General features: G+C 45.8%; 2 protein-coding genes and 1 long non-coding RNA gene across 3 annotated transcripts; 2 read left to right on the top strand and 1 right to left on the bottom strand.

The window, feature by feature from the left end:
* Positions 1–38,371: 38,371 nt before the first annotated feature.
* Positions 38,372–40,529, top strand: LOC119087692. Its single transcript, XR_005091203.1, has 2 exons — positions 38,372–38,859; positions 40,240–40,529. It is a non-coding gene; the product is annotated as an uncharacterized LOC119087692 (long non-coding RNA).
* Positions 40,530–43,316: 2,787 nt separating this feature from the next.
* On the bottom strand, positions 43,317–52,572 carry Mrpl46 (mitochondrial ribosomal protein L46). Its single transcript, XM_028879206.2, has 4 exons — positions 52,289–52,572; positions 50,836–51,025; positions 49,931–50,104; positions 43,317–43,773 (listed from the first exon to the last, which is right to left on the bottom strand). Exons 1-4 carry the CDS (start codon positions 52,514–52,516, stop codon positions 43,523–43,525), a joined length of 843 nt encoding a protein of 280 aa, XP_028735039.1. The 5' UTR covers positions 52,517–52,572; the 3' UTR covers positions 43,317–43,522.
* Positions 52,573–52,629: 57 nt separating this feature from the next.
* Positions 52,630–62,660, top strand: Mrps11 (mitochondrial ribosomal protein S11). Its single transcript, XM_028879207.2, has 6 exons — positions 52,630–52,924; positions 53,057–53,164; positions 58,537–58,635; positions 60,492–60,621; positions 61,672–61,737; positions 62,311–62,660. The coding sequence occupies exons 1-6, from the start codon at positions 52,860–52,862 to the stop codon at positions 62,416–62,418; spliced, it is 576 nt and encodes a 191-aa protein (XP_028735040.1). The 5' UTR covers positions 52,630–52,859; the 3' UTR covers positions 62,419–62,660.
* Positions 62,661–71,734: the final 9,074 nt, after the last annotated feature.

Below are 71,734 nucleotides of genomic sequence, written 5' to 3'. Positions count from 1 at the left end.
CATCAAAATGAGCCACTTGCTTTAAGAAACAATGCCTGGAACACAGAACGGCCAAGTTCTAGGTGTCCTCAGCTGCCAGAGGAAAGGTAGCTCTGGTTCTCAGAACAGGCAGCAGGGCCAGCACTGAACAGAATGCTCTGCCTATAGGGAATCTCGTAAATAATGAAGCCTCTGCAACGGCAGAATGTGTTGCCCCCTAAGGTTCTACTCGACGTGCCTGTCAAAAAAAAATGCTAGACTTGATAAGCAGGAGATTGATTCGAGCCACCATTAAAGAGACTCCCTACCTCTCACCCAATTCCCAGACCGAAATCAGTTCACAGAGCCAGAGCTTTCTGATTGAAAAGGAGACTGGGTACCCTTGAAGAACAATTGTATAACACCGCAGAGTGTACTATAAATCTTTCACCTAATGGTTACCAAAAGGACATACAAATGTTTTTCAGGGTAGTTGCTCCCTGGCAGGGGCACAGAAGAAGAATACATAGTTAACCCTGGCTTTCGGCTACCACTTGTAATGGGTAAATCACTACAGTCCATTGCTAAGGTAGAGGCTGTGGAAACTAGGGGTAAGTGGAGCTGGCCGTGAGTTCCAACATCGTTATTTGGCCACTTTATGATTGTATAGTTGAAAAAAAGTAATGCTCGGCCACAGTCAGAATTCCTGCGTTAATCCTGTGTGCTCTTAAGCAAAGGCTATTTTGCAATAAGGGTCAAGCAAGAGCCCTTAGCAATTTTTCCTACACAATGACAAAACATTCATTATGGCATTCCTGGGGGCAATTCTGGGATTAATGCCACTATCAAAGATTTCAGAGGTAGAGGTCCCTTTTAATTTTCCCTTTTGGCCTTTGTAAATTTTAGAAAAAGACAAATCTTGAACAATAATATTATGTGATTATATTTAATCATTCCAATCACAGCTACCATTCTAGGTGTGTTATATTTTCTGAGGAGTAACTAAGCCTGATCCCTGGAAAATAGTGCTTCAGCTATGATCTCCAATGTATGTTTTTCCTATCCCCAGGAACAGAGGGTTCCAAAGTCCTGTTGGCTTTCACTTTCAATCAATGGGGACAGGGGGCAAGCAATGCACATTTGCATTCACATGTCGGAAATGTATCAACTTCAGGGTCTGTGCACTACTTTATCTGAAAGGACTTTCATTATTACATATGACCACAGACCATCACACTGATAGGTCATGCTGATAGTAGCTGGGAAACAAAAAGTACCAAATATTCTGGTTGCTTCAGAGTAAGTACATGCCAAGCAGTGGAAAACAAATTTCATGAAAATTCAGGAAGGTATCACCCCATGAAGTTCCTGGGGTCCAAAGTTTAGAGTCCAAACTGATGTACACATGTGAACACTTCCAATGAAGGCAATGTTTGTTTATGATTCTCTTCAACTTTAAAAACAACAGAACATATTTCACCATACTTTGATCATAATACCATGCCCATTCATCAAAAGCCCATCAGACTGCCAACTTTCTGTGGGCTACAGAGCAAGGGAAGTTTGGGGGAGGGCCAAGATGCAATGCAAAACTCTAATACTGAGCCTCCAGTATTAGTAGATCTGTGGCTAACAGAAAGCAATATAGTCTGAGGCTAGCCCCAGTGGGATAACTACAGTTAATATATCTGGGGTCTTGAAGCAAAATCCTATCCTTTCTTGAAGGCAAATGTTCTTTTGAGAAACAATTTCTGTCTTGTTGCCAGGCAGCAGAGACACAATATTCAAACCTGACAGGAAAACTGGTGGCCTTGAAGTTGAGCTGCCCATCAAGATTGTAGAAACTATTCAGACCTGGGTAACATGCATGCTCTAAACAGTGAGAACACAGTGAAGTCTGAGTAAAGAATGGACTCTTCCCATTTTTCATTATTCATAAGCCTTATAAAATGGGGGAGGCAGACACTAAAGTTATGTGCCAGTGCAGATGCTTCATGAGTTGAGAGAGGAATCACTCTAAAAAAATGTGAAATAGTCTCTTAGTGATCACTCCACTCAAGAACCCTTCTCAAACCAGGCAGCCATGGTGGCATATGCCTGTAATCTCAGCACTTTGGAGATGGAGGTAAGGAGTTCAGGAGTTCAAGGTCATCCTTGGCTACACAATGAGTTAACTAATAGACTGACCTACATGAGAATATGTCTCATTTTTTAAAAAATGTAGGTAAAGGATAATTCTCAAAGCCGAATAAGGATTCTGCCAAAGGAAAAAACTATAATGGATGGAGGGCAGGTAGAAACGGCATCAGCAATGACACAGGAAGTTCTAGCTCTTCCAGAAGCATTAAGCTTTACGTGGGATTGTAGTCACCATGCCTTACAGTTGAATCCCCAGCTCCTCTAGGTTTATGATCCCATTAGCACTTTCTATTTGCTGAGCTGAACTCCAGGTCTTGTTTCCTATGTCTGTGAACTTGAGACCCTCCCAACACTTTCCCACACCTCCAGTCTCTTCCTTTCACAATAAAGAACTAATAAAGCCTGCTGTGTGTGAGAGATTGACAAAGTAAAAACCACGGAAATCTGTAAAGCACTCCATAAATGTGGTAGATCATCTTCATTATGTCAAGGAAACCAGAGATGACCTGAGCCTAGTTCGTCCTACTGACAAACAGTAAATAACCCTATGTTGGTGGGAAATGATGGTGATCTTGAAGATGAATGACCACAAGATAAGTGGAGTTCAGACGTAGTCGTATACCCTTTACCACACAGTTGTGACCAATATACCTCTTTTCTGGCTACTGATTCACATGATCTGGGTTATTCCTCTTCCCTGGACAAGCGTCAAAACTGCAGACTAGCTGTGATCACAGGCTGAAATTGCAAATGTACTGGACACAGAATTTCTCCCTGAGAAGATCTGTCCTAAGAAAGTAATTGCATGGGAAAGCAGATTCCTGTAGAAGGAAATATATTGAGGCAATTAACAAAGGTTTGAAAACAACTGCCCTGCAACACAGGATTGATTACGCAATTACATAGATTATGATATTATTTCTCTAGTGGCATGCCTGAGTAAAATAATACAGATATTATATTTATTATCCAGGATATAATGAATGAGAAGATTATGTACAATGGGATCCTGTTCCTGTCAATCATAGAGATTTATTCATATACACAGGGAAAAGTTGGAAAAGATGCAGTTACATAATGCATACATTTAACTTCACCTAATTCAACTCTAGAAGGTAGGGGGTAGGGAGATGCAGAGACAGAGAGACAGAAAGAGGCTGTTAGTGAAGAAGATCTGACCTGACCCTCTACTCACTGAGCACATGAAGCTGCTGGAATTTCAGTTCCACTCATTTCCAAATTGCCTTCCAAAATGTGAGATTCCTCTTCTGCTCGGTTTGATACTCATATTTCAGGAAGTGTATACGACCTGTCCTCCCTAATGCAAGTCAACTACTTCTTCCTAGAACTCAACCAGCAAGACAGTGATCTTGTCCAGCCCAGAAGAAAATGGCTGATTTGTCTAGTTTGGGAAATGGTGAGTCTACCCTCAGTGTAGCACATCCCTGAAGAATTACCCAGCTAATGATTCTCCCTATGGCCTGACTTCAGGTCCTAACCCACTCCTGGCCTGAGAAGTTTCTGTGTACAATGATGATTCTGGCTAAGATTGTTTCTTTTTCCTTTCTGACAATCTGTATTTTCTAGTTTCCTAAAATAAACATGAGTAAGATTATATGTTTTTTAAAAAATACATTTTTAAAGGACAGGTAAGACCCTCTGTTCTATGGGCATTTGACAAGAAAGGGGTAGGGACCCCAAATTTAGCAGCCCACAAGAGCAGCATCCTGCTGCGTTCCGCCGAACCCAATGCCTTTCCACAGAAGCTGGCAAAGACGTTCTGTCCCTTTCTCTGGGTCCTTATCAATGAGCATCTCGGTGGGTGATAGCATTAGGCCAGGCTGGGCAGCACTTGATGACTGCAGGACTCGGGGTGCCAGGCAGCTCGGGGCCATCTCAGCCCATCGCTCCCAGGCTCCATCAACTCTTGTTAGTCCTCATTACCAGCCTGAGCCCAGACAGGCTGCCTCCATGCTGGGCCCTTGATTTTTCTATTTTGAGAGGGTTACTCGGGCCAAATCGCCAAATCAAGTTATGCCCCTGACGTCGTAGGTTTGCAGCAATCTGACAGTATGCCCCCCCAACCTGCCCACCCCCAATCCTCACAAGCTAAGGATGGTTGCACCTTGGTCTCCCAGCAGCATAGAAACACATACTCCTATACATCCAAATGCTGGCATGCCCACATACACACTCCCCCATCTCACAGGCTCTCATGTCAATAATCATCCTCAATGACTGACATGAATTCCACACCCAGGGGGTCCTCACTAGTGACGAGAACCCCCACACCATGTAGAGTCTGGGAGTTTGCAAAATGTTCACGGATGAGAAATTTCTACCACCAAGCTCCCAAATCTGTGCCTGTTTGAGATATTTACATTTAACAAATTATCATTATATGTTTTAAATGTCATATAATTGTGCTATCCATAAAATATTAAAGGACTTATGAACTATTAATTCTTAGGGCACTGCAGGCGGCATACTTCGGTAATGCAATGTGCTTAGAGCGGATGATGAATGCCTTTTCCTCCACGTCTTGTCAGCTTATCTCTCGGACTGCACATGTAACCTCATTTGGGGATAATATCAAGAGTCTACATCTGAAGCCCTCGGTGAGTGTGAGGCCTGGCCAAATGGCTCCTGTCAACCCTCGAATGTACACACACTGGCAAGCTCTGGGCCACACACTAACACCCACCCTCCACAGAAGCTGTACGGAAAAATCCAGAGTGCTATGATTTGCTGATAATTCAGTCACCTCGTGCTGGATAAGAACGGGCCCTCTATGCCATCTGGATCCGCCCCTCTTAGGACAGAGGCTGTTCCTGTAAACCTGGGATGACTGACCACCATGCCTCGCCTTGCACCCCTTCCTAAGACAGCACCCTGAACCAGTTCTTAGAGAAGGAATGTGGAATCTACCACCTCTTCGTGTTAGCGTCCTCTGTGACAGATCAGCCAGGGACAGAAAAGGAAACACTGTCACCCTATTACTTTGCTCTCCTCTGAGACAAAAGGCTTTTGTTTCTGCCCACCAGTGCCTGGAAAAACACAGTGCATACTCACACACAAGGACTTGCTCACACATGTACACTCATCCACATGTGCCCACACAGACACACGTGCGAGCACATGTGCACTGTAAAAGTCTCTTACCTCTAAAGGGAAGCCACAGTCTGAAGTCTCTTCTATCTCTTATTAGTGGTCACTTGGAAAGGACATTTGTCCTCTCAGAGCCTTAGTGTTACCTGAGTTAAAAGCAGAGTCCCCCAAAACAGCCTCATAAGGAGTTGGTAGACTCTGCCTGAGGTACTCAGAAAAGTACCTAACAAAGTACCCGGCATAGTCCCCTTTCTCTGATGCTCTGTAGTACTGACATGGGGAAATGAGAGTCTACCTGGCTTGGTGGCACAGGCCTGTAATCCCAGTCACTAGGAGGCTGAAGGCAAGAGAACTGTTAAATTAAGATCTGCCTGGACTCCTGAGCGAGCTCACAGCCAGCCTGGGTAACTCTGTGAGACTTTGTCCCAAAATAAAAAATACAAAAAGGGCTGAGGATGTACATCAGGGAAACAGTATGTGTAAGGCCCTGGGTTCAGTCCCCAGTCCTACAAAAATTAACAGGAAGAAAAAAAAAAAGGAAGGAAGGAAGGAAGGAAGGAAGGAAGGGAGGAAGGAAGGAAGGCAGAGGGAGGGAGAGAGAGAGAGGGAGGGAGGGAGAAAAGCTTTACTTTTTAAATAAAAATGACTTAAAGTTCATCTGCTATCTTGTAAACTAAAAAATAATATTTTTAAATGCCCTAAATTTGGTCTCTGGGAGGATTGTTGTTGGTAAATTTCTTGCCATACAAGCCTGAGGTCCTAGATTTAATCCCCCAGAACCCAGGAATCCTAATGTTGGGAAAGCAGAGACAGGGGGAATCCCAGCATCTTGCTGAATCAGTGAGATGCAGGTTCACTGAAACCCTGTCTCAAAATATTAACACCCAATGTTGACCTCTAATCTCCACATATAAAAGCACACATGCTCACACACACTCAAAGACACACACACATACTCTCATATATATACATACATATATGCACACACTCACATACAAACACATATAAATAAATAATAATAAAATTTAAATGAGCTAAATGCCAGAAGGCCAAATGTCTTAATTTGAAGGCAGACGGGAATGGAACTAGAAAAAAAAATCATCCTGAGTGAGGAAACCCAGACCTAGAAAGACAAACCTGGTATGTACTCACTCATAAGTGGATATTAGCTGTAAAGTAAAGGATAAGCAGGCTACAGTCCACAGACCCAGAGAGGCTAGGTGACAAAGAGGACCCAAGGAGGGACTCATGGATTTCCCTGGGAAGAGGAAATGGAAGAGATCTCCTGGGTAAACTGGGGGTAGGTGGGGATGTTAACCTGAGGGATAGGGTTAGGGGATGGATGGAGGGGGAAGAGTACTGAAAGAGATGACTGGAAAGGGGAGACATTTCAGGGTCAGGTAGAAACCTAATGCAAGGGAAACTCCCACAAATCTACAAGGATGACCTCAGCTAAGACTCCTAACAAAAGTGGATACATAGCCTGAACTGACACTCTCCTGTGATATTAGTGACTACCCCAATTGTCCTCAGAGAGCCTTCATCCAGTAACCGATGGAAACAGATGCAGAGACCCACAGCCAAACATTAGGCCGAGCTCGAGGAGTCCTGCTGAAGAGGGAGGGAGGATTGTAGGAGCCAGAGGGGTCAAGGATGTCACAAGAAAACCCACAGAAACAATTCACCTGGCTCAGAGGAACTCACAGAGTCTGAACCACCAACCAGGAAGCCTGCATATGACCAACCTAGGCCCTCTACATATATGTGACAGTTCTGTAGCTTTGTCTACATGCAGGAACCCTAACAATGGGAGCAGGGGCTGTTCCTAATGCTTTGGCTGACTCTTGGGAATCTATTCCTCATACTGGATTGCCTTGGATACAAAGGGAGGTGCTTAGTCTTATCGCAACTTGATATGCCATGTTTTGTTGACACCTATGGGAGGTCTGCTCCTTTCTGAACAGAAGCAGAAGAGGAGTGGATTGGGGGAGGGGGCTGGGGGGAGGTGCATGGAGGGAGTGGGAGGAGAGGAGAGAGGGGAAATGCAGTAGGGATGTAAAATAAATAAATACTAGCGTTTAAAAAAAAAAATGACCTGAATGCCAAGGAAACTCTACTCCTCTGTTGAGTAGTGGACAAAGGATAGAAATGGGAGTTCAAGGTCTGAAATCTTGCCCTGGCTCTGTCAAATGAGTTGCATGCCATTGGCAAGGCTGGAAAATGCTTAATGTGATGCATGGAGCGGAAGCAGCAGGGCTGGGCTTGGACAAAGTCTCGGGTCAGAATGATACAAGACCACTAACGCTTGTGTGGTGATAATATTCCAATTAACGCTTCGGCTAGTGCAGTATCACATGTTTTATAGACATTTATAGACTTTGGAAAAGTATTTCTTATTTTACTGATGATTTTAAACTTTTTACATTTTATTTCCTTGCTTACTTGTATGTGCATCTGTGTGCCCAGAATTGGAAACTTGGAAGCAAGGCTGTGGTGAAGTCTCGAGACACAACATAGGCACACAGGCAAGCAACTGACAGAAGTATCTTGACAACCAGAGGTCAGAGAACAACTTGTGCGAGTCAGCGCTCCCCTTTTATCATGTGGGGTCCTGGGAACTCAGCTGAGGTCATCAGTCTTGGCAACCTGCACCCAAACACACTGAGCCACTCACCAGCTCCTGCTGATCTAAAAATGGATTTTAAGCACTTAATTTTCAAACACAGGTCCTTAGACTAGTATAGACAGTCCTCTGCCTAATGATGGCTCATCTTCCTGGGTTTGGTGTAAATGCAATAGGACACTCTCTCACCAGGCTAGCTAGCCAGTGTCGACCACAGCTCCCAGCTAGCTCTGCAATTCTGAAGAAAAACAGCAATGCTCTGTTATGTGCTGTGGAGCTAAACTGGGATGTTCTTGCAACTGCATCCAAGTGGGTTCATTGTATTTGGGCTTCAGAGTCTCAATTCACAATGAACTTATGGGACTCTAACCACATCGTCCAGTGGAGGAGCATCTGAATTTGAGCATCGTGTGAAATAAATACTCAAACAGGCTACTAACACAGTGTCCTGATAAGTGAAATCATCAATATTTTGATCGTAATAGGAAACCCAGTCCAAAATGGCTTCAGCAAAAGGAATCTGATAACTGAAGTGTCTACAGGTTCCAGGGGGTGGACAAGCTTCAGGACACGCATACAACAAAGGGATGAAAGTGCCACTAAGAACAGGGAGGCTCAACCTCCAGCTGCTCTCCTTCATGGACTGTCAAGTGTCCTGCACACTCTCCAGGGGTGGCCAGAAGACAGTGGCATCTCTGAGACTCACACTCTCTCACTTCACAGCCAGGAGGGAGGAGGCTTTTTCCCAAACTAGCAGTGAAGTCTGGCTGCCTCTCTCCCTGGCTCTGAGTTAAGTCATGGCCCAGACTAAAGCAGCTTATGTCCTGGGTTATGGCCCTCAGTCTCAGTTGGCCTCTGTGGTGAGCTCAGCTTTTTCCACAATTTGAATATTGAGAGTGGGCAATTGGTGGTCTCCACAAAGCTTAAAAACCTGCTGAAGATGTCAGGGGCCATGCAAGGGGACCAACAGGCAGCATTGGAAGTCCTGGGAACACAGCTGGCAAAGCCACGCCTGAGTGAGCCTTGCAGAGGTAAAGCCCCGAAGACTACCTGTCCTGAGGACCTCATGCTGTTACTGAGCACAGCTCTAATTGTTACCTGCACGGTCATCACATTCCTCATAATCTATGAGTTGTATGAAAACTCTCAGCGGGTTTCTAGTCCCTCACTGGGCAGTGTTACTGGTACTTAACAATAATAGTGGCTGACTTTTCCCAAGCATTGATGCTGGAGATTAATGATTCAACCACCACCCTTACCTTAGAAAAAAATTTAGACATGTAGAATTGTTAGTAAGATTAAGATGTTTTTGTTAATGGCTTTGAGGTAGAAAATCTTGGGGGAAAAAATAAAGTTTATAAAGACACAGTTTTAATAGTTGAACAAGGGACTTGTTGAGGTCAGGGGACAGGAACAGTGGCAACCTGGCTATTGCTGGCTGACATACCTTTCTTGCTAGGATGGGTTGATGATCAAGGGTGATGACTAATTCCTTGTACCCATTACTTCTCTCAGATTCCTGATATAAAAATTGATGAGTGGGTATGCACCCTGAAAATTTAAAGTAGAGTCGACTGATTGTTTCATCTATGAAAGTTTAGATTTGTGATTCTTTTAAGATCTCTTGACGATTCAGGCCAGGCGGCAGAGACAAGCACACGCAGGTAGGCCTGTGGCGGCGGCCTGGGTAGGCCTGTGGCGGCGGCCTGTGGAGGTAGTCGGGCCCAGCAGCGGCTCGCTGAGGTAAACGGGCCCGGCGGCAAAGGCCGACAGGGACATTCAGTCCTGGCTGCAGCCTGCAGAGACATTCAGGCCAAGCGGCAGAGACAAGCACACACAGGTAGGCCTACGGCGGGGGCCCGTGGAGGTAGACGGGCCCAGCGGCGGCAGCCGACAGGGATATTCAGACCCGGCGGCAGCCGGCAGAGACATTCAGGCCCAGGGGCGGCCCACAGAGGTAGACGGGCCCAGCAGCGGCCTGCTGAGGTAAACGGGCCCGGCGGCAGCGGCCGACAGAGACATTCAGGCCCGGCAACAGCCGGCAGAGACATTCAGGCCCAGCGGCAGCCCACAGAGGTAGACAGGCCCGGCGGCAGAGACAAGCAGACGCAGGTAGGCCTGCGGCGGGGGCCCGTGGAGGTAGACGGGCCCAGCAGCGGCCCGCTGAGGTAGACATGCCCAGCGGCGGCAGCCGACAGGGACATTCAAGCCCGGCGGCAGCCGGCAGAGACATTCAGGCCCAGCGGCGGTCCACAGAGGTAGACAGGCCCGGTAGCGGAGACAAGCAGACGCAGGTAGGCCTGTGGCGGCGGCCTGTGGAGGTAGGTAGTCGGGCCCAGCAGCGGCCCGCTGAGGTAAACGGGCCCGGTGGCAAAGGCCGACAGGGACACTCAGTCCCGGCTGCAGCCTGCAGAGACATTCAGGCCAGGTGGCGGCCCCCAGAGGCAGACAGACCCAGCGGCAGCTGACAGGGACATACAGGCCCGGTGGCAGACTGCAGAGGTAAACAGGCCCAGGGACGGAGACAAGCAGACGCAGCTTGGAACAGGGATGCCCCTAACTCCAACATCTGGGGAAGAAGCTATCTCGGTGGGTCAGAACCAGAACGAATCTGAACACTCCGTCTGAGGACAACCCAGGGCCCAGCTGCTGATCCTGTGAAACCCAACAACTTGGAGGTGTTGGTGAGACTACCCTGCTCAGCTGAAACCCTTCTGGGAGAGGATTCAGATGCCTACAGTTTAAAGTCTGAAGAAACAAGATCAGCTGAGGAGTTGACAAATGAACAAAACGTGACCTGGGAACACAGAAGAAGGCGCTACCCAGACACCAAACCAGATCACCAGAATCATAAGTATATAATTCACCGATCGAAATCAACTGCCCCTGAAGAAATAGCCCAATAGCACCAATTTAACCAAGAACCACTACTAAACCAAGACTAAAAATTAGAGCAAGAGAGGCACTCTCAGACACAGACACCACCTGCACCTCACAGAGGAAGAGATGAGTAGACGCCAGTGCAAAAATACAGGCAACAACATAAAGACCTATATGGCAACATCAGAACCTAGTGATTCTACACCTGCAAGACCTAAACATACCATGACAGAAGAAACAGAAGAAATCAACCCTAAAAATGACATTAAGAAGATGATAGAGACCCTTAAAGAAGAAATAAAACATTCCCTCAATGAGGAAATAAAAACTTTCCTTAAAGAAGAATTGAAAAACTACCTTAAAGAGGAAATAAAAACTTTCCTTAAAGAGGAAATAAAAAACTCCTTAAAGAGGAAATAAAAACTTCCCTTAAAGAGGAAATGAAAAACTCCATTAAAGAGGAAATAAAAAACTCCCTTAAAGAAATGGAAGAAAAAACGAACAAAAAATGGGAAGAAATCAAATCAAGCCAAGAAAAAGCAATTAAACAGATGAAAGAAACATTCCAAGATCTGAAAAATGAATTTGAGACAATAAAGAAAACACATGCTGAGGGATTGCTGGAAATAGAAATCCTGACAAAACGAACAGGAACTACAGAAACAAGCATAACCAACTGATTGCAAGAGATGGAACAGAGAATCTCTGACGCTGAAGACACGATAGAGAAAATAGATTCGTCAGTCAAAGAAAACAATAAAGACAAAAAAGTCCTAACACAAAACGTCCAGGAAATTTGGACACCATGAAAAAAACAAACCTAAGAATAATAGGGATAGAAGAAGGAGAAGAATACCAACTCAAAGGCACAGAAAATATATTCAACAAAATCATAGAAGAAAACTTTCCTAACCTAAAGAAAGAAATACCTATGAAGATACAAGAAGCTTACAGAACACCAAATAGGCTGGATCCAAAAAAAAAGTCCTCTCGCCACATAATAATCAAAACACTAAACACACAGAATAAAGAAAAAATATTAAGAGCTGCAAAGGAAAAGGACCAAGTAACATATAAAGGCAAACCGATCAGAATAACACCAGACTACTCAATAGAGACTATGAAAGCTAGAAGATCATGGACAAACCTCATGCAGACACTAAGAGACCACGGATGCCAACCCAGACTATTATACCCAGCAAAACTCTCAATCACCATAGGCGGAGTAAACAAAATATTCCAGGATAAAACCAGATTTAATCAATACCTGTCCACAAACCCAGCCCTACAGAAAGCACTAGAAGGGAAAATTCAACCCAAAGAAGCTAAACACATCCATGAAAAATCAAGCAATAGATAATCCTACACCAACATACACCACAGAAAGACAACACAACACAACCAAAAAAATAACAGGAATTAACAATCACTGGTCATTAATATCCATCAATATCAATGGTCTCAACTCACCTATAAAAAGACACAGGCTAACAGAATGGATAAGAAAACAGGACCCATCCATATGCTGCATACAAGAAACACACCTTAACTCCAAAGACAGACACTACCTCCGAGTAAAGGGCTGGGAAAAGATTTTCCAAGCAAATGGACCTAAGAAACAAGCTGGTGTAGCTATCCTAATATCTAATAAAATAGACTTCAAACTAAAATCAATCAAAAGAGACCAGGATGGACATTACATATTCATCACGGGAAAAATCCACCAAGATGAAGTCTCGATTCTAAACATTTATGCTCCAAATACAAAAGCACCCACATTCATAAAAGAAACACTACTAAAGTTTAAAACGCACATCAAACCCCACACATTAGTAGTGGGAGATTTTAACACACCACTCTCACCAAAAGATAGATCTACCAGACTGAAACTTAACAAAGAAATAAAGGACCTAACAGATGTTATGACTCAAATGGACCTAATAGATATCTACAGAATATTCCATCCTAACACAAAAGAATATACCTTCTTCTCAGCACCCCATGGAACCTTCTCAAAAATTGACCACATGCTTGGACACAAAACAAATCTCAACAGATACAAAAAAATTGGAATAACCTCCTGTATCTTATCAGACCACCATGCCTTAAAGTTAGAACTCAATAACAGCAAAAATTATAGAAAACCCACAAACTCATGGAAACTGAATAATGCCCACCTGAAACATCAATGGATCAAGGAAGAAATAAAAACAGAAATTAAAGAGTTCCTAGAATTCAATGAAAATGAAAGTACAACATACCCAAACTTATGGGACACTATGAAAGCAGTGCTAAGAGGAAAATTCATAGCTCTAAATGCACACATAAAGAAGATGGAGCAATCCCATACCAATGAATTAACAGCACAACTGAAAGCTCTAGAACAAAAAGAAACAAACTCACCCAGGAGAAATAGATGCCAGGAAATCATCAAATTGAGGGCTGAAATCAACGAAATAGAAAACAAGAGAACAATACAAAAAAATCAATGAAACAAAGAGTTGGTTCTTTGAAAAAATCAACAAGATAGACAAACCACTAGCCAAATTAACCAAAAGGCAAAGAGAGAGCACCCAAATTCACAAAATCAGAAATGAAAAGGGAGACATAACAACAGACAATGAGGAAATCCAGAGAATCATCAGATCATACTTCAAAAACCTGTACTCCACAAAAATGGAAAACCAAGAAGAAATGGACAATTTTCTGGATAAATACCAAATACCAAAATTAAATCAAGACCAGATAAACCATTTAAATAGACCAATAACCCCTAAAGAAATAGAAACAGTCATCAAAAGTCTCCCAACTAAAAAAAGCCCAGGACCAGATGGTTTCAGTGCAGAATTCTACCAGACTTTCAAAGAAGAACTAATACCAATCCTCTTCAAAGTGTTCCACACAATAGAAACAGAAGGAACACTACCAAACTCTTTTTATGAGGCTACAATTACCCTGATACCCAAACCACACAAAGATGCAACAAAGAAAGAGAACTACAGACCAATCTCCCTCATGAACATTGATGCAAAAATACTCAACAAAATATTGGCAAACCGAATCCAAGAATACATCAAAACAATCATCCATCACGACCAAGTAGGATTCATCCCAGGGATGCAAGGATGGTTCAACATACGGAAATCAGTCAATGTAATACACCATATAAACAAACTGAAAGAAAAAAACCACATGATCATCTCCCTAGATGCTGAAAAAGCCTTTGACAAAATCCAACACCCCTTCATGATAAAGGTCTTAGAAAGAATAGGAATACAAGGAACATTTCTAAACATAATAAAAGCAATTTATAGCAAGCCAACAGCAAACATCAAATTAAATGGAGAGAAACTCAAAGCGATACCACTAAATTCAGGAACAAGACAAGGCTGTCCACTCTCCCCATATTTATTCAATATAGTACTAGAAGTTCTAGCTAGAGCAATAAGACAACAAAAGGAGATCAAAGGGATACAAATTGGCAAGGAAGAAGTCAAACTTTCACTATTTGCAGATGATATGATAGTATACATAAGTGACCCCAAAAACTCTACCAGGGAACTTCTACAGCTGATAAACTCCTTCAGTAAAGTGGCAGGATACAAGATCAACTCAAAAAAATCAGTAGCCCTCCTATACACAAATGATAAAAGGGCTGAGAAAGAAGTCAGAGAAACATCACCCTTTACAATAGCCACAAATAATATAAAATACCTTGGGATAACACTAACTAAACAAGTGAAAGACCTTTTTGATAAGAACTTTAAATCCCTAAAGAAAGAAATTGAAGAAGATATCAGAAAATGGAAGGATCTCCCATGCTCATGGGTAGGTAGGATTAACATAGTAAAAATGGCAATCTTACCAAAAGCAATCTACAGATTCAATGCAATCCCCATCAAAATCCCAACACAATTCTTCACAGACTTGGAAAGAAAAATACTCAACTTTATATGGAAAAACAAAAGACCAGGATAGCTAAAAGAATCCTATACGATAAAGCAACCCTTGGAGGCATCACCATCCCGGACCTCAAACTCTACTATAGAGCTATAGTAATAAAAACAGCTTGGTACTGGTATAAAAACCGACATATGGACCAATGGAATCGAATTGAAGACCCTGACATTAATCCATGCACATATGAACACCTGGTTTTTGACAAAGGAGCCAAAACTATACAATGGAACAAAGAAAGTATCTTCAACAAATGGTGCTGGCATAACTGGAGGTCAATATGTAAAAGATTACAAATAGATCCATATCTGTCACCATGCACAAAACTCAAGTCCAAGTGGATCAAAGACCTAAACATAAATCCAGTTACACTAAACTTAATAGAAAAGAAAATAGGAAGCACTCTTGAACGCATTGGCACTGGAGACCATTTCCTAAATAAAACACCGACAGCACAGACTCTGAGCACAACCATTAATAAATGGGACCTCTCAAAACTGAGAAGCTTTTGCAGGGCAAAAGACACAGTCAATAAGACAAAAAGACAGCCAACAGATTGGGAAAAGATCTTCACCAACCCCACATCTGACAGAGGATTGATCTCCACAATATATAAAGAACTCAAGAAACTAGACATCAAAGCACTGAACAGTCCAATTAAAAAATGGGCTAAAGAGCTAAACAGAGAATTCACAAAACAAGAACTACAAATGGCTGAAAGACATTTAAAGAAATGCTCAACATCCTTAATCATCAGAGAAATGCAAATCAAAACGACTCTGAGATACCACCTTACACCTGTTAGAATGGCTAAGATCAAAAACACCAATGACAACCAATGTTGGAGAGGATGTGGAGCAAAGGGAACACTCCTCCACTGTTGGTGGGAATGTAAACTTGTACAACCACTGTGGAAATCAGTATGGCGGTTTCTCAGAAAATTAGGAATCGAACTACCTCAAGACCCAGCCATACCACTCTTGGGCATATACCCAAAGAATGCTGATACATACCATAAAGATACATGCTCAGCTATGTTCATAGCAGCACTATTTGTAATAGCCAGAACCTGGAAACAACCTAGATGCCCATCAACGGAAGAATGGATGAAAAAAATGTGGTACATATACACAATGGAGTACTACTCAGCAGAGAAAAACAATGAAAGCATGAAATTTGCAGGCAAATGGATGGAACTAGAAAAAATCATCCTGAGTGAGGTAACCCAAACCCAGAAAGACAGTTATGGTATGTACTCACTCATTGGTGGATTCTAGATATAAAATGAACAATCAGACCACAACCCATAGATCCATAAAGGCTATATATATATTGAAAAAAAATAGCCAAATGAATGGAAACACATGAACTATGAACCAAAGGCTGAGGGGCTCCCAGCTGGATCAGGCCCTCTGAATAGGTGAGACAGTTGATTGGCTTGATCAGTTTGGGAGGCATCTAGGCAGTGGGACCAAGTCCTGTGCTCATTGCATGAATTGGCTGTTTGAAACCAGGAACTTATGCAGGGACGCTTGGCTTAGTCTGGGAGGAAGGGACTGGACCTCCCTGGACTGAGTCTACCAAGTTGATCACAGTCCTCGGGGGAGGACTTGTCCTGGAGGAGGTAGGAATGGAGGGTGGGCTGGGGGTATGGGGAGGGTGTGGGAGGGGGGAGAATAGGGGAACCCATGGCTGATATGTAGAACTGAATGGTATTGTAAAATAAAAAATATATATCACAAAAAAAAAAGATCTCTTATAAGATTACCTTTTGAGATAAATAATAAAGTGATTGATCCTTTCTTTGTAACCACAAAATGCAGCCTGCCAGCAAAAGAACTGGCTGAAAAAAATACCTTGCTTGCTTACACTCTGCTAGTCTACAAGTTGCTTGGGTATGAATGTATGCTGGTTCTTGGGATGACCTGGTTTTCACCTGTAATATGTAAAATGTTTAATCATGTAAAGGATATAGAAAATATGTTTTTTACTTGTATTCATTGTAATCATTCACTTAAAAATCAAAATGTAACCACAATGCAATTTTTATGCTGCTTGAAAAAATTTGCTGGGGTGTGTAAGTTGTAAGGGGAAAAATAAAGTTAGTTAGAAAGAAGACATCAGGATAGACAGAAGGAAAACATTAGGGGAGAAAAACAGAACAGAAAAGGAACAGAGTAGAACAAGCAACAGAAAGAATAATACAATGAAGAACTAAGCCTAGGCCCTCAGAAAAGTCCTCGTGTGTCTGTCTGTCTGTCCAGAATTTTGCCTACTCTGCATCTCTTCTTCAGTTTCTCTGACCTGCTGAAGTCTTGCCTTTCATCAGCACCCTGGGTGAGATCCTGACCTGTTTGAGGTGTGTGTGTGTGTGTGTGTGTGTGTGTGTGTGTGTGTGTGTGTGTGTGTGTCCCTTTTTCACTGGTCCCACAGAATAAAGTTTTACTCCCTCAGATAGAAAAGTCAAGTTGAGTGATTAGTTCGCCAACTCCAGGATCCCCCTCAATCCCTGAGCTGCTGAAGGCTGGACCTCATGGCAGTCATATGAAGATGAAAGGATTGATGATGGGTGACAAAACCTTCGATACACCTCTGGGCTCCTATAGAATCCTGCATAATATTCTTACATTGATTCATTCATGCATTTTTTTTTAATTTTATACTAAACTCAGGAAGACAGAGACCGCCATGCATTCCCAATCTTTCTGGAATATCCAGTGTCCTGTGGTTGCATCTTAACCATATATTCAGTGAATACATGCTTAGGGACCCTGAATGAGGACAGCTTGTCTAGGAATCCTCCACATGATTGGCTAGTGGGAGAGAGATTCTCAGTTGCCTTCTAAGCTCTGCATGGTACCTGGGAATTTCCTGGGGAGCTTTTACAATAGACTTCCTAGCCCTGCCCTAGCTCTTCCCACAACTCTGAGATTCTGACTCAGAAGGTCTATGGGTGCTGCAGGTACCCGGCCACACTTTGAGAGCACTCACAGGAAAGCCTGGAGCATCTGAGAAACCCTGTACAGTTCAGAACCAGGCCACCACTCATGATAAAAACAGCTTCATACCAAACAGTGCTCCGGCAGCTGCTGTATTAACAGCATTTCCACCCAGCTTTGCTCAATGGGGTTCCTAATGAAAGAACTAGAATTTTCAGAACTATCTGGTAAGAGATTTATTCAATTACGGTAATTCAATTTTTAAAGGTATTTGTTCCTTCGTGGGAGCAAAGCCATGCTTTTTCTAATTAAAAGCTAATTACTGGCTAATACACAGGTCTCACTGCTCTCGGCATGAGGAGGCCATGGGAGAGAAGGAGCCTGATGGCTGTGCTGGAACCTCAGGTAGAGAAGATAGGCCCCTCAAGGGACTGCAGAAGGAAGCCAAGGCTGCTGTCGTCATCTGTTCAACAAGCACTTTAAAAGGGAGATCTTTAAATACTTAGTATGACTTAAGCCTCTCCCCGCCTGAGATCCATCATAAGTTCTGATGCGGGTCAGGTCCAGGATGAAACACAAATCTTTAACTCAGTCGAGTCCTGAGCAAACCCCCCTGCCCCACTCCCGCTCATCTTGGGCTGTTAGGCTTCTGACTTGGGAGCCTGTCACACAGAGTGTCTGTCTGTGGGCTCCTCCAATGCGAGCTTCTTAAACCATGCATGGCAACCCCACACGGGGTCATATAACTGAATATGGGAGGACCAGAATCGCTTGGCAATACACACTGACCAAAAACCGATTCAGAATCAAATGTATGTTGAATCGGAGGTGCTCTGGTGGCACCCTCATGTTGCAACTCATGAGTTCGCGGCAGCCTGGGCCTTGAACACACAGCATGTGGTTTTTGCACTGCATATGCCGTCATACTGCCCAGTGCCAATGAACACTGACTGCCCCAAGCATCTCAGCTCTTATTCCAGACTATCGCTACGAATTGCAGCGAACTTTTTAAAAATATTTTAGTGTGTGTGTGTGTGTGGTGTGTGTGTGTGTGTGTGTGTGTGTGTGCGCGTGTGTGTATGTGTGTGTGTGTGTGTGTGTGTGTGTGTGTGTGTGTGTGTGTGCGCATGCGAAACAGTGACCACAGTGTATGAATGGAGTTCAGAGAACAATGTATAGAAATGGGTTCTGCTTCTACTATGTAGGTCCCGGGGACTGAACTCAGGTTTGTCACGGCACCTCCGGCAGACTAGTCAAAAGGCCTTTCCTACCTCAGAGCCCCCCACCATGTGCGGCTGTTCCACGCTCCTGTAAGGCCAGTTCACCCTCCCACACTGGGCCAGTTAGCTCCTCAGCTTGCCGGCCTCACAGGAGACGTCGCCTCCCCCCACCCCCAGACCTTCCCTAACAATTCCTCCCTCTGCTCTTTTCCTTTAAAGACGCCACCAATGAAGCAGATTTCACATTCCAGAAATGGGCCCATGCACAGGTAGATGAAATACATGATCAAACCAGAGATGTGGGGTTCAATAGATGGGATAACTTGGGCTCTAACTTGAAAGAAAAAAAATGGGTCTCCGAAACAAAACTAAAAAATATCTTAACCCGGATGTGATGGTATATACCTATAATGCCAGTACTTAGGAGCCTTAGGTGGGAGGATTCTGAGTGAGGCTAGCCTGGGCTCCCAAGTCAGCTCCAGACCATCCTGAGAAACATAACAAAACCCTGATCTTTAAAAGAAAAAAAATGGGGCTGGAGAGATGGCTCAGAGGTTAAGAGGTCTGCTCTTCCAGAGGTCCTGAGTTCAATTCCCAGCAACCACATGGTGGCTCACAACCATCTGTAATGAGAGCTGATGCCCCCTTCTGGCATATGGCAAACTTAAGAAAGAACACTGTTTACATAATAAATAAAATAAATCTTTTTTTTTTAAAAAAATGCTCTTAGCTTTATTATTTACACCATCAAAAATTCCCAATAGAAGAAACATTTGAAAATATAAAATAAAGCCACAAAAGTACCAGATGAAACTATACAGTCACAGAGCACAAAGGGTCTTTAATTCTTCTTAAAATGGGTGTGCAAGTCATTAGACATTACTATGGTATTTAAGATTTATTTATGTTATGCCTGAGTGCTCTATCTGCATGTACACCTTTACACCAGAAGAGAGCATCAGATCCCACTATAGATGGCTGTGAGCCACCACATGGGTGCTGGGAATTGAACTCAGGACTTCTGAAAGAACAGCCGGTGCTCTTAACCACTGAGCCATCTCTCCAGCCCCTATTACGTTATCTTTTAACAAAGTGTGTGCTTTAGTAGATTCTCCTGACCCCCAGTTCTACATTGTGACCTCCCCCCCACCCCCTCAGTGGATTCATTCGAAGTTGGACAGAAAGATGGGGACCTAGCTCAGTGGGAGAGCACAGTAGAGCATTTGCCTAGCACACACAAGGCCTAGGGTTGGATCCCAACACAACACACTCACAGGACTATGATACAAACTCAAGCCTATGATGGAAGAGACTGACTACATTAACCTTAAAAAATAAATCTAGGGGACCAGAGAGATGGTGAAGTCTATAGAGTGTCTGCCACACAAATGGGAGGGCCTGAGTTCAGTTCCCAGCACCCATCCCACCCAGATGGGATGGCCTACTCTAATCTCAGCCCTAAGCAAGCACAGACAAGAGAATCCCAGCAGACTGAGTAGCCAACCCAGCCAAAGTAAAGAGCTGTGGGTAACAATGAGAAAACTTGTCTCAAAAAACAAGGTGGAGAGTTTCCAAGGAACAACACCTAAAGTTAACTTCTGGCCTCCATATACATGCACACACACACACACACACACACACACACACACACACACACACACACATGAACACACACAAGAAAATATCCGTCTTAAAATGATTAATAAACTGAAGCAAATGTGTGAGACACGTCACAGACAAAAGTTAATTTGCATAATATACAAAGAGCTTCTAGAAATCAATGAGATCAATAGTCCAATGGGAGAATGTGGGAAAGATAAAACAGTTAACAGTAACTGAAATGAAATGGATTTTTAAACACATGAAAAAGGATTTACAAATTCAAATGGGATGCCATTTTTACCTATTATGTTGGCCAAGTTGACGAAGCTTAATAACAGATTGTTGGCAAGATTCTGAAGAAGCTGACACTCTCATTCATATTCACTCTCCGTGCATGTGACCTTTATGGAGGCAATAAACCATAATATTTAAAATGTGCAGACTCTTTAATCCAGTAATTGCAATTCCAGAAAATTATCCTATGGCATGGCTCTGCCTGCACATGCAAGAAATGACATATGCCTAAGAATATTCATAGTGCCATCGTTAAAAAAATTGAAAAGGGTAGAAACAACCTAAATATCCTTTGCTATCAGGCTGGTTAAATAAACTGCAATATAATCCATATGACTGAGTATTGTACAGCCTTTAAAATGTAGAAGACACTTCCACAAACTGGCATGGCATATTTTCTAGGATATATTGTTATGTGGAAAAGCAAGTTATTGAAAGGGGTATATACCATGCTAGAATGTGTGTAAAAATAAAAGAATATGCATGCATATACTTATGTGTGCATTGATTAACTTTGGAATGAGACGCCAGGCCTGGTAACCAAGGCTGTCTTCCAGGAAGGGGTGGGAGCAGGGGGGTGAGGCTTCTTCCCTGCATAATCCTCTGTAAGGTTGGAATTTTGTATGTACTGTGTATCAAAATGAATTTCTGATTAGGAATAAATGAATTAAAAGCCATTTTAAGGGGGGAAATACCAAATTGGGAGGTGGGGACAGAAGCAGAATGTCACCCGTGACTATGTGGTGTCCTGAATGCCTTGACTCCTTTACCTCCTGTATTTTTCTATATTTAACACAACTTCTTTAATGAGCATGTACTGATTTAAAATGCAGCAATAGAATGGTTTGGTTGGTTGTTTTTTTTCCTTAAGCATTGGCAGAGCCAGTTGTCAGCATCTCTCATTGGAACCCCACGTGTTCCCAGCTGGATGCAGCATGAAATCCCCAGGCCACAGCTGCCAAGCCTGTACCATCCATGCAAAGACCCTCAGAGCCTCTGTGTGTGGCTCCAGGGAGCCAAGCCATCCCTGCAGTTACACAGGTACCTCTCCAAGCAGGCTGGAGGGCAGGGTCCCTTGGAGACAGCAGAATCCCACTCCAAGAGGGAGAGAAGAAGCACCCTGGGCCCAGAAGCTTGGAAAAACTACAAAACGCTTAACATTTGAACAGCACTGGAGTTTGCCAAATGCGTCTTATACAACATCTTATTTGATTCTCACAACCTGTGAGATGTGGCTCTGATAACCAGCCTTCCCCTCCCCCCCCCCCGCACTGCCGTGTTAAAGGGAAAGAAACCGATGTTCTGAGAAAAGGTATCGGGTTCACATTGCCAGTTACCTGTCCTAAGGCCAGGTGTTCAGTTCTCTTAACTGCAGGCCTCAAACCCTTCCCACCCAGCAAAGATCCTTCCCTAAATTAGCTCATGGCCACAGTGAGACGCCTCTGTTTCCTGAGCACACAGCTAGGGCACATACTCCTGCCCTTCCTACTGTTAAGTGTCGCCTCTGAACAAAGCACAGCCTTTCAAACTGTCAGTTTGGCACCTAGGACCTTACCGCCCTGGAGAAAATTGCCCCTCCAAAGTTAGCAGACCCTGGAGCTAGTGAACAACCCCTGCCCCCAGAAGATGTCTTTCATGGCAAACTAACCAACCCAAAGCTAACACCTCAAGCACTTGCTTTATGGGGCTCCAATGACACAGGACACCATTTTCCTACCCCAGTTACCCAAGACTAGGTATTACACAACAATGGGTCCTATATCCCCAAAGGCACGCCACTGAAATTGTTCGCATTAGCCAATCAGAAGCCTGCCTTCCCTGCCTCCTTCCTTCCTTCCTTCCTGGGTCAACCATAACCATTTCCCTGCTTCCATCTCCTCCTGCCTGACCCCCAGTTTCCACCAATGGTCCCAAGCTTCCCAGCATGTCCCCACCTCTTAACTGTCAGCAGTCATGAATGCAGTCATCTAATGACCTCTCTATGCATGGCCTACATTGTTAGAAGTCACAAGGTCGAATTTCCAGGCAATAGAGAATTGAAAGACATCACGTCTAGGCCTGGCCCATGCAAGTCTTCCATGCAGATAGCATGCATGCTCTCACTCTCCCCTGCTTCCCCTCTCTCCATCCTTCTCTCCCTTCTTCTCCCTTCCTTCCTTGCCCTCCTCCCTCCTTCTGGTCCTTGCCCTTCCTCCATCCTTCCCTCTCCTTCTCTCTCCCTAATGCAGAGTTTCCAGCAGAGTATTTTGAGGTCCTCGAGAAGAGAAGAGCTACAAAGTGGAGGGAGCCTGGGTGTTTGAATCACCACATGGCAGGCCACCTGTCAAACCCTCATATCACACATATATCTGAGCAAAAAATAAACTTATATCGTGTGAAGACACTCCAGTCTTGGTGTCTCTGCTCTGGCAGTTGAACTATCCCAAGTAATGTAGTTGCCAAAACATGTCTTCGGTTACCTCCCTCCAAACACATCCCTAACTGCTGCTAAGACTCACCTCTTCCCTCTTCTCTATTCTTCCAGAGCCTCGGGGCTCTACAGATCCCTTCAGTCTACCAAAGGCCCCTAGAAGAACATACTATTAGGTCAAGTATATTCCCCTAAATTCACTTCCACAAATGTCTCCTAAGCACCTACCATGTGTTTGATACAGAACAGGACATGAAACAAAGTCCCAGACTGAGGGTCGGCTAGGTTCCAACTGTGGAGGTAAGAAGCTTGGGAAGGCCCAGAAACCCCAAAGACAAATCAGATCTTATCGGTCACCTGCATTGCAAGCTCTTTCATTACTAGTATACAGGTGTTAACATCAAAAGAAAAGGAAGAGGAGGATAAGATTGGGAATTGCTGAATCAATGCAGGGCTGAAGGAGGGCACCATGGGGAATCAGGGAGCATCTTGAGAACCTTGGGCCAAGCCAATGGAGCACCAAAGCCGTAAAGGAAGGGAGACAGACGACACTCATGTCCCACGTGGTTTCACAGAAGACACTCAGCCTGACTGGTTTGCTGTGGGATGTTCTGTATGTCCTGTGGGAGCCCTTCTTGGGTTCCTTGTTACGTTACCCAGCAGGTCCGTATAGAGGATGATTAGGACCATGGGCCTGAGTGCAGGTGTTTGAGATGGTCTGCACTTGGCTGTGCTGGGGGATGGTCTGTATGTCAAGTTGTTCTGATTGATCAATAAATAAAACCTGATCGGCTGTGGCTAGGCAGGAAAGATAGGCGGGACTAATAGAGAGGAGAAATAAAAGGACAGGAAAGCAGAAGGTTGATGCGGAGAGACATTGCAACCGCCGCCATGACCAGCAGCATGTGAAGTCGCCGGTAGGCCACCAGCCACGTGGCAAGGAATAGATTTATGGAAATGGTTAATTTAAGATAAAAGGAAATGGTTAATTTAAGATAAAAGGAAATGGTTAATTTAAGATAAAAGAACAGTTAGCGGGAAGCCTGCCACGGCCATACAGTTTGCAAGCAAAATAAGTCTCTGTGTTTACTTGGTTGGGTCTGAGCGGCTGTGGGACTGGCGGGTGACAGAGATTTGTCCTGATTGTGGGCAAGGCAGGAAAACTCTAGCTACACTGGTTGTCCTCCATCCCTGAAGCTAACACTCCCTTACAGACATCCCAGCTGTATCCAGAAGCTAGCCCCTTCCCGGCATTCTCAGCAGGGTATAAGCATTTGTTTCTACACCTCTTTTCTCAGGCTGTGGTCCACTGAGCTGTGACTCCTTTCTCCCGTGTACTTCCACAGCCCTTGGGCACTCACCCATGTGCTCAGCACCCATCCATGGAGTGGGAGATACAGCATGTGAGACACCATCTTGATCAGGAATCACTGGATTGCAAAGAAAGGAAACTCCCTCCCAAACTAGCATAATTGGTAGAGTATTTAAGTGAAAACTATGGGGTCCTTGAGGAAGCGCTGAAGAGGAAAGGAAGGCAACCATGGGAGCTAGAAAGACAGTCCGGGTTCTCCCTCCCTCTCTCCTGCTTCCGAGTGATCCCTTGTTCCCAGGCTTCTCTGTAAATGAATTCATCTAGATAATGTGGTTCTAGCTCATCCATCACTTAGCTCTTCCGTGGTCATCCTGGGGCCAGGCTGACCGGCTCAGACTCTTTGGGGCACCCCTCATCAACCTCACAACTCAGCAGCTCATCTTCTCAGTGTCTGTATTTCAGATTCATGAGTGAATTGATGTGATGGAGGAGCTGAGCAAATCAGGTCAGACAGCCGCTCCCAGCCTAATCGATGGAAACAGGGTCTGTTCCAGGGACTGCCATTCCTATCTGATGAACACGTTGTGGGCAGGCACAGATACAACCTCATTTACACAGCCACCGCAGCCAGGTCCTAGCTCTCTAAACTTTCACTTACCCTCCTATAACCTGGAAATGACAGTCAGTCCTATTTCCCAACTAGGGAAATAATGAGTCCACAGGAAAGTAGCCTGAGGCATGCCAGGAACTCACCTGGGTCACTATGGAACTGATCTGCCACATTTCACTCTATCCTGGGTGGACAAATGCTATTGCCAGAAACTGGAGAGTATATGCTTGGAAAGCAAAGATGATGTATTCACTGTGCCAAGTTACATGAGGCTGGAATATTGGTCAAAGTGCATTTCCAATGTAGACCTCAAGCAGGGGGAAAGACCTCCATGGGTTAACATCATATCCTTCTACCAAGGGTAATTCTTATTCACCGTTCTGCCCATCCACCCCCAAATGCCTACCACGTACATGGTAAGTATTTAGTGCCGGCTTTTTTTTTTTTTTTTTTTGAATGAGTTGATTATCTTCGGTGGAGTAGATCCAAATTAACACTGTATGCAGCACTTTGCGTGATTTACCGAGAACTCATGTCCATTATAGATTTCAAAGAAAAACACCATGAGCCTCATTCTGTATGAATGAAGGTTGAAGGTTGGTGCAGCTAATTGATCCAGCCTATTGGTGAGTGTTGACACTGAGTCTGAACCTCAGGACTTCTCCACCCAAATATGGGCTCCTTCCTCTGTAGGAAAGAAGCCATCAACACCAGGATATGGGTCCCTACTGCCCCAGCCCTGACTGACTCAGTCACAGTAAGCCATTTTCCACTCCATAAACTAGCCATCCAAGATTCAATTCCTACGGATATAGGTCTGGCCCTGCTTCCATGTCATGTCACAGAACCCTGGAAGGAGGAATGAATACTAAACTAGGCACTGTGGTGCTATACATGATGGATCTCTTAGAACTCCCACCTCTTGGCCCCTTCCATGCCTCTACTGAGTTTGAGGCCAGGTCTGAGCTGAGTTCTGAACCTCATTTATTGACGATATAAAATCCAAGGTTTTGTTTCCCCCACGATCCCTCCTGAGCCTGCATTTTTAAAGCAGCGTTAGCCACTGAAAAACAGTCCTGTCCATTTGGTTACTGCCTCTGAAAGAATTGATATGCTTTGGAACATTTGTTTATTTAATAATTCCAAATTAGATTTAGAATTTTACAGCATTGCTATTAAATATGTGTCATCTATTTTGAACCATATATAAAACTGTTTATAAGAATTGTGTGTGCACTTCCGAGTATTTATTTAATCTTCTGAATTAACCTTTGGATTTCTGCAAAGTGCCTCATTAAGCATGTCACTTCTTCACTTAACACACTGCATAAAGATATCCGTGAGAATTATATTGTTTTTAGCATTTATCTACTTAACCAAAATCGTGTGTGTTTGAGTGCATTTAATTAATTGAGGATTTTAAATTTTCAAGAAAGGTAAAAATGTAAGAACTCTGAGAAACCACAGAGGACCAGCTTCTCCAGCTTCAGAGGGGGAATCACGTGAACTCTAATGCTGAACTGAAACTACCATACTGAAGAGAAGCAGAGGGTTGGGAAGAAAAGACTGGGGATGAGGAAAAAGAAAATGCCACTAAGTTGAGATGAAAGGCTATTCCAGATATCAGTCATCAGCAATCTCTAATCAGTGTGGCAGGCTGAAGGAAGGAGACACATAACAACCCAGCATCCCCACGTGCTCACTCTTACCTCCCTACCCACCATGTTGCCTCTGACTCTCAAAAGAACAGGTTCCTGGTTTTCTTTTTCGCTGATCAGTTACAAGCCTCTGGGAAAAGCTTTTGACAGAACTCTAACTCCCAAAGAGTGATATATACTCTGTGAAGAGTTTTATCATTGGACTTATTAAAAGTTTCATTAGAGAAGTCTAAGATTAACTGTTCCCAATGAAATCGATGGGGAAATGATCTCCATCACAGGAAGTAAGATCTGATGGAATGAAGTGGGCTTCACTGGGAATGGCTCAGTTCCCATCAGCCCCTACCCTTCGGGTCCTCTGTGAGGCATTCTGATCTACCTCACAGGCACAGACTGTGTTTGGAGAAAAGGCAGTTTGGCATGGTGTCCAGGATGTGGGGGTTATACAATACAATGCACTTGATGCTTGAGACTATTGGCAATTTCACTTCCCCGTGTGTGTGTGTGTGTGTGTGTGTGTGTGTGTGTGTCCTGAACTCTTCCTCTTCTCCTAGAAAACACCATAGTGTTTGGACTTAAGGTAGGCCTTGATGTAATCCAGAGACTTCAGTGGCTAGAGGTGCGTCTGTGAGTACCCACTGTCTTATCAAGCACATTCTTAGCATTTTCCCTACCATGACACTTAGGAAGGACATGAAGAACTCAAGCTCATCATTGCCTAAGTACCAGCACATCTTAAAAATCTTTACATTGTTTCTTCAGGGAAATAGACCAGGGACTCCAAAATAAAGTCTCAGGGGCTATCCTAGCTCACAGAATCATTTCTTTGTTCTGTGTGTTATTTTTTTTTAATACTTGAATTTTTTTGTTATCTTGAAAATGGAATGATTTCACACTAAAGGAACAAGATCTGGGCTTACAGATAATTTGGACAAACCCATGAAGATAGCCACTCTTTCTCATTGTAACAATGAGAAAATGCCAGAAAATGCATTAAAAAGTCAAGCCCACAGAGAATTAAGAATGAAGAGAAATCTAAAGGAGCTAAATTCTAAAGATGGAGACAGGTCTTTCATAAGTCAGTAGGGACTAGAGGCTGATTTCACTCTTCCTTATTATTTGTGGGGTTGCAGAGAAGCCAGCCTGCAGTGTTAGGGATATTTTACTGAATTAAGGAGAACCAAGATTCCCTGGAACGGCATATTGAATTTTAATGCAGAGATGACAGTCATGAATGACCTTTCTCCCCCATAGGACTTTCACTGAGTATACAGTAGCGTGCAGACTTGAGCTAGAAAGCAGAGCAAGGGCCCTTCCACATAATGAAAATATGGAGCCAGGACAGGAAATCACACTGAGATCATATAATCATTTAGCTTCCAATGGAGAGGTTGGACACCACTCAAGACATCTGAAACCAATGGCTCCATTATTTTGGTTTCTGCTGAAAGAATAAAAAAATACGTTTCCAAGAGCAAAAATTGCCTGCTTTAATTTCTACTTCTTTCATTTTATATACCTGTGATTCAAAACCCTCATAAATGTAAAAAAGAATGACAAGTGGTATCAAGAGAGAAATAGTCAATAGAAGCAGACCTACAGGTGGCCTGGATAATAGAATTAACAGACAAGGGCTTTGAAATAGCAATAACAAATATTTTAGGAAATTAGTAGAAAGCATAAAGGTAAAAAGAGAATTGCATTTGAGAGTGAGAAACTTTAGAGAATAATCAAATAGAAATTCTAGACCTAAGGGGAAAAAACTTAACTTTGAAATGAATAAGTGATTTCATAATGGACTAAGCAGACTAAAAGAAAGGATCTGTAAACTCAAAGCCATGTCAATAATAAAAGTAGCAGAAATAAAGGCACAAAAATAAAAAGGAAGATGAAGAGGTGAAAGGAAAGGAACGGGGGGGGGGGTGCTGAGAAGAAAAGTAGAATGTGTCATTAATTATTTGGATAAAGAAACAAGCTTGAATCATGCTATTTTCAGGAAACATACTTTAAAGGTAAGGACACAGCTTGAAAGTAAAGAGATGAAAAAATCTTGTCTGTATTCAGCAAACAGCCCTTTCATTGGAAGCAAATGGGGCTCACTGTAATGATGAAAAGATCAATTCATCAGAAAGTCTTCACCATCATGAACATATGTGCATCCAAGGCAGAGCTTCAAGAGATACAGGTAATACAATATAAGCTAGAGGAGACACAAACAAATCTACAAACATAGCTATTTTGATATATTTTCTCAATAATGGATTGAACCACTAACTAAAAAGTCATGAAATATGTAGACAACTGAACTCTCAATATCATCAACTATAGATATGTCTACTTTGATTTACTTGAGATTCATCCAGAGAAAACAATACTCAACATCTCCGGATTATAATTTTTGTGGAATTCCAATAAAAGAGGGTTGGGAGTGTAGCTAAGTGGAGTTGTTATCTAGTATGTTGCAAAGCCCAAGTTCAATTGCCAGTACCAAAAATCAGCCTACCCAAAATTACAAGGAAGAGACACCAAAATAGCCCATCTACTTGGGATAAAACAAAAACTGACAAATCTCAAAAGATTAAAATCATACAGCATGTTCTCTGACCACAATGGGTTAAAATAAAAGTCACTAGCAAAATAAAACCTAAACAGTGTATGTATGTGTGTGTGTGTGTGTGTATGTGAGTGTGTGTGTGATGTAATGTACATGTAATACAAACTAATAAGGGTCAGCAAGACAGCTCAGCAGGTACAGATACTTGCCATTGGCCTGAAGACCTGAGTTAGATCCCCCAGATCCACATGGTAGATGGTGAGAACCAACTACCACCAACTGTCCTCCATGTGCGCGCGCGCACACACACACACACACACTAATGTTAAACAACAACAATAATGATGATGATAATGAATTACCTCAAGTTAAAAAAAAAAAAGGAAGACAAGGAATTGAAAGGGAAGTTTGTTTTGTTTGCTTGTTTGTTTGTTTTTGTTTTCTCTTTTTCTCTTGCAATGCTATGGGCTGGCCCAGGGTCTCTCACCTGCTAGACAAGAAATCTACGACTAACTCTTCAGCCCCAGAAAACAAACTTTACAAAAGAAGATACTGGCTAGCCAATAAGTATATGTAAAGATGATCAAAGCCGTCATTCGTCAGGGAAACACAAGTTAAATCCACACTGGCGTACCACTACACAGCCCCTAGATTGGCTGAGAGTGCCAATGAAAAGGGGAGTCCCCAGAACTCACACACACTGTGGCAGTGCAAATGATGTCCTCTTTAAAGAAAATGATCAATGAATGCACCAGTCTATTGCCCGCTCCTGTATCTGTGCACATCTAAGATAAACTGAATGCATGTGTGTACAAAAAGAGGTCCTTGAAAGTTCATGGTAGCTTTAGTCATGATAGCCCACAAGGGGAAACAAGCCACATGTGTGCTCCTCAGCAAAAGCATGCACAGACAAATGTGGGCATTTGGTCATACTCAGCACCAGAAAGGAATGGCCCAGGGGGGCATGGAACATGAATAAATCCTGATAATGGAGCTGGGCATGGAAAGCCAAAAGTCTTGAGAAGCTGAGGCAGGAAGATGGCAAGTTCAAAGCCAGCCTGGATTATAGAGTGAGACCCTGTCTCAAAATAAAATAAAAAACAACAATGTGCATAGATCAGAAAGTGCCTGAGAGGATAGTGACAAAAGAATGCCTCCTGTACAGTTGTCACAGGAACTCCAAGACCAAAGGAAGTTCATCTCTGTCTTTTTAAGTCAATAGTTATCCCTGGTGGGGGCAGGAGAACCCAGCGACCAGAAAGAAGCAAGGGGGTATTTCTCAATGTAGAAGTTGACCAGATCCTTACATGAATGAGGGTTACATACACAGAATGTGTACATATGTGAGAACTCATTACGTTTGTGTTTTATTGGATGCCAACTATGCCCCCTAAATAAATCCCCACATATATGTGGTTTCTTTTGAAAATAAAAGACAGATTGTTGACGCAAGGCCCAGGTTCCCATGGGGCCACAGGTGGCTGGTGAAACCCATGTGCCGCCTCACCACAGACCTCACCACATTACTGTCACCTCCAACCCATCCCACCCATTTCTACCGCCTGCCTGGCTCCATATTGCCTGAATCCAACTACTTTGGCACATCACTCAGGCTGTGAGTCCTGAGCAAAGCACAATAGCAGCCACCAACCCAGCCTGCCAGCTAGCCAACTGATCTGACTTGAATTGTTTTCCTGCCTGGCATTTGAAAATAGGACTACTTCCTTCATAAGGAGCCAACAAGTCAATGGGGCAAGAAGCCTCAAAAGAGCTATCCTAAATAAACTTCTGAATAATCAAGTCTGCTCAAGCAGCTAATTGGAGAAATAAAAGAAATATTATTCCAAACCAGCGAAGCTGGTCATATTGATTGCATTTGTAATCATTTGAGCAAACCATATACAAACTCTATTCTAAAGGAGACAGACATCCCATATTACACCAGTTCAGACTCCAGATACAAGGCCTGGCCTTTGTCTTATAGCCATCTCAGGGACTGTAAGGGGAGGGGCCTCACAAAGTAGCTGGCAGTAATAATCCAAGCATTATGCCCATAAATCAGGGCCACTAGATAGACTGACCTGACATCTTTGGGGACAAAGGTCTGCAATGCCTAAATCATTTATTTATTGGCCCATCACAGTCTTGACCAATCAGAAGTCACATTGGCTGAATCACTGAAGCAGGGGCTTGTTGTTGTAGTGGCTGAATCGCCGCGAGATGAAGATGCTCTCTGGAAGAGGGCCAAGGCTAGCAGAGCAAGGGAGGGGCTTTTGAGAAAATGACCATTTACCAGCCAGTAGGAACACCTGCCGTTCTGTTTCCAGTGCTTGCCATCCAACCCGGGGCCCTGCGCGTGCAAGACAAGTACTCTCCCCCTGAGCTACATCTGAACCACGTAATACTTGTTAAAGGGCCTTCTCCTATCTGTGGGCGGCAGGCTTGAGCTTTGGTGGAACCAACCAATGGGGAACTAATAGTGTGCGCCTCTTCTCAGCTCTCTAGTTAGTGGGACCTCAAAGCCAAGGCTGGTGGGAGTATGTGCACTGTGGAAATCAGCATGAGGTGATCTCAACAACACTTACCCCCATCCATCACCTCCAACTGCTTATTTGCCAGCGTGCCACTGGTGTGAACAATCGGCTCCAACCACATTCATATACAGGGTGAACAGGGCCCTGGCAATAACCAATCTTCCAATGGAGATTCTTCTTTAAATACAGACACTAAAGGGCTATGGGGGAGTGGTTCAGTGATAAAGTGTTTGCATAGTAAATGTGAGTCTATGGGCTCAATCTCCAGCACTACAAAAATGAATGAATGAATGAATGAATGAACAAGTGAACAAATGATAAAGCAAGCACACATGGACTGGAAAGATGGCTCAGCAGGTAAAGGTGCTTGCTGCTAAGCTTGACAACCTGAATTAGGTCCCAGGCCCCTCATGGTACAAAGAGAACACGGACCAACTTCCCTCCATTGTTCTTTGACTTCCACACATGCACTGCTGCACATGTACAAATAGACAAATAAATTTTAAATGTAAGTAAGCACACTTATTCCACGTAATAACGCCAGGAGATAGGGGACTTGTCAAGGGTCATACAGAGACAGGTGAGTTCACACTTGGTGTACAAGAGCCAAAAATCCATGTCCTTTGCCCCTGTGCAACATTACCATGAGCCTCTTATTCCTTTTTACAAAGCTCCAGGAAACTCTGCAATCTGTCAACCAGGAATGCATAACCCAAATTCCCAGCTGCAGGGAACCCTCATCCCCTTGTTCGGAGGCAGGGAAGGGCCAGGGTTCCATTGCTCAGAATTCTTTAGAAGGAAGGAAAATCTGAGCATCTCATCGGGAGAAAAATTTCCCTCCCAGCACTCCAAGCCTAGAAGTGTGCCTAATGATGCTTTCCAAAATGCAAAGTCGGGTTTTCATTACAGGAAGAGGTCGACGGCCCATAGGCAGCTTTATTGGTAATGAATGGTTTTCCACATCTCTGCTCTGCTACAGCTGTCGTGCCCACCTCTCTGACACTGAAGACACAAACGGTCCTGGCCTTTCCAAGTCCCTTGGAAAATGCTGGCCTGGCCAAAGGGATAAGGAGAATGGCCATCCCTGGCCCCAGCCCTGTGTGGGGGCCAGAGGGTTTTCTGGGAGGTCCTGGCTAAGTGGCATCAAAGACCAGATGGCTGAGGAGATTACTACGATTTTGTTTCCATATAATCCATAAACTTGGATGCGTTAATGTTTCTTCAAATGCATTATCTTGTAATCCCAGGAAAAGCTGTGCAGAGCCAAGAGCCTGGTTCTCTGGCCTCCACAGGCCTGGCATGCTGGGTAATCTCCTGCTCTACCCAACAGGTCTCACAAAGGCCAAGGAACTTGGCCAGCAGGGGAGGAGATGCTGGCCAAGGGATAGGCCTGGCTCCTAGGAAGCTAGTATTTGAGGGCAATTGGGGAGGCCCAGAGGCCCCCAGCAAACACCAGGGATCCCAAGCTAGAACCAAGTAGGCCCCACAGGACATCTGAGCAAAAGCCCGGGGTGGGAATCAGGAGTCCTAGTCTCTTGCTTTTGATTCCATCCTAAGACCTTGTCGAGTGAATAACCTTCTCTGGGCCTCATTACCCCCAGATATAACAAGAGACTAGAAGCAGGTGACTCAAAGAGCCCACTTCGCTCCACTCTCTGCTGCGTGTGAAGCCAAGGTCAGCACTGCCTTCCTGTCACATGCCAGGAGCTGGAACAAACAGAATCACCCAAACCCACTCCATGCTAGGATACCCCACTCTTCTGACTGCTTCCGGGACCCTGGGTGTCCTGCTTGAGCCTGGCATCCTGGCACATGAGGACTGGACAGAAGATCCAGCTCTGCCAAGGACTAGCGAGCAAGCCGCTCCACTCGCCGGCCCTGGTCTCCCCTCATCTGTCAATTAGAGATCTTCTTCAACCCTGCTTTCCTCTGGCATCATCTCTGTTGAGTACCAGAGAAATGTGGGACACTGGACGACAGGGCCAATCTAGCAAGTCATCCCTTCTAGGGAAAAATACGAGAAATCGAATCAAGTACACGGCAACCCGCTTGCATGCTGGTACCCATGCCCTTCTCCCCAGTTCTTCCTACCCTTTCACGTTTTACCTCTCCCGAGTTCCCGCACCCTCTTAGTGATCTCAGCTTAATCCTGTCAGCTCCCTCTGATGCATTAAGCTAATGCATTAACGATTTGGTTGGTGACTTTTTTCCTTGCGATAGAGTTGTGTGTTTGCAGTGGCCATCGGGGTCTTGACTCGGTTTGCAATAGGCAGATGGCCACCTGGCGGTAATAACGTTGCTAGAAAGCATCGGAAAAGAGAGGAACCAGTGAGCTTTCTGACCCACAGCCCAGCTCTTGGCCAGGAGTACCCGGGCGATATATACATTTGTGTGTGGCACCTCCCTGTGGATATGATGTGTACTGCAGAGACCCACCAGATCCCTGATGCTCAGGAACCAACAGCTGCCCTGACCAGGCTCTGGATCCAACTTCCTTACACTGCCAATGAAGAAAATGAGGCCCACATGCTGGCATAAAACTTGTTCAAGATTAAACAGTTCCCTTGGCATTTTGAAAACAGTAATAAATGACTGGCAACAATACCTCATAATTTTGAGAACAAGAAAGCCAAAAAGCAAACTGTGGTTTGCCCAAGGACACGTCAGAGCTGTGAATTTAGATTCGGATTCAGTGACCAGTTCTCACACAATAAATCTTTAGGGAGAGAGAAAGATGACCCCATTCTTTCCTGGGGAGCCAGGTAGTGATGAACCACTTGCTTCTGAAGCTACATCCAGCCAGCTGATTCAAAAATCTAGTACTATGCAATGCCCTCTCAGTTTCCACAAAGGCACTATTCATTCTCCAAACGGACTCTACCCAAGAAGATAGGGACTGCCATGAGGCTTGTACCTAAAGAAGGCAGAAGAGGTCCCTGTATCCCAGAAAAACACTGGACCAGTGTAGGGGGTGGAGGGTGGATTGCATTGGACACATTCACTCAGCAAATATTGAATAGGCAGGGTTCAATTCAACACAGATCTGACCACAGCTGGAGGAGAGGCTGTGGGCCAGGGCTGAGAATGTTCTCCTGTGAGTGTTGCTCCTGATTATATTCTGCAAAGGAATCAAAATTAGCCTATGTCAGAGACACCCGAGTGCCTGTGTTGATCATCAACTATTCACAAAAGCCAAAATGTGGGATCAGCCTAGGTGCCCATTCACATATGAACATAGAAAGTGTCGTATGTATACATAATGTAGTGCTATTCAGCCACAAAGAACAAAATCATGTCATTTATGGGAAAATGGATAGTAAGTGCAATAAGCCAGACTCAAAAAATAAGTATCATGTGTGTTCTTTCATATATGGACTCTAGAGAAAAAAAAATTGAGACGCCCCCAAGTTGAAGAGAGATGACTAGGAAAGAAGAGAAGAACAAGGAGGTGGTAATATGATCAAAACACATTACATACATGAATAAATGTCACAATGAAATCCATCATGATCATGGTGTTGGCTCAACATCCATCAGGATGCAGTTAGGAAAACGCAGCCCACGTCAGGTAGTTCAAAAGAGTTTTCAGTGTGGACAAAGCTGTCAGGAGGGCTGAAAAACAAAACAGGGTGTGGAGAGGCAGTTGAGAGAGTAACAAGAGTAAAGGCACCCCCACCACCCCTAGGTCTGGGGACAGTGGGAGAGAGTGATGCTACCAGGAGTGTGCCATCCTGCAGGAACGTGAATCCCAAAGAAGGCTGCCCACTGAACCTGGGACCACAGAGATGCTGAGCAGGCAGCGTAAAAACAGAGAGGAAAGAATACTTAGCTTCTTGTCCCTTTAACCGCTTGCTGTTACATCTTACTGGCTAAATCCAGTGAGAATCCAGTCAGCAAGAAAGCTTGAAAAAGGTATTTACCCGGGTTATCACACACATTCTCCCAAATACACACACACACACACACACACACACACACACACACACACACACACACGGCATCTGAGAGCAACAGGCAAAGGACCTGAGATGTGTGAGGTGAATATTCATGAGCGTATTGTGATGTGAATGCTCAAGAATGCGCACACGTACCATCGAAGCAATTTCTAGGTATGCGTGAAGCGATGTATGCACGTGAATGTAGTATGCAAGTCTAAATGTATCAGAGGGACAGATGTATCAGATCAGTCTCAGAGGTTTGTATCGTGTGTGGTAGCAGAAGCATCCTCAGGTTTGGGTGTGATGTGAACATCCAAGGGTATGGTATGTGTGGCAAGAATATTGATAGCTTTTGGTGTGCATGTTTGTGTGTGCTGTGAATGTCCAAGGAGGAGAATGTGATGTGAATGATCAAAGGCATATGACGTGATGTTCCAGGGAGGGAGAGAGAGGGAGAGAGGGGGGCGGAAGGGGAGGGAAGGAGGGAGGGAAGGAGGGAGGAGGGGGGAGGGGGGAAGGGAGGGGGGAGGGAGGGAGGAAGGGGGGAGGGAGGGAGGGAGGGAGGGAGGGAGGGAGGGAGGGAGGGAGGGAGGGAAAGAGCATTCACAGGAGAGATTTTAGAGAAAAGTAGGATGGGAGAGCAGAAGTGTACAGAACTGTTCTCTGGGCAGCATGTGGTAGAAAAGCAGCCGTGCGTCTTCTTTGACAGGCATCCATGCGAAGCTGTTTTTGCCCACTGATGCACACAACAAGATGGCTACCATGGTGATGGCCAAAAAGCTTGTACCAGAGGTATGGCAGCAAGAGACAAAATTGGTTTTCGCATCATCCAAATGAGTGTCATCTTCAATGTTGCCACCTGAAGACGCTGAATTCTTATTGCTGCATCCATGGCCTGGGTAATTTTTAGATCTCTTTTAAGAATCCACCTAACTACCAAATGACATCCAATCACATTCAAAATCCCAAGCTTATCAGCCAGAGCCAAAATGACCCAACTTAGTTATGTCAGCCCCACTGTGGCTACTTTGTCACCTTTGAGACCAAGATTCCTTTGCAGTATGTGGATTAAAACATAAGCTTCCAGCAGGGCATAACTCAGTGGGAGGGCACTTGCCTACCATGTGTGAGGAGGCCCTGGGTTCAAATCCAACTTGGAAACAAACAAAAAAGTCCACAAAAGTCACTGCTCAATAATTAGTTGGAGTATGCACTGGGAGCTATAAAAACACTGGGGACCCAGAAATACTACAGAATCTATAGTCACACCATTCTCACAGCTGGCTTTTATGAATTCCAACTATTAGCCTGGGACCTTTGAAGGGGAGACAAATAATGCTATAAGCACCTCTGCCTTTCAAGGGCTCCTGCCCCTGCTCTGGAATGGGCCTGCGGCCAGTGAGACAGGTCCGTCAAGAGTAACTCTCGATACACAGGGTGGGTCTGATTCTTCTTGGTGGTCTCACTAATGTCACAGTGTAGCCAAGCAGGGAGAGCAGTGGCGCACACCTTTAATCCCAACACCCGGGAGGCAGAGGCAGGTGGATCTCTGTGAGGTCAAGGCTAGTCTACACGACAAGTTACAGAACAGCCAGGGCTACACAAAGAAACCCTGTCTCAGAAAACCAAAAAGAAAAAAAGATGGAGAGGAGAGAGAGAGACAGAGAGAGAGAGAGAGAGAGAGAGAGAGAGAGAGAGAGAGAGAGAGAGAGAGAGAAAGGAGAGACAGAATTCCATTCTCTCTAGGCGTGGAGACACAGCGCTCTAGTCAGTTATCCCTGACTGACAGATAGAGGGATCCTAGTATTCTATATATCACAGACCCCCCCAACAGAAACCAGTTGGTTAAACTTGGGCTCGTTCAGATAAAGCATGATTGATCCAATCATCTGAGGACATACTGGCCATGTTGGACTTACGTGACACCTAAGATGTATTTCCACAGTTAACTTCGACCAAACATACATTGTGCCTTAGATTCCAATCAACATGTCAGATGTGATTCTACATAAGATCAAGACACATATCCCTTTGCCTTCAGACAGTTGTTCTTGAGCTGTGTGTAAGAATCAAAGACACAAAGATGGATTGCCCACCTGCTGCCCTCACACCCCACAGAACTCTGTCCCGGTGTCCGCAGATGGCTTTGTGTTCATTTCTTATCTGTCTTCTCCTGGCTCCCTCCTCCTTATTCATGAGCTCTTGTGATCTCCACTTAGCCCTCACTAGGAGGCCTGACCTGAGCCAGAGTGGGATGGGAGCCAGGCACACACTCCTTTTTGCTTGTTGATGGGTCTGTTTCCTGCCCCTCAGAACTGAACCATCTCAAGGATGTTAGCCAGTATTTGAACCACCATTTTATTCCCAGCATCTGGCAGCGAAACCATCTCCTCTGCAAATACTTATTGAAGGATCACAGGAATGTTTCAAGAACTCACGCTCATGTGTAAAGGAATTCCCATGTGTCCCTTCACAGCATCCCTACTGCTGCGTCTTAAGCTTACTCATTCAGATGAAGAGTTGGTCTCCTGGGTCACAGACACTAGAAGACCATGACTCTTATCATTCTCTTCTTCAGGCTTGAGAATCTTAGCCCCTTAAGCCTCACGGTTCTCTGCTCCTAATTCTCAGACTCTCAACCTATCCAGGATTCCACCAACATGTACTGGGTTGGTCCTTGGATAGTGTTTTAAGAATTCTGATTTAACAGGGCATATCCAGGCAGCAGGGTATATGGGTAGCTTAAGAATCATATAGCTCTGGGTTCAAATGCTGCCTCCCATATGTTGCCTGGGAAACCTTCCCAAAGTCTTTTTGCCTCCCTAAATGCATCTACTGATCCACAAATGGCAAGAATAAAACTTGCCACACGGGGCTGACATGAGTGAAGCAGGTGATGCAGACAAGCAGAATTAGCCTGAGCTACGTGAAGTAGCCTCAGTACATAAGGGTCTGGGTCCTCTCTCCTTCCGGAGGATACAGCATCCATCTGTGACATGCTCAGAGATGACCACAAGAACCCAGAATCTGTCCTGACTGATGGCATGCCAGCTTCCTGTTGCCCCCTGCCCAGAACTCAGGACACCAAGGGCTCTACTCAGCAAGAAGCTGTTCAAAGGCCAGGTATGGTGAAGGTCTCCAGGGACAGCCTCGGCCCTCAGGAAGAAGTGCACATCACATCCACCAACCTATGGTCCTTACATGCATGATTCCACCCCCCAGTGAAGACGCTGGGAGCTACTTCTCCACCCGGCTTCTCAGCCACGGGTGTTTTCCACTCATCTACCCCAGGCTTCATCATTGGAAGTGTTTTCCCAAGCCCTTGCTACCCGTGTGTTCATTCTGCCTGTCATCCGTTACCCCCGAAGGCCACTAGTCCAACGAGTCCTCTTCTGACTACGTTAGGGTGGTTTTCCCCTTACTGGGCCAAAGGAGAGCTGAAGGGGCAGGCTTTCTTGGTGGTTTGGATGAAAATGGCCCCCATAGGCTCATAGGGAGTGGTACTATTAGGAGGTGTGGCCTTGTTGGAGGAAGTGGGTCACTGCGGGGGGGGGGGGGGGGGGGGGGGAGGCTTTGAAGTCTCAGATGCTCAAGTCAGGCCCCGTGTCTCACTGCCTGCTGACCTGGATGTAGACCTCTCAGCTCCCTCTCTAGTGTCTTGTCTGCCTGTGGGCCACCCTGCATCCCGCTATGGACTGTAAGCCAGTTTCCCTTTGAAGAGTTACCATGGTCATGGTGTCTCTTCAAAACAACTGAAACCCTAAGACACTCTCCCTCCCCCAAATCAGCCCCCTCCTTCCGGGACTGAAGTGGAGGATCCAGTTTCAGTGACCAGCGGTGTATGTCTGTCCATGCTGCCGAAGCCTTCAAACATACTTGCTGATAGCTTTTCAGAGTGGTGTAGCTGAGTGTGCATACATGCATACAGGCATCCATTTCTCTATTTCTGTACTAATTACGCCCTCTCAGCCTCCTGGGGAGCAACCAGTCCGACCCCTTAACTGAGGCAGCCACGGATGATGTCCAGAATGAGCCCTGGGCAGCACCCACAGTGGATGCTCCCACCAGAAGCAGTGACGAGCATTTTCCTCCCTCACCCCATTTTATGCACTGAAGTCCCCAGGCAGGTAAAAGTGACTGGCCACCACCTATGCCTCTAAGAAGGGTGGGGGCTGTGACTAACCCAAGATTTCAGGCTAATGGATTTTATCTCACCTTGTATGCCTGGAGCTCAGCTATCTGGGAATACTTTATAATTGGGTTCCTAACCTTTCAGCTGGCATGTTTCCCCTTCATAGGATAATAGAATGGGTTGCCAAGTCTGCTCTGCTTTTAGTGCCCCCATAAGCCTGGGTCTAAGGGTAGCTCTGGATTCCCCAAACCAGGGTGGGGCAAGGCTAACGCATTCTAACAGCCAGATGTAATTATAGGGCTGAGCCACCATACTCTTGTTTTGAGTGGAGCCCAGTAATGTATAAATTACCCAAGTTCCTTTCCAAACAGGTCAGAAGTGCTTGGCTATCACAATACACATCCTCGGAAAGGTGAGAGGGGTTCTAAGAGATATGGACCACACTGCTGGTTTCAGGAGCATTTGGGAGCCTGTGGAGGGAGGGACATTCTGCATGTCATTTATGTCAAGCCATGCATGGCGCTAAAGAGCTTTCAATAAATTATCACATCACCTGGATGAGAAGCAACATCATCTTGGGTTTACAGGCAAGATAGTTACGGCAGATCAAGAACTAGCTTTTTGCACAGCTGAGCGTCTGTGGTGATATATTGTGTACCCTAATAAACTTTGGCTGAAGATCAGAGAACAGAACAAGCCACTAGATAAACAGAGGCCAGGCAGTGGTGGCACACACCTTTAATCCTAGTACTCAGCAGGCAGAGATCCACCTGGATCTCTGTGAGTTTAAAGCCACCCTGGACTACATGAGATTGATTCTGCTCGGGAGTTCCTTCACTATGTCCATGGTAACAGTTGCCAAAACGTCAAAAATGCCAAGCCTGCTGTTCTACAGAGTTGATTCGCTGCCACGCTTTCTGAACTCCCATTAGATTCAAGCAAGCACAGGCTGACCAGGCCTACTGCAGAGTTAACCTGTAGCAGCACACACTAGGTCAGAAGTGGCCCAACAGGAGGTGAGTGTGAATGGAAGTTCACAAGCATGCCAGGATTTTCACTTAAAACCAGAAGAAGTGGTGGTCTCAGGAGACTGGGAACCACTGGGAAAGAGAATGAGCAAGTTGGGAACAGGTTAAATCTACGCACCTCTGAAGATTTCTGAGGAGCCCAAAGGTCTGTTTTATGTGTTACACACAGCTGCATGCACACACACACACACACACACACACACACACACACACACACACACACACACACGTGCACAGACAGGCAGCCCACCCTTTCCTGATTACACAAGCACTCCTGATACTTGAACTCCTCACCATCACACACAGCAACTTCCTCCTTTTCTCACGGTCTACTTTGAAGTCACTCCGCCCCTGAAATAGAACCGTCACTTCTAAGTTTGCCCTGGCCTTCTTCCCCAGGATACTATGCTGGGTAGTTTTGTGTCAAGTTGACACAAACTAAAGCCCCTTGAGAGGAGGGAAACTCAACTGAGAAAATGCCTCCATAAGATCAGGCTCTGGGCAAGTGTGTAAGGCAGTTTCTCAATTAGTGAGCAATGGGGGAGGGCCCAGCCCATGGTGGGTGGTGCCATCCCTGGGCTGCTGGTTCTGGGTGCTGTAAGAAAGCAGGCTGAGCAAGCCCTGGGAGCAAGCCAGTGAGCAGCACCCCTCCATGGACTCTGCATCAGCTCCTGCCTATGGGTTCCAGCCCTGTTTGAGTTCCTGTCCTGACTTCCTTTGATGAGGAACAGTAATGCAGAAGTGTAAACTAAATAAACCCTGCCCCTCCCAACTTGCTTTTGGTCATGGTGTTTCATCATAGCAATAGTAACCCTAAGACAGATACACAATAAATTATCTTTGGTCACATTTGGCAACCAATGGAAGGCTCAAGGTAGCATTCAATCATTTCTACCACCTTGCCAATTAGCTTTGCAATCTGTAAAAATCATACTCCAAAAATAAAAATGCTTTGGAGAAGACTACCCAAAACCTCTGTAATTCTGTAGCCAGAGCAGTAAAGGCAAAATAAAGCCCAAAACTCCTCCTCCTTGCTAGTCCGACAGCCTGGAATCCTGGGCATGCTTCTCCAGCCCCGCAAAGGTAGGCCCTTTGAAACACAAATCCAGAGAGCAGTTCCAGCAAAATTAAGATAGTCCAGGATGGGACCATCTTCATCAATTTTTTAAAAACAAGCAGGTTGGGGTACCCTCAGAGCCCTGTCCTTTCCACTTTTTTTCCCCAGATAGCTGAACCCCTAGAAAGGCTACTAGGGATTCCTGTTGCTAAACCAGTCTATTTGCTATAAAGGAAGGCATGTCTAAAATCTTCAGCTTTTCCTTAAAGTACTCAATTTTGTCCCCAGTTTTCTCAAACTATTGATATTCTGGGGCCTAGCTCACAGAACTGCAGAATGCCAGGTTATTCTGACACCATTTCTCAGCTTTCTGATTACATACATGCTATTTACCACTAGAGGCATGGATATAGGCAGAGCATGTGGCAGTCTGGAGTGCTTGCCTAACTGAGCCCTAGACTGGATCCCTGGCACCCCAATAAATAAAAGCAAATACACAAACAATACAACAGGCTCTTATGAATGTACACGAAAATAACCCGTGGCTCGGCCTTCTGGGTTCGACAGCAGGCCAAGCAGTTCACAGACCTCACACACACTCCTAAATCCAAAAAGTGCACCCTATGGCTGTGTCCATTCTAAGGCACCATTAGCTGCTCCTGATGAGCCAGCCTCCCCCAGGGGACATCAGTTATCAGAGAAGCCATGAGGCGGCCAAAGGCAAGGAAAGGCAACAGGATTAGGGACCAATCGTGATCAGAAAAAGCAAACTCCCCGACTCTATGCAAGAACAGCAGGCACCATCTAGTGTGGAAACAGATCACACTTCACAAGCTCACATCGAAAGGTGGGCAGTTTACCCGGAAGTCTGTGTGTGAGGAAACCAGGAAGAGTGATGGGTCTGTAACTGTCTGACCATTCTGAGCAGACACTGCATCTGAGTCACCTGCACTCTGTGGCAAGTGTTTATTTGTGCTTTGTATGCCAGCTTCTGGGGATGAGTGATGACCCAAACACCATACTCATAGTCAGGGCCCCAACCCCAGAGGCAAGAAAATAGCAATCTCCCTGGGTACCGCCAGCTTCGACTTCCACTGGCAGGTTGGAGAGAAGTCACTTTATTTCAAATGACCAGTGCTAAACAGTTAAGAAGCGATTAATCCCTATATAAATATAAAACTTCTAAAACGGAGGGAGAGAGAAAGGAGATATGTCCTTCCTATCTAACGGAAAGGGAAAAATGGAAAGCAGCTAAGAAGCTACATAACTAGGCTTTTCATGAGCCCAGAAACTTTCTCAGAACTCAGGAATTTAGGTCAATTCATTTCCTCTGTTCTTTCTTCCAGGCCCCATAGGTCTGTTAAGTCACTATAACATAATGCTTTAACTTGCTATATAGCAAAGCCCATTGTCCCTCAAGGACAAATCAAAATCCAAGACACTGACAAACACATTTAATTCTCAGAATTTAGTTTGGTGCTTGACTGTCCCTGTAAATGAGCATCCCCACTGTTCCTGAGGTCCTAGCACTTGACATATGTGCGCATCATCCACAAGCGGCTGCATCCATCAGGAGTCCAGAAGAAACCTTCTGACCTGAGCCAGGTACCTGGGCTGCAGGTAGTCGCCCAGCTCTTCCTTACTGGCCCACACATGGCGGGCCTTCTTCCCAGCCTGTGGGAAGTCTCCTGTGAGTAGCAGAGCTTTGAAGAAGAAGATTTTGACCCCAATGTCACTCTCTGTCCGAATTGCCTTGGGGAGTTTGAACTTGTAGTGGCCACAAGGTGCATTCCCTAGGAACTTGGCTTCCATGTTGTTTTCTGAAGAGAAAAGAAAGAATTGGAAGGTTAGGGTAGAGCCATCTGCTGCTTCACACAAATCACAGGAGGCTCAGAAAAGCCACTTCGAAGAGAGCTAAAGTGATTCCCCACCAGTGTGGCGGTCCCGAAAGGAGGCTCCTCGCCCTTGAACCCAATGTTTTCCAGCCCAGGTACCAGGCCACCTCTCTGGGCCTAGAAGTCCACGGTGCAGTTAACATGATCTAGGAGTCATAGCAGCTGGCTTCTGCACTCAGCCCTGTCACCAACTGCTGAAACAGGACCAAGAAACTTGGGATCTGCAGAGCCAAGCTCATCACCTCTAGGGGTCTCCAATTTGACTTTTAGGGGAGTGGGAATGAGGGAGCTCCTGAAGTAAAGTCTTGCTTTTCTTCAAGATGCTTAGATAGCTTAGACCCCTCTATGTAGCCCAGGCCACGAAGTGGTGATCTCACTTCTCAACCCGAATCTAGCATTTCAAAGATGGCAAAATGGAATGACTAAATGGCACCTGAAGAACAGAGAGCTAAACAGAAGCAACAGAGCTGGAAACCAACCTCAGTACTCACACCACAACTGATACTGTGACCCCAAGACTTAACACAAACTTCACATCTTCATAAAAAATTTGTTCACTTTGCATAATGCTTTCATGAACAATTTGTATTTTTTTAATTAAGATGTATTTTCAAATTTCTTCACTTAAAAAAGCAATACTGGTATTTTACATATCAAAAGGGGCCAGCCTTCCAAACAAAACAATTATAAAAAATTTATATTTGCCCACATACAACTCAAATCTTTCAGAGAAAAAATAAAACACACAAAGACAAAAACCTGCAAGGACAAAATTATAAACTTGAGCGGGTGTATTAGAGACACTGATGTTCCCAATGATCCTGAAGCAACCAGCTCCTGGGAGGGAGAGGCAAGAGAATCAGCAGTTGGAGGTCATCTTCAGCTATGCAGTGGGTTCGAGGCCAGTCCGGACTACAGGAGATCCTGTCTCAAAGAAGAACAGACAGCACATGCAACAAAGGACTAATATCTTAAGTACCAAGAAGCACTCGGGAGCCAAGCATTGTGGCACACGCCTCCCATCTTCAGCACTGTGGAGAAACGAAACACAGGACAAGGGAGATGGCTCAGTGGGGACAGGTATTTACCACCAAGTCTGACGACTTGAGTAAGATCAATGGGACCCACAGAGTGGACAGAACCAACCTCACAAGTTGTTTCCTCACACTCATGCCATGCATATCATGTGCAGACCACACACACACACACACACACACACACACACACACACACACACAAATAAAAGTAATTTTAGGCTAGCCGGCAGTGGCACACACCTTTAATCCCAGCACTCGGGAGGCAGAGGCAGGCGGATCTCTGTGAGTTCGAGGCCAGCCTGGTCTACAGAGAGAGATCCAGGACAGGTACCAAAACTACACAGGGAAACCCTGTCTTGAAAAAAAAAAAAATTTAAAATCTTTAATGAAAAATAGTCATGTTCTTGAATATATACAGAAAATTTCTAAAAGAATGCAAGAGAAAAAAACTGTTAGTAAGCATTACCTCTAAGAAGGAAAAAATACTTCTCATATCACACTTAGATACTGATAATCATTAAACATATGCATGAATTAGTGTCCTAAAGCTTAGCAAAACATTACTAGCACCAGATGAATTTACATATAATGTGCATTCACATGCTATACTAAGTATCTGAGTAGGTATCTGGGAGAGGTGGGATTATATTGGTATATTTCTTTATACTTTCCTCAACTCTCCAAACTTAATTGAATAAAGCATATTATTTTTCTATAATCTGGAAAACACTGATTAAAATATTATCAAGTCAAAAAATAAAAACATTTTACTACAAACAAAAATGAGGAATCTGAGCAGACAGCTCACAGAAATAAGATATACACTGAGTGTCTTAGCTGGAGTTTCTATTGCTTCTATGAAACACCATGACCAAAGAGCAGTTTGGGGAGGAAAGGACTTATTTGGCTTATACTTCCTGATCATAGTCCTTCATTGGAGGAAGCCAGGGCAGGAACTCAAACAGGGCAGGAACCTGGAGGCAGAAGCTGATGCAGAGGCCACAGAGGGGAGCTGCTTACTGGCTTGCTTCCCCTGGCTTGCTCAGTCTGCTTTCTTATAGAATCCAGGACCACCAGCCCAGAGATAACACCACCCACCATGGACTGGGCTTTCCCACATTGATCACTAATTGAGAGAATGCCTTCCAGCTGGATCTCATGGAGGCATTTCCTCAACTGAGGCTCCTTTCTCTCTGATGACTCTAGCTTGTGTCAAGTTGACATATAAGAGCAGCCAGTACACTGAGCATATGAAAAAGATGGTCAGTCTCAATAGCAAAGAGGTAAATACTAATTCAAGAGAGATTGTTTCTACTAACTGCACAGCTACAAACTAAAATCAGGTCTATTTCATATGCTGGTGAGGTAAGCAGGCATTACCAAAGAGTTCCAGAAGATGCCATCATCTCACACTGGAACCAAGCAGGGATATTTCCCAAGTCCTCCCGCGTGCATTATTCCTCAAGTCCTCTTGTGTGCACACCTTTGACCTGGCAATCCCACCTCTAGAAAATCCATCTTGCAAAAGTGTGGAGCCAGTGGGAAAGGAATGTATTTTCCCTTTTCTTAGATAAGTATTGTGTAAACTTTCTTTGCTATTCTATTTTTAAATTTGCTACTTTACTAACTTTGTCATAAATTTATTTGCCATCAATATATATTTTATTTAAAATTTATTAAATGTAAATATACCTGTTGGTATCCTTTTTAATTTCCTTAACCATTTATTCAATAGGAATGTTAAAAGAAAGCACGGTGCCAAGGAAGAACCCCTTTCCACAAGGCACAGGGAAGGTAGAGCTGAGCAAGCATTGGTCATGCACACTCGTGTGAGGAACCCTGCGAAGGTGTACCCAAAGACCTTGGCACAAGACACAACTGTCAATTCCTGCGACGGCTGGAAGACTGACAGAAGCAGAGCCCCCACGTTCCACTGTAGCTGGCGGCCTCTCTCGCTGGCTAACGCAGCCCCTAGTGAGAAAGGACCAAGGGCATACGAACCTCTGACATCTTCTAGGAGCACCTACGCTGGTGGCAGAGCCAGTCAAGTGGCTAGATGCCTACACTATTACCAAATCCACTTATCCAACACCAACAAGTGTCCACTACTGCCAGGTACTGCTGAGAACTCACAAAGAGCAATAGTCTGCCCTGACCTTCAGGGAACTCCCAATTCTAGCTAGCACAAAATGTGTAAATAAACCATATGGTGCAATGGCATGAGAGAAAGAACATATTCTCCACTTCAACATAAGCAGCCATGGAGCAGGCAGAGTGCCCAATTCATCACTGCGACCCACTGCCAGGCAGGCCTGGAAAACAGCAGGCACAGAAAGTGTTTGCTGCATAAACTGCTTGCACAAGCGAGAGCTTGAGGAGCTCTTGACCTGGAGACAGCACTTTCCTAAAGGGAGAGTGCATGCCCCACAGTACAGATGCATGAAAATCCACTAACTGGAGAAACACAAAGGCTCTGCTGGGTTAGAACCCAGATAATAGAAAACTCACTAAGAGCTGCAGAGACTGGGACCAGAATAAGAATCTGGAAGCTATGTGTGGGTACTCACATATTTATGGAAAACACTTGAGAATTCTGTGCAAGGAAGTGACAAGGGATTTTATTCAGAAACCATACGTCAGTAACACTGGAGAATATGAAACAAAAGTGAGGAGGAACTTTTTTGGCATTCCCAATATAGTGTTTCTCAACCACGCTAATTTTGCTCTCTGGGTAGTATCTGGCAATGTGTAGAGACATTTTTTGCTTGTCACACTGGGGGTAGGGTTGGGAGTGGGAATGAAATATTGCTACTGGCAACTAGTGAGTAGAGGCCAAAGATGCTAAACAAACACCTTATAATACACAGAAGAGCCTCTCACAAAGAATTAGCTAGCCCCAAACATTAACAGTACCATAGTCTAGTGAGAAGTGAAGGATATCAGAGCTAAAACTGAAAATAAAGACAGGATGATTTGGAACAGACCAAGTAAGACACAAAGATACATACATCAGAATGAGGTCAGCCGGGCAGTGGTGGCTCACGCCTTTAATCCCAGCACTCGGGAGGCAGAGCCAGGCAGATCTTTGTGAGTTCGAGGCCAGCCTGGTCTACAGAGCGAGATCCAGGAAAGGCGCAAAGCTACACAGAGAAACCTTGTCTCAAAAAACAAAAAATAAATAAATAAACAAACAAACAGAATGAGGTCAAGAGTAATGCTGAGGTTTCGAGCTGAACCAGCGGATAAACCATGCTACCAAGAAGCAGTGTTGGGAATACAAGTCAGTGGCCATAGTCTCAATCTCTAGTACTGAGAAACAAAACTTGTATTTCCTGAGTGTAAGAATTCTGATTACCTGGCCTGGGCAGCACAACAGAGCTAATCACGTTGGCGGAGGTACAGGTGAGCCAGCCCGGAAGTTGTGAGCATGGGAGAGCTGTCCCCATTACTCATCTGTCATGTGACGGCATGGGTGGAGGAGAGATGCCCCTTCCCCCATCAACGCATAGACAGGTGGGAGAGCTGGCCCTGAGGTCAGAGGGTGGGAGAGCTGGCCCTGCCCACTGCCAGCGCCAACGTTCGGGAGAGCAGGCCCTGCCCCTCTCGTGGGCAGCACAATAGCGCCAGCCCCACTGGCAGAGGTGTGGGTGAGCCAGTTCCGATATTGTGAGCATGGAAGAGCTGTCCCCATACTTACCTGTCACCAGGCAGCATGGGCAGGAGAGAGATACACACCCCAAAATGCCTGAGGCGGGTGGGAGAGCCGGCCCTGAGGTCAGAAGAGTTGAAGAACTAGCCCTGCCTCTCATCAGCTGCAGCACTAGAGTGGCCCCTACACCTCCACTGGGCAACACAGTGGAGCTGGTCCTGAAGGTGTAAATGTGGGAGAGCTGACCCTGAAGACAGGAAAGCAGAACTTGCCCTGGCCCTTGCACATCACTGCAAGGGGTGATTTCGCCAAGGCAACGCAGGCAAACTTACCCTGGTGGTGAGGATAAAGGAGAGCTGGCAGGCTGACCAACCCTGCAACTACCCAGAACCAGGGTTATGAGTTGGCCTACCACAACATCCACCCCATCTGCGATCTGAAGGGATTGGACCTGCAGACTCAAAGCGGCAGGATCTCCACAACACAAGGCAACAGCAGGATAACCAAGAGGAGTTCCAGTGAGGGCCCAGCATCGATAGTGTAGTCCCCAACCAGACCAATGCTCTCTGTAATGAACACTTGCAAGTAAAGATACATGAACAAAAGGGGTTACTGCATGACTCACGGTGTCACACTGCAGCTTCCAGGACAAGACTGACTTTACCTTCTCTTTTTTTCTCTTAAATTTAATTTTATTTTATTTAGGGTACAGAGGTTGCAAGGGTCGAGGGTCGATACAAAGGGACGAGGAAATGAATGGGATAGAGGTATATGATATGAAAGACACAAAGAATAAATAAAAAGGAAAAAAAGAATTCTGATTAATATAATCATAGCTAAGTGGTTAAGGCAATGAACTAGAAATCCATCTCCCAGCACAGGAATGAACTTGCCAACTAAGGATTGAGTGTTGTGGCTCAAACATATAATCTCAGCACTCAGGAGGTGAAGGCAAGAGGATTACAAGTTCAAGGTCATCCTCAAGTACATCTAAAGCAAGTTCAAAGCTAGCCTGGGCTACCAAAAAAAGAAAGAGAATAGGGAAGGAGGAGAGAAGAAGGAAGGGGAAGGGAAGGAGGGCTGAAAATTGTGTTTAATGCACTAAAATCTCAATGCATTAAAATAAAGCACTCACTGGTTCTAAGGGAAATCCTTGCCAGAATTTTGTTTCTTTGGTTTTGGGGTTGTCTTTTTGTGGGAAATGAGGGGGTCAGACAGGGTCTCGCTATGTAGCTCTAGCTGTCCTTGAACTCACAGAGACGCCCACACACCTCTGCTTCCGAAGTGCTGGGAATTTTATTGACCCATGTCCATTAAACTTCTTACTCTCTATCCTTATGCCCAAACTCAGTCAACCTGGAATGAACCTGGAGGGTTCAGAAGTTAAAGAAGTTACCTGAGAGGGTGGCCAGGATTCGCTCAGCTGTCCCTCGAAGGGTCTCCCCAGGCTGCCACTCTACTTGAGGGAGCATCCAAAAATCCTGGTCCCCAAGCTTCTCTCTGACTAAGAGGACCAGGTTCCTGTCTAGCTTACGATGCAAGGAGGTTCGGTCATTCTTTTTATCAGCTTCTACAAGAGGGAGGATTAGAAGAGAGAGAAAAATAAAAAAGACTGTGATCCACCAAAACCGAGGATTTCGAATTTTAGAGCCTTCCTTTGGGGACAACCTCAAGCCCTGTCCTCTAAGAACTTTTAGCCAAAGCATAATCCTAACTTAAACTGACAGGTGAGAATTGGAACCAGAGCTGAACTTCTCAAATACACTTAAAGCCTTTGGAAAAGAAGCGATGCCTGTAACAATTCAAACATAAGAACTGAAGTACAGCTCGGAGGCAGTGCACTTCCCTTGTAAGCACGAGGCTCTGGGTTCAGTCCTCAGCAACACACACACACACACACACACACACACACACACACACACACACACTTCAAGGAAAAAAAACAAAACAAACAAAAAACCCTGCCCCATTGGATTTAACATTATTGCTGAGATCTAACTAACTCCTACTCTCTGTGTTCTTTAGTCATCATCCTTGAAACAAGGGCAATTTAGAGGTAAAACTCAAACAGTAACTGCGAGCTTTAACAGAAAGAGAAAGACATCTACTCCCCCTGAAAATAGCTTAAGTCTTTTAAAAATGGTGTTAGGGAGATATAAGGAATAGGGGGGAAATGTTATTTTCCTGAAAACTGTTTAAGTGTTATTGAAATACAAAGAAGGAGTGAGGCAATTGTCCTTCGTTTGGAAATCAGAATAGCCCACTTTCCCTTCCTTGTGGCTGGCCTAGGAGGTCACACACCTGTTACTCGAGCTCCAGGTTTGAACTGGAGGAATGCCTGCTCCCACATATCTTCTAAGTCTTGTGCAAGTGTGATGCCCTGCTCATCTTGGTCATCATCGTAAAGGTCGGCTTTCTTCTTTGCCAGTCGCTTAGCTTCATCCAGAGCACGAAGCTCGTGGTCTGAATACAGGCTTCTCTCTGTCTCCACCTGGAGAATTTAAAAGGAAGAAAAGAAGGAAAGAAAAAAGCTACCGCATCCTTGACAGGCTTGGGAGCACATCACATAATACACTCAGAAATATAATCAAAACACTGTACAGATGTAAAGAAGAAAAAGGGCCACTGGGCTGTAAGCTTGAGTGAAATTTGCCAAAATGTCAGAATGTGATTAGAGATCAAGACTGCCAGGAAGAACAGAGGGGTGGCATGGCACAGTGGACCCCTTCCTACACTCTAGGTCTATTGGTCTCTGATCAGCATCTCTTCAAGCACTTTCCTGCTTTGAAGACATTGCAACATCCCTTCTTCCTAGAATATCTCCCCTCACACTATTTCTCCCAGATTTCTACTCATCCTTCTGATTTCAACTTAAATACCACTTTCTCCGGAAGCCATTCTGGATACTTCTCATGAAAATCAAACCTATGTGGTTCTTCGTAAAACTCTAGTACTCTGTTTTGTTTACCAAAGTCTGTAATTAGTCATATGAGTGGTTACTGACTGCACCCCTAATTCCAGTACAGGAAACTCTCTGGGAACCAGAGCTATGTGCCTATCTTATCCACAACTGCGTATCTATCACTTTGCACAGTGATACACAGTATGAGCTATGAATACCTGTAAGGTGAGAAAAAAAAGATGAATAAATTGAGCAAAAAGCACCGAAAAAGAGTTTACAGTTAGTATTCCCAAGACAAAAGTCCCTCGGAGTACAGGGACAGGTAAGCTCTTTCATCACTATCTACAGAGACTTAACACCCTGACAGCAACTACACTTGGGGTTTTGCCCATATTTCCTCACTTGCCCTTCACAGACATTGCTCCCCGAGGTAAAAAAACAAAGCCAACTTTACCACATGCATCTTAAGGATGTGCCCACTGCCTCCAAGGCTTTCTTCCTATAACACACCACATCACAAAGACTTTCCTGTAATCTGTCAGCTCCTAAATTACAGGAAGTGAGCGATTCCTGTTCACCACCAGATCCCTACTGTGTTGAATGCACAAGAAGGAAACTATCCACACAGTGTGCCCAAGCGAAAACGAGTCAATTCAGTTAAACTTGGTTGAAGACCCGCTATATACTAACCCAACTCATCAAGGTAACTTCCATCCTGCAGATGTCACTAAGGATCGAGAGGTGCAATGATTTGCTCAAGGTCACCCGGAGCACCAGAGTCACCACGGAATCAAGGCCCACTTGGTACTGCTGCTTCCCTCCACCGCACCCCGAAGCCCGCGCCTGCCTCACCTTCTGTAGTAGTTCCGCCATCTCTTTCTGCAATGGGGTGAGCGGCTTGGTGATCAGCGGCGGCCGCTGCAGACACAAAGCGCCCAACAAGCGCCATGGAGACCGGCTGCCCGAGGGCGCAGCCTCAAGGGACAGGCCTCGAAAAGGCGGGCTCCCTGCCCAGAGACTGTCGAGACGCCGCCAGCCCCTAGCCACCCCGAACAGAGTACGCCCCATGGGCGCCGCCATCTTCCTGCCTTCCCACAAGGAGCCGCGGCTCCCGGCGGGGCCCTCAGCCAACCCCACGTTCCCAGGAGGCAACGCGGGCCGGCGCGGGGGCGGGGCTACCTTTTAGAACGAACCATTGCAATTGGGAGAGGGAGGTGCATTCTCGTGTTAGACCGTTAGACAGGGGGAGAGTCCCGTGTAGATGATTTTATAGAGCATTTAAACTTCAACAAAAATACTCAAAGTACCATTTGAGAGCAATCGGGTGACTCCTCTTCTGTGTCCTCCCCCACAGGGGCTCATGGTGCTGACTCCAGCTAGGCCGGGCGCGGCGGACGGGAGCTGACGAGAGTCAATTTCAGTCATGCAGGTTGTAAGGAACACCGGATCGTGGCTCTTGCGGTCTTGGGCTGGACCTGGGATGACCAGGTAAAAGTTGCCCTTTCGAGCCCCACGGCCCCTCCTCTCGTGCCTGCCCGCCTGCCTCCCAGTGCTATGTGGGCCCCCCTTGAGCCCCCAAAGGACCGTTAAGCCAGTCCCTCACCGAGCTCTCCTTTGCAGGCTTGTGGCCGTTGCCCCAGCTCAGACTATCCACACCGGAGCCCCGAGGTTAGAAGACCAGGCTGCCCAGCAGAAGATTCAGAAGGAAGCGGCTCCGAGCCCCTTCAGGTGAGGGCTGAGTGGGTCCAGGACTCTGGAAACTTGGATCCTGTGACTTCTGCCCGTGACCCTCCAGAGTCAGAAAAAGTCAATGTCTGTCTTTTGCCGTCTGTGGGAGTTCATGCAAACCAGTCTTTGAGCCTTCGCGCTCTCAAAGTGAAGATAATGCTTAGAGAGGTTGTTGATGAAGATAGAAGAACGAACCGTGCATAAAGTAGCTGTGGAGTTAGCAACTGTTGGCTGAGCGTCCTGCATACAAGTACCAGTTTTCTTTCCTTGTGAGATAGGCTTTAATTCCGACTCGCAACTTTCTCTTCCACCAACACAATATGACTTGAGGAACTACTCTAGCTGCATTTCTTAGAGTTGGTCAAAGGTCCAGCATTAGTTTTGTGCCTAGCCCTGGGAAGTGGCATTCTGCGTCCCACTAGTATAATTACTTCATATGCAGGCTGTATATACGTTCACTTACTTCACATCTATTTAACAGTTACTGAAAACCTACTACTGCCTCTTGAGTACCATGATAAGTACTGGAAATGCAAAAGGTTTATTCCTCCCCTGAAATAGTTCACAAACTCTCAAGGAAGACATATATGCAGATGTTTTAACCATAATCTGATCAGAATCATAGAGGTAAGAACTGGTTGGACATTTAAAAGACTAAGGCATTCCTGAGGAAACCAGGAAAGACTTAAGGTAGCCTGGAGTGCAACAGTGAACTGAATAGGAATTCAGCTGGGCAAGATCAGAGGCATCGTGACAGGCAAAGGCAACAGTCTGGAAAGGTAGGCTGTCCGAGAGAACATGGTGTGTGATGCCTCTAGAGGCCTATGAATGGTGAAGGGTTTCCCTGTCATCCTGGAGTTTTTACACTTTACCTGATACAGACAGTGAGGAGCTGCTGATGGAATTTAATCCAGGACTGTTGGAGTCATTCATTTGGCAATCCCAGGCACTATTGGGATTGTTAGAGTTACATCCCTGTTCCAACAGAAAAGACCCTATCCAGCAAGCAGGCAACCAAGCCTAGCCATATCTGTCCAGCTTTGGCAAGAGTTGATACCATTTTATTTATTTGTTTGTTTGTTTATTTGTTTGTTTGTTTGTTTTAGGATGGCCTTGCTGTGCAGCCCAGGTTAGCCTCAGATTCATAATCTTCTTAGCTTGGCCTTATGAGTGCCTGGATTACAAGAGTATACCCCAGCCCCAGCAATCTTGCTTACTCTTTAAAGAATTTTTGCCCACTGTGTTGATGTTAAGTTGTAGGAAGCAAGGCTGGAAGCTGAGAGGAGACTTGAAAGCAGTTATAAAGCAATAAAAATAGTCTAGGTAAAAGTGATGGTGTCTGGGACAGGATGGTATTTGATCCCTTTTGCCGGTATAGCCGTTGGTTTGGGTTTTGAGACAAGGTCTTGCAGTGTAGCCTAGGCTGGCCTGGAATGTGCAGCCATCCTCCTGCCTCAGTCTCCTGGGTGCTTGGGGTTACAGGCATTCTCCAACGCCCAGCTAAGGATCTGTTAATAAAAAATGTAAGAAAAAGAGAGGTGTGAAGGCTCAAATTTGGGCACTAACCAACTGAAAATATGAAATTGTTATACTAACAGAGACTGATGGAGCTTAGATCAGTGTGGTTAAGTTTGAGATGCCTTATACTTGCTTTGTGCAAGTATATAATAATGCAAGTATATATATAAAATAATAATGGCCTTGTGCAACCGTATATAATAAAAGAAAAAAATCTGAGACTCCTAGCATGGAAGTTGAGATGTAATAGAGACAGAGATTTGGGGAAAGGAAGACCCAGCGAAAGAGAGAACCTCCCCAAGACAGGTAGTAGGAAAGCCAGACGAGATTTTCTGTTTAGTGTGGCACAAAGTGGGGAATGCAGCTGTGTTCGGTACTGCAGAAAAGGTGGGTTGACAGGCAGAGGGCATGATTGCTCACTGCACTTAACAATATGGAGTGGGTTGGTGACCTTGACTACCGCCTTTCTGATGGAGAGGTCGGAAATAACTTCTAATTGGAGTGGGTTGGTTTCAAAGAGAATAAATAAACAAGTATCGTCATTCCTTTAAGGAGGCTTTGCTGTAAGGGAGACTAGAGAAGCTCTTGAGAACTTGGGCTTTAAAAGGTGGGGGGTTATTCTTTGTTCTTCTTGTTTAGATTTTATGTGTATGACGTGACAGTATGTCTTGCTTCCTGGAACCAGGGGGAAGACTGATCCTGAAGAGGGAGCATTGCAGGAAGTGTCCTTGTGGGACTAATAGGCAACTGGAACATTGTGAGAGGAGAGTCCTCAAAGGCCCTGGGCACAGATGTTTGGTGGTGGAAGCTGGAAGAAAGTCTAATTGATTCTAGTTCTCTGTAGAGGTCATCAGCTGGCCCCAAGGAAACAGGAAGGGGTTGGATGTTTAAAGAGACAAAAGGAAACGGAGAAGAGGCATCCTGGAGAATGGAAGGATAATTGAACTGAGAAGGGTTGTCAGGCATCTTGAGAGCTTGCTTGATGCTGGAAGGTCATTAAAACTAATCAGTGGTTCTTGGTAGGGACTTTCAGTCGTGTCTAAAAACCTCTAGTGGTCATAAATTAAGAGACAGAACCTGATGAATTAAAGCCAGGGATGCTACCAAGCACCCTACTGTTCACAGGACAGCCTGCTACAGCAGTGACTTATCCCAAAGGTCGGTCGAAAGCCCTGGAATGGAGACCAGACAGCCATGCAGTGCTTACACAGACTCAGGTTGTCTGGAGAGATGGATTTAACAAGAGCTGGGGTTTTGCCAGGAGAAAGTGATTAAGAAAGAAGGGAATTGAGACTAGGCTTTCATCCAGGTGGGGAAAGAAGTAGTACCTGAGGTGTATGGAGTGGTGGAGATCTGATGGGCTCATCAGGGTGCTGGCCCTGAAGATACTGAGGCTGACAATCGGGTGGTAGCCAGGGATGATGCTTGAAGCCAAGGTTATGCTGCATGTGCTGGCAATGATAATGGCTGGCTGTGACCCCACGACGTTCATAGCCAAGGTAGGACAGAGGGCAGATGATGATGGAAGAGGCAGGTTTAGAAATGGAAGTGCAGAACTTTTGGAGATCTTGCTAAAATCAACAGTTACAGAGAAGTAGTGCCAGAGGACACCGAGACCCAGCTATGGTTTTTGCAGTTTATTTCCATTTTTAAATAATTCTTTGAAATTAAAATACAGTCACATCATCCCCCCCCCCATTTCCTCCTTCTAATCCCTCCTTTATATCCCCATTTTCTCTCTCAAATTTATGGCCTCTTTTTTTTTTTAATTGTTGGAGGAGGTGTATTCCTAACTCATAAATAGGACCTGATCAGTCAGTGTAATGTTAAGTGTATGTATATGACTTCAGCGCTGACCACGTCATAGTGGATCACCAATCTGGTTGCTCTATTTCTCCCAGTCTTAGCATTCTTGAGTTGCCTGTATTTGCATTTTTAAAGATTATGCAATTAAGCCAGGCATGGTGGAGCACACCTTTGATCCAAGTACAGTGCAGGCAGAGGCAGGCAGATCCCTGTGGTTGAGGACAGCCTGATCTACATAGTGAGCCAGGCTAGCCAGAGCTATGTACCTGGTCTCAAAACAAACAAACAAACATCCCCACTTCATAAATGAACTACCTCACCACACCTCCCTGGTCTGAAAGTGGGGAGAAAGACTAGTTCCAGAAAGCTCTGTCTCTGCATTGTAGGGCCTTCCTCAGATGAGCCATTGCTCATTATGCCTTCAGCCTGGGAGAATCTTGTTTTGTTTTGTTTTGAGACTGACTCTTGCTGTGGAGCCCAGGATGACCAGGAACCCTGTCATCATCATAAGCTGCTCTTAAACTCATGGTGACCCTCCTGGCTAGGATTACAGGCATGCACTACCATGTCCAACTGAAACTGTTGGAAGTTTAGAGGCCTGATCTTGGCCATGCCCTAGATTAAATGACTCTGAGCTCCGGGTTTCAAAATCTTGCTATATGAAGGGGATGATTGTATCGGTTTTACTCAGATTTGCATTTGCTCACTCCCAAGTCAACATAGGGAACAAAAAAACAAAACAAAAGTCAGTGGGGAAATGATGATCATTGAAACAGTAATGTCATCTACAGGACTGGGATACTTTTCTTCTTAGTATAGAAACTGATAGGCCAGCCACCTACAGAGGCTGTGCGTCATCGCTAAAATCAGGCCCACAGGAGGGAATGCACTGTGCTGAGCTTTTGAAAATATCCCTAGAGAAGCAGATGGGCCCGGGGGTGCTTGAATGGTAGCGTATTTTCTAAAACGGATTTCAGCATAGTAGAAACATAGCGTGGGAGTGTGGGCACAAATCTGAGTCTGATTTAGGTGTGTGGGCACAATGAAACAGCAGGTTTACTCCCTCTGAAATGCTGAATGACAGTTACATGCGTGTTTAAGTTTTTAAAGAACAAAGCTTGGATCCAAGACCCGTCTCCCCAGTCCAAAGCCTAGCCTCCTTGCTGGCTCTATGCCTGTATGGACTTGAGTTTCCCACCTGAAGATGAAGACTATGTATGGCCGCAGGGAAATCCCACAAGCAAATCAGACTAGGGTAAAAAAGTTGTGAGCCCAGCACGGTGTCGAGGCCAGTGTTCCCAGCCCTGCAACACTGCAGTGTCCAGAAGGTGTGGGAAGGAACGGTGCAGAGAGCCTCCTCCAGAGCCAGACTCTTAAGTTTTCATTCTGGTTTATCTTAGTTAGGCTTTTTACTGAAGAGATACCATGACCACGGCAACTCTTACAAGGAAAACATTTCCTTGAGGTGGCGGCTTACAGTGTCAGAGGTTCAGTCCATTATCATCATGGTGGGGAGGAAGAGCTGAGACTCCTACATCTTGCAGGCAACAGGAAGTCGACTGAGAACACTGGGCGGTATCCCGAGCATAGGAAACCTCAAAGCCCACCCCCACAGTGACACAGGTCCTCCAACAAGGTCACGCCCATTCCAACAAAACCACACCTCCTAATAATGCCACTCCCTACGAGATTATGGGGGCCAATTACATTCAAACTACCACAGAGTTTGTGTTGTTTGATTTGGTGTATGGGGTGAGTGTTTGGGAAGTTTGGGGCCTTTAGGGCTTGGGGAGGGGGTGTTGCAGGGACTGTCTTACAGTATATCCTAAGCTGTGTGTATCCCAGGTTAGCCTCGGGTTCAGTTTGCCCTTCCCACCCTCCCCACCCTCCCTCCTTGCACACTTCCCCCACCACCACCTCCCCATGCTCGAGTCACAAGTGTGCATCACTATACTCAACCTATTTTGTTCTATTTTTAAGCATGTATGTATTTCTTTTGATTTAAAGAACAATTGGAAAATTAAAGCAAATGTTTCTTCTGATTGCAGCATTTACCCTCCAGCTCCAGGACAGGAAAGCTCTCTGCGGTGGGCAGGGATGAAATTTGAGGAGGTCCCAGTTGCACACATTAAAGCAACCCACAACAAGTAAGAAAGGGGGAGGCTGAGGGAGTCCCCTCTGAGCTGCCGTAGCCTTAACACTTCTTGGAGTAGAAGTCAGGGTGCCAGATGCTAGTATAGGGAAACCACTTTCTTTCTTTATGACGTGTACTTAACTTTCATAAAAATATCAAATCGATTTAGTACATTGTAATTTTAAGATTTTTTTCTGCCTTCTTGGGGTTCCTATGCATGAGTTAGAAGAACTGTATTAAAGGAAACAGTCCTGTTGTGAGAGAAGCGATATACAAATACATAATTTATTAGTAAACCAGCCGGAATATAAACTCCAGACAAGTGCGAGCCCTTTAGCCTTCTTACCTGAGTTCCTGTGCACCGGCCCTTCCCTCCCAGGACTAAGTGTCATGGTGAAGGAAAGCATCAAGACGAGAGCCCTTGTGTGCCTTACACGGGTGCCGAGCGGACTCCCGGCTACACAAGCATAGGGCATGGGTGACAGCTTCGCTGACCAAGTCCACTTGGAAGTGTGACCTGTGTATGGTCTCAGCCTGCCTGCCACACAGCTGGAGTATAGCACCAGAGACTATAGTCCTGGCCTAGAGTGTGTGGCACAGAGGTGCCACAGCAGTGTCCCCTTCTCCTCTTGAGCTAATATGCAGACATAACTTCTACGCTTCCTTTTGGTTGATGTGTCTATGACTTTTTCTTTTCTTTTGTTTTTTCTTTTTTCTTTTCTTTTTTTTTTTGGTTTTTCAAGATAGGGTTTCTCCGTGTAGTTTTTGGTGCCTGTCCTGGATCTAACACTGTAGATCAGGCTAGCCTCAAACTCACAGAGATCTTCCTGGCTCTGCCTCCCAAGTGCTGGGATTAAAGGCGTGCGCCACCACTGCCCGGCTTCTGTGGCCTTTTCAATCACCCTGTGTCAGAGTGTTTCTGTCCAGTGTAGGAATGTGAGAAGCCCTTGGAGAGGGTGACAACCATAACGAGGCCACAGCAGGTGTCGGGGCTGACCCTGCAGGTCTCTTGCACAGCATCCTCTTCTCTTCCCCTTCCCATGAGCACCCAGAAAGCTTTGCAGAAAGTGGGGTGATGGGGTGATAATAACCAAAAGGAAGACAGAAAGCACACCTTAGGATTTTCCTAAAGTCATTCTTAATTTACCCTTATAGAGCAAATTAGAAAAAAAAGTTTCACTTACTTAAAATAATTTTTGATCCCAGCATAGAGTTTCATAGCATTTAAATTATCCACTGTAATGATGTTGTCATGACAGATGTTTTGTGGGATTTTGTATGTGTCCTCCTTTTAGAGATAGACACTGCAATGGTAGATCTTAGATTCTCTTCAGAACAGTCTGCTGATGGGGAGATGGAAACAGGGTTTAGAGTTGGTTATTGCTGGAGCAGAGTGAGGCGACAGGTCTGGGCGTTTATTCATATACTCGTTTTTTAATTACTTTATTATAGTTTGGCTTCCTTGTTGGGGGTGAAGCATAATCATGCGGAGGTCAGAGAACAGTTTGCACCAATTCGTTCTCTCCTTCCACCATGTGGGTGCATCTGTAACCATTAAGCCATCCCTCACATACCGCTCTGTTCATTGTTATAATGGAGGCTACTTGGAACTTTCCATTGTTCTCTTAACAGCTGCCCAGTGTGAAACAGCTAGGTTTTTATAAAACACCAGACAGGGATATCAACCTCCAACATAACCGCTGCCTCGGGGAAGGCTGGAGGCAGAAGCGTGTCCTTCCATGTGTGATCTGTCAGCCTTCCTTGAACACGGGAGGGGCTAGCGACCTTTCTTATTCGGGCTCCTAAGGACTGTAGCGAGCTCCCTTCCTTCCCTGAGCGGGACTACAGCTATATGCCTCTTTTTCCAAGCACACAGATCCAGGTGGTGTCTGCCACTAACGTGCCGCTAGCCCGTACCTCCTGTGGCACAGAAGGCTTTCGAAATGCCAAGAAGGGCACAGGCATCGCAGCCCAGACGGCAGGCATTGCCGCGGCAGCGGTAAGTACCTGCCCACGTTGTCGTGCCTTCCCTGTGGCTGACGGTGGCCAGTGCCCAGCGCTCCCTGCACAGCAGATCAGAAGCGGGGAGGTCTTTGCCTGCCCCGTTAGATGTCCTGGTACTGCAGTTGCTTGAAGAAGCCTGTGTAGAAAAGGAGGAACCAGAGTCCTGAAGACTTAGGAATGAAAGCTCCTTCCATTAAAGACGGAGGGACAGTGTGGGGGTTGTATTTTATTCATGTCCTACAGCACAGGTCCCGAAGTGACTTTTTAGAGGCAAACTAATCAGCGTCATTTCAGATAGTTCCTTATTACTGTGTCTTCAGAAGCCCCTGCTCATCTACTCTTCAAGAGAACCAGATTGTGTGAGATTGGTCAAAGCCAAGCAGCCAGTTAGCTCCCTGATGTGAACCCAGATTGGCCTTGGACCAGAGCTGCATGTTTCCTGCTATAGCAGCGACCTCACAAATGTGTGTGCTCTGACAAACAGGAATGCTTCCTGAAGAAACACCTTGACCTTTACAGCGAGACTTAAAAAAACGATTGATTGCTATGTAGTAATGATCATCAAAACTCAGAAGGATGTAATTGCCCACCAGACAGAGGACATTCAGTTAAGAGAGATGTGTCAGTGTTGTGGGACCTCTGAGTGGTAGGTTTTGAGTGAGTTCTGGGTATTTTCCAGACCCCATAATCAATGTGTTTATAAACTGGACACATACTTAACTCTAAAGTTTCTAAATCCCACTTTAGAAGCGGGTGTTCAGGCTCAGCCTCTTCGGTCTGCGTTTGGAGGAAAATCAAGCAATATCTCCAAGTGCCCATTAGGTGGCGGTGTGGTTCTGTCACCTAAGTTCCGTGGCTGTCGGTCTGCCAGCCTCTATGGGTGTCCATCTCCACTATGGCCGTCAGCGCTTCCCTGCCTTCTGTGTCTCCTGCCTCCCCGTTTACTTCTGTTGTTGCCATTACCCTGTGTCTCCTGGAGACAGTAGCCAGAGGTTGGGGTGCAGCCATTCTGTCTCCGAGGCACTGACCACTTGTTTCTCTCCAGAAAGCCACAGGAAAGGGCGTGACCCACATCAGAGTTGTAGTGAAAGGCTTGGGACCAGGACGCTGGGTAAGTAACTAGGGTTCTCCACAGTGTGTGTGCATGTTTGTTAGAGCCAGGTGTGGAGAGTTGAATGTCCCCGTAGTGACCGTCCCCCTCAGTTCCTTTCTGTTGTTCCTGCGATCAGCTAAGCTCCTCAGCAAGCCTAGATCGTACAGTTTATCTCAACTTCTTGAGTACCTGCTGTGTGCCAGCCCTGGGAATGGAAAAGTGGTCTCTGGGGAACCATCACAGAGAGATCCTCAGCACAGACTAGTGGATGCAATGGAGAAGTGTAGACCTAGATGCTGGGGGCCCTCGGGGGTATTCTGAGACCAGTGGGGCTAGAAGGTAACATCTCTCTGACTTTACAAGAATGAGGCATTGGGGTGGGTGGGTGGGTGTGTCCTGGGAGAGGAAAAGAGCAGCTGGAGTGTGAGAGTCAAGCCTGTTCTCAGATGGTAAATCACAGGGTAGAGGCAGCCGTGGCTGGAATGTAGCTGTCAGCCCGTGAGCTTCCCTCCCTCCTGGAGCCCTATCTGAAGATGCTGGGTCCTCATCATTTTGGAGACCATACCATTCGCCTGTTTCTGATCCTTCCAGTCTGCCATCAAAGGACTGACCATGGGGGGTCTGGAAGTGATCTCAGTCACAGACAACACTCCCGTCCCTCACAATGGCTGCCGGCCCCGGAAGGCTCGAAGGCTGTGATGGGAAGGAAGCCTGCGCTGGAAAAGCTGACCTAAAGTCTACACTCCACGTGGATCCTGCAAAAGCCCACTGTGGGAGCTGCTGGAGCTGGCCGCTCTCAAGCCCTCCGGAGGGGAGTATTGTTCCAGCTTGCACCTGGAGCCGCAAGTGCCCTGGAGGGTCACCTCTCACGGACATGAAGGGGTGGGAACTAAAGTACAGCGTGGCTGTGCTCTGACAATAAAAGACTGTTCTGTGTCGTAGCTGTCAGTGTTTGTGCCCAGTGTTACAGACTTCTGAAAGACTGTGAGTGCAGTGTAACCCCGGGTGGAAGGGTTACAGTGTAAAGTGGTCTGCAGCCCACTGTGCCCCTTCTTTTCACACTGCCTTTAGAGCCTCTTAACCAAGGTGTCCAGATCTTGTCACAGCCAACAGCCGAGCCTTTGACCCAGCTGAGTGAGCTTTTTCCCATCCTCTGGAGTCTCTCAGATTCACAGGTGGAGGGCATGCTTGAAGTTAGCCCTAGCAGTGTGGGAGGGGGGAGGGGGGGGATGCTCTGAAGTTCAGATTTCCTGAGAGTGTCCATCCTTTATACTCTGGACTTCAGCAGTCCCCGAACGCAAGAGGAAGTCATCTCAAAAGCAGGCTGGTGGGGTTGTGTGAAACAGGATTTGCCAGGAAGAAGTTTGGAGAGTGGGGTTCTGAGAGCTGTGCTGGTGTAGAACCTAGATGGCACAGACAGATTGGCACAGCTCAGAACCCCCGGGCTGCCACTCCGCCAGTCATTCACCAGTGCCAGAGGCCAGGGCTCTGGAAACAGCAGCGCCACAGGGGAGATGCCTCTTCCTCTGCCCCTCCGCTGAGAGAGAGCATCACAGAAGCTCGAAGGAAATGCCCACAACACAGTCCCACTCCTCTAGACAGGGCTGCAGCGCAGCTGGGAAGGCCCACAGCTGCCCCTGGGTAGGCAGGAAGGACTATGTTGGAGCTGAAGGAAGGACAAGACTACCAACTTAGAGGAAATTAAGGAAAAATGTCTCCCTACTCCTTTTGATCCTTAGCAGGATGTGTGAGGGGTGTCCTGAGGTCAGTGACTTAGAAGGCTTCTTGTGTCAAAGCCACTGTGGGAGGAGGGCCAGCAGTTTAATATAACACTATCCAAACTGCATTAGGGAATCCCACTATGTGTAGCTCAGGCTGGCCTTGAACCTTCTGAGCGCTTGGTTTACAGTGTCATCACGCCTGACAGTATACACACACATACACACACACACACACACATACACACACACACGTATATGTATGTATACACATACACATACAGTTGCTGTGTGTGAACTGCCGCTATTTTGCTATTTTTTTATTGATGACAATAAAAGTGAAGATTTCAAATAAAATAGACTTGAAAAATGAGGCTTTTGAAGCCATTCTTCATGGTTTTCTGTGGTTTGGCCTTTATAAAGTGGAGAAGGGGCCTGAAGCAGCTGATTGTGGCTCAAGCAGAAACAGCAAAAATGTTTAGGAAAACAGCTGTGTGAAGGTTCTCTACAGCGGACTGGGCAGGCGGGGTGAGGGAGTGCTAGAAACTCGGGGGCCGGTGAGAACCCAGAGCAGCTTCCACCCTAGACCTGAGGTAGATCAGGTGAAGGAACTGTAGCCTGATGGGATCTGAGCCAAGGAGACAGATACTTCACAGGAGTCGCGACAGACAGGGACAAGAGGAAGTTCTCCAACAGCTTTGCTCCAGACACTGACTGGACTCCTGGTTGAACCCAACAGATAGCCAAAAGGCAGTAGTGTGGACCTAGGGAACTCAGGATAGAGCCAGAGGGTGCCATGATGAAAAGCAAGCCAACTACAAGTGAAGTCTTCTACTATATCCCACAGGTAATGGTGACTTTGAAGCCTGCCAGGGCTTCATGAGACATTGGATCAAATCAACCAAAGCCTTCTTGTCAAACCAGGCTTGAAGATCAGGCCCCAGGGTTCAGAAATGCAGCCCTGGCAGACTTAGCCTCGAGCTAGCCTTGTGGGGACCACTTTTTCCAAATGCTTCACCAGGAAATGAATTGGCTTTATTGTGGCAAATTGTTGAGTAGCAAGCAACACCCTCCTCTTTTTCCTGTATCATCTCAGTCTTCTGGACTTGGCTTCTCAAAGGCTGTTGTGTACCCCTTGCAGAAACCAAGGCCTCCTCTGCGAAAGGCTGGCCCGTCCAGGCAACTTTTGCTTCCTCATACTGGGCTGTTGCCACAGGCCTTTCTCACCATCAGCCCCTACCCAGAGGAGTGGTGAGCTGTGAATTTATCCTCCCATGCAGGGAAGAGGCCTAAGTTGTGTTGACATCCTCGGACCAGCAGGCCTTGGATACCTTCTATTATATAGCACTTAGAGATTTCCTCCTGAAGCCAGTGCCACAGGACTGGCAATGTAAGGATTCCTTTCCTCTCCTGTATACACGGAAAGAATGAAGTCTCTCCTTTCAGCATAGAGCGTGTTCATTTCTCTCAGCCAAGATACGGTCACTGCCAAAGGAAGCCTGTTTAACAGTGTGTCCCTGGCTGCTAGAATATCACTGGCTTTCCAGAAACCATCTGCCCCGATCCTGAATGACATGCCAACTTGAAAGAAGAAACAGAGAGAAAAGTACAAGAAAATGTATACCTTTCCCCCTCCAGGCTCTCTCTCTCTTTTTTTTTTTCTATTCTTTGTTAGGTTGTTTTTTGTTTTGTTTTTGTTTTTCGGGACAGGCTTTCCTCTGTGTAGCTTTGGAGCCTCTCCTGGAACTCACTCTGTAGACCAGGCTGGCCTCGAACTCACAGAGATCCACCTGCTTCTGCCTCCCAAGTGCTGGGATTAAAGGCGTGCGCCACCACCACCCAGCTCATTTTGCTTTTTTGAGACAGGGTCTCACCTTCCTTCCCCTCCCCTCCCCTGCAAAAAAAAGTCCAGGCTGGCTTTGAACTTGCTGTGCGGCTGAAGACAACACTGAATTCCTAATCTTCCTGTCTTAGAAGCATCCAAGTACTGGTTACTGATAGACGCCACCAGGCCCCACTTTTTTTGTTTACCTTTTTTTCCTAATTCGGAAAGACAGGTTGATATTTAAAAATTTGAATATTGCAGCCCCAAGTGATGGAGTGGTGTTCTAGTGTGCTTTCTGTTCCTGTGATAAACACCATGACCCAAAGAACCTGGGGAGAAAGGGATTCTTCTCTTACAGGTTACAGTCCATGAGTGAGGGAAGTCAGGGCAGGAACTCAAGCCAGGCAGGAACCTGAAGCAAGATTGCGGCTTCCTGGCTTTTCCCCAAGTTCATGTTCATTTCCCTTTCTTAGACAGCCCAGGCCCACCTGCCTCAGAATGCTCTTTCCACTTTCTACTTTCTAGGCCTTCCTATATCAATCAGCAGTCGAGAGAATGCCCCCTGCAGGCATGACCACAGGCCAACTTGATGGAGGAAATGTCTCAGTTAAGGGTCATCATCCAAGACTGTCAAGTTTAACAAGATTAGCCATCACAAGTGGACACCTGCCTTAGGGTTTTTATTGCTGTGAAGAGACACAATGACCACGGCAACTCTTATAAAAGAAACATTTAACTGGGGTGTCTTGCTTACAGTTTCAGGGGTTCAGTCCATTGTCATCATGACAGGGAGCATGGCGGCATGCAGGCAGATGTGGTGCTAGAGGAATAGCTGAGAGTCCTAAGTCTTGCAGGCAATAGGAAGTGACACTGTCATCCTGAGGGAAGCCTGAGCAAAAGTAATCTCAGTAACCCTCACAGGGACACACTTCCTCCATCAAGGCCATACCTCCCATTAGTGCCACTCCCCTTGAGGGGCATTTCCTTTCAAACCACCACAACACCCAATTTCTTTTACTAAAAGCAAAAACTATCCACTCGCCCAAACTGAGCTATGATAGGTTCTTCTACAGACACAGAGGCTAGACATAGGGAGCACAGAGGTCTGGTGTGGACACTGCTCTCCTGGGGATAAGTCTGAGGCCAGACAGGCATGCAGCAAAATTATGAAGATGTCCCTTAAAGGAGGCATACATGTTACCAATGTTTATGAGAGTGGTGCCTTTAAAAGGACAGAAGGGAAGGCTTAAGGAGGAGGTGGCACTGGAGACAGGGTCAGATGTCACTTGAAAATTGATTCACAGCCAAGGCAAGAGTAAGAGGTCATCAGTTTATTGTTACAACTTTTTTGTCATGGAGGGTCATGGGATTCAGACTGGAGAGGAAGGCATGGTGGTCAACGTTTACCAAGGGGCCAGAGGGAAAACAAAGTGGAAAAAAGTGACAATCACACCAATGATCGGCAAGCTCAACTGATGGGATGGAGAAAGAGTGCATATGCAGGAGTTTGTGGCCAGGAAAGAACTTGAGTGTCAAGTCTTAGAGACCGCTCATTTACAGGAGGTAAATTTCATTACATGGTGTCTTAGTTAATTCTCAGTTGCTGTGACAAAACAACATGACCAAGTCAACTTGCAAATAAAAGTGTTCAATTAGGCTTACAGTTTCAGAGAGTTAGAGTCTGTGATGGGGGAACAAAGGCAGAGCAGCAGGAACAGCTGGGAGCACACATCTTGATTGGAAAGCAGCAGGAAGAAAGGACAGTGGGAAGCCTCGAAGCCCACCCCATGACACACCTCCTCCAACAAGGCCACGCCTCCCAATCCTTCCCAAACAGTTCCACCAACTGGGAACCAAATATTCAAACATGAGCTTATGAGAGTCATTCTCATTTAAGTTATCATACATGGTGTCTACAAAGAGTTGAACTAAGTCACTGGGGTTTAAATAAAGCAATTATGAGATAGGAACCAAGAAAACTATGGCTTTAGATTTCAGTAGAGAAAGCACTGGAGCAAGGAACAGGAGACATGCACATGGGGTCTCATCAAGTAGTGGTTCCACCCATTGTTTTCTCAATTCCAGTTTTCATCCATTTCTCAGTTCTGAAGACATCCTTATCCAATGCCCTCCTCTCGGCTGCCATTTGTTTAACATCAATCTAGTTCTGTCAAGATGATTCCTTTGTTCCAGAGTCTAGCCTCACCCTCTTGGATAATTGCCCTCATCGAGGGGTGCAGGAGCTGAGATCCTTCCTGAGATCCAAGGTAGCTTGTGAACCCAAGTGAAGAGTCAATGCTTTTGAACAAAAAGCACCTTCTACATACCTGTTTCCACAGTGGGGATGAGACTGCCAGGGAAAAGTACAGAACTCTGAAAGAAGATGGTGTTGTCTGTAAACACCATAGGTGAGCCAAAGGGGCGGGAATAGAGTGATGAGAGACGGAAGAGCATCACCTCTCGGGGGGCTGCAGAGACCCAGTACATCCTGTGTAGAACGCCACCTAGAGGTCAACTAGCTGCTGTGTGGGGTGAGCTCTAGCAGCCTGGAAGGTCATGAAATACCAAAGGAAGAGAGGGTGGGAGCCATCGAGGAAGGAGAAAGTGGAGACCTGAGCCAGATGCTGAGTCTGGTAAAGATGTCATGGGATCTGTGAGGGTCCAGCACTTTCTCTCTGACATGGTGGACTATGGGTTCCGGTGCACAGAGAGGATATGATGCTTAGAGGTAAGAAGCAGAACTCAGCAAAGCGGCAGAAGACCAGGCTTCCAGGGCAGACAGTCATGTGAGACCCCAGGGGCAGGTGTGCCCATTGTAAGCCGGGAACAGCCACGCTGATGAGAGCAGCATGGACAAATCAGAAGCAAAATGTCCTTGGAATCAGTACACAGGGACCGTTCCTTGTTCTTTCTAAGATTTCATGTGATTGTCCTGAAACAAAAGAGGGCGCCTTCTCCCCCAGCTCTTACGGAAACAGCGCAAGTGGCCAGAGCTGCTTCAGAGGGAGGGAGAGCTGGCTGTGTCTGGCGCTGTATCTTACACGGGGCGGCTTCAGCTTCATAATTGCTTGTAGGAACACTCCATCCAGTAGGCAGTTCTATCCCCGAACTCTGCCAGATGGCAACATGCTGTATCTGCTCTGCCCGCATGGCTCTTAAATGTGGCTAGCGTGGTTAAAGAACTAAATTTTAAATTTCATTCATCTGAACTCATTGCGTGATAGCTACACGCAGCTGGTGCTACTGTATTGGGACAGCGTGGCCCTGGGTATCCTCCCCGCGTCCCCACTCTGCAAAGACGTCATGAAGGCCTGTGAGTCAGGGCAAAGAGCAGGACTTAAATGGCCATCAGTCTGGAGCTAGTGGGAGAAATTGCAGAACATCCACGGGGGATGTTAGGCAGGAAACAAGCCAAGATGTGTGGCTAAGGGACAAATGGAGATGTGGGTGGTGGAATGACGTATGTGTGGTATTAGTTGCAAAATTTTCCTAAAGGAGCATATGGTGCTTACATGTATGTGTGTGCATGTAACAGTAACACAAGAGGCCATGAGTGGACGGAAGACTTAACTTTCTGCCTTCCTCATCTTTAGACTCGGGTTCCCTGAACATGCTACTTATTCAGATTAATTACTAAACCAATAATAATAGAAATAAAGACCTGGTTTTACCAAAAATATTCAATGTATAGCTAACTATACATACATAGACAGACAGACAGACAGACACACACACACACACACACACACACACACACACGAGCTGCAGTTGGGCAGTGTGTAAATTACCTGCTGAAGTGTGTACAGAACATTTTTTTTAAAAATATAATTTGACACGCACAGACTCTGTAACACTGCCTGTCGCCCTGGTGGTCCTGTAAAAGACGCTGGCTTCAGCTCTGAAGTTTGCTCTGCTAATTAATCTGATTTCTCCCCTCTGCCGAGCTAGGTTCAAATCGAATTGTGCACTTGCTCTCAAATTAGCATAACAAGTCTTGCCAGAAAAGTCACCTCAGTGTCATTATTGCCTGGCTGGAAGGAGGGGGGATGGAGCAGGTGCTGTTTTCCATAGTGCCCTGTGGCAGCTTAACCACCTAGGATTTGTGTAATCCCCTTGAACGAGGAAGAAATGTCAACTGAGGGGCAGCGCTGTGTCACAGGGGACCCGGGCTGGGAAGACACCTGCTGTCTAGACTCAGGTTGAACCCACACTCCCCTCCCCCATCAGACATGGGTGTCCCCCTCAGGACAATGGAGGAGAAAAGAGGATCAGTGCTGACCCAAAGAGCCTAAAGTCATTTATGGAGAACTGCTCCGAGGAGAACCCTGGGGGTTCTGCAGAGACCCAGCTAGAAGTCCTCGAGACCCTGTTAGGTCTCCGCTGGGCTCGGGATACTGCTTCCTGTGGTCTCCTGGTCCTTCTTACATGTTGGGATGGGAAGAGCTTGGGAGTTAGAGTTCCATCTGTGTTCCTGGAACCTCAGCTCTTCCCTTCTTATTAGTCCCTAATATGGGGGTCCAGGAAGACGGCGTTACTCCGCCTGTACTCAACTGGTATCGTCCAGCACGGCTCTGCCCCCACTTGTGGGGCCCCTTCGATGGAGAGACCTTCAGCTCCACTCTGTGAGCCCTGCCTGGGAACCTTGTAGTGAGGGCAGGTGTTAGCCCATCTGGTCCTGCTCGTGCTGTTGTTAGTACTGTTATTATTATCAAATATTTACCCGAGCTTGCCATTAGAAAGTGTTGTGTAAGAGCCAATCGCCCATCTTCCTTTTTCCCTTAACCTGCTCAGCTGTGGAACAAGCCAGGTTGTTAAAAATGTGCAGCCAAAAACTAAAATGAAATGGGAAAGCCAAATGATTCAAGACTATCCCTCCAAAGACTTCCTTCCCTCCCTCATCCCTCAACGTCTCGCAGTGACCAGATGTGGGATTGTGATGCCCTGATAACTGTCTTGAGCAGGTAAGAGGCCAGTAGGGAAGAGAAATTCCAAAGCCTTATGGTAATTTCACAGGATAGAATGTGAGTGTAAGTGTGCATGTGTTGTGTGAGTGTATGTGATAGAGAGTATTGATAAAAAAAAAAGGGGGGGGGGATGAAAGAATAGGGAACACTGCTACTCAAAATCCTAATCCCAGCACTCGGGAGGCAGAGCCAGGTGGATCTCTGTGAGTTCGAGGCCAGCCTGGACTACCAAGTGAGTCCCAGGAAAGGTGCAAAGCTACACAGAGAAACCCTGTCTCGAAGAAAAAAAAAATCCTAGTAAGAGGCTATGAAGGTGGGGTGGTGGGTAATGGTGATTTTCAGAGAGACCACGAGGGAAGTGTAATGCACAATCTATGGGTGAGTTAGTTACTTTCCTCATTGATGCCACCAAAATACACAAGAAAATACTTGGGCTTACAGTTGAAGAAGACACAGTCTTGGGAAGGCATGGTGGCAGGAGCGTGCATGGGCTGGTTGCATTGCATCCACAGTCAGGAGACAGAGAGAGAGATGAATGCTGGTACTCAGCTCAGTTTCCCCTTTTTATTCAGCCCATCCATCAGTGGTTCCACCGACTTAGGGTGGTCTTCTCTGTTCAGTTAAACCTTTCTGGAAACACATCCAAGACAAACCTAGAGACGCCTTTCCAGGGGGGTATGACTCCAATCTGGTTGGTGGTGGTGATGGAACCGTTACAATGTGGCAAGTGGGAAACACAGCACAGTGTGGAGGAGGGGAAGTGCAGTGGACTCTGAAGGCCTCAGATCCCAGCCAGGAACCCTTGGATGTTGCCTCATAGACAAGCAGTCTTTGCAGATGTGATTCAGTTAAGGACACTGAAACCCGATGCAGAAGTGCAGGGGATTGTGCTGGGCTACCTGTGTGGGTCCTACATACAACCCCCGGTTCCTTACAAAACACAGAGAGGTTGGACCACAGAGAAGAAAGAAGGTCATGTGACTCAGAGGAAGACTAGAGAGAAGCATCACAGGAAGCCACAGAAGCAAAGATTCTTTCCTGAGAGCTCACAGACTCAGGAACAATTCAATTTGTGTCCACCGCTGCCTGACTTCCGACTCCTGGCCTCCAGAACTTCGGACAACCAAACTGTTTGTTTTCCTTCTTTTCACTGTCCGAGAAATCAAACTTAGAGCCTCAAATGTGCCAGGCGAGCAGTCCACCGCTGAGTGCCAGCTCCAGCCCCAGCCGCCCCCCCCCCCCCCCGCTTTTCCTCTTTTTATTTTGAGACAATATAAGCTGGCCTTGAACGGATCCTGTAGCCTAGATAGGCCTTGATCTCAAGGGCCTCAGGCTTCAGCATCTGGGCAGCTGGGGTTACAGACCTTTGCTACCAGGGCTTGCTAGTTCTGTTGTCTCTCAAGACGACAGAATGTACCCATTTGTTCCAGCAGCCTCCAGCGTGCATGCAGAGGGGCAGGAGAGAAAGCAGAAAGCAGGGGAAGTCAGTGAGGATGGGGAGACTGGGT

This window comes from Peromyscus leucopus, chromosome 1 (genome assembly GCF_004664715.2).
Source record: "Peromyscus leucopus breed LL Stock chromosome 1, UCI_PerLeu_2.1, whole genome shotgun sequence".
NCBI lineage: Eukaryota > Metazoa > Chordata > Mammalia > Rodentia > Cricetidae > Peromyscus > Peromyscus leucopus.
Note: the sequence above shows the minus strand (reverse complement) of the source record. Positions and strands in the feature narration are given on the sequence as shown.

Bases quoted from the DNA above. Each gene is read 5' to 3' on its own strand.
- Mrps11 (XM_028879207.2), top strand. From the start codon at position 52,860: ATGCAGGTTGTAAGGAACACCGGATCGTGGCTCTTGCGGTCTTGGGCT. The intron at 53,165-58,536 runs GTGAGGGCTGAG...TTCTGATTGCAG, and splicing joins GCGGCTCCGAGCCCCTTCAG to CATTTACCCTCCAGCTCCAG. The intron at 58,636-60,491 runs GTAAGAAAGGGG...TCTTTTTCCAAG, and splicing joins ATTAAAGCAACCCACAACAA to CACACAGATCCAGGTGGTGT.
- Mrpl46 (XM_028879206.2), bottom strand. From the start codon at position 52,516: ATGGCGGCGCCCATGGGGCGTACTCTGTTCGGGGTGGCTAGGGGCTGG. The intron at 51,026-52,288 runs GTGAGGCAGGCG...TAAATTCTCCAG, and splicing joins TGGCGGAACTACTACAGAAG to GTGGAGACAGAGAGAAGCCT. The intron at 50,105-50,835 runs GTGTGTGACCTC...TCCCTCTTGTAG, and splicing joins ACCTGGAGCTCGAGTAACAG to AAGCTGATAAAAAGAATGAC.